Source organism: Indicator indicator, chromosome 11 (genome assembly GCF_027791375.1).
Source record: "Indicator indicator isolate 239-I01 chromosome 11, UM_Iind_1.1, whole genome shotgun sequence".
NCBI classification, from domain to species: domain Eukaryota; kingdom Metazoa; phylum Chordata; class Aves; order Piciformes; family Indicatoridae; genus Indicator; species Indicator indicator.
In genome coordinates, this window is record NC_072020.1 from 11,009,791 (window position 1) to 11,069,907 (window position 60,117).

The 60,117-nt window shown below is 45.6% G+C and overlaps 1 protein-coding gene across 1 annotated transcript; it reads right to left on the reverse strand.

The window, feature by feature from the left end:
- Window positions 1-8,433: 8,433 nt before the first annotated feature.
- On the reverse strand, window positions 8,434-39,845 carry LANCL2 (LanC like glutathione S-transferase 2). Its single transcript, XM_054384943.1, has 9 exons — window positions 39,642-39,845; window positions 32,005-32,122; window positions 27,561-27,768; window positions 25,333-25,480; window positions 24,612-24,758; window positions 21,143-21,325; window positions 17,186-17,362; window positions 11,935-12,007; window positions 8,434-8,549 (listed from the first exon to the last, which is right to left on the reverse strand). Exons 1-9 carry the CDS (start codon window positions 39,843-39,845, stop codon window positions 8,434-8,436), a joined length of 1,374 nt encoding a protein of 457 aa, XP_054240918.1.
- Between the last annotated feature and the right edge of the window lie 20,272 nt (window positions 39,846-60,117).

Consider the following 60,117-nt stretch of genomic DNA (forward strand, 5'->3'; position numbering starts at 1 on the left):
GGGGGCATCCACGACCTCCCTGGGCAGATTGTTCCACCATCTCACCACCCTCACTGTCAAGAATTTCTTCCTAATATGCAGTCTAAATCTCCTCTCTTGCAGCTTCAATCCATTCCCTCTCATCCTATCACTACAAGCCCCTGTAACAAGTCATTTCCTGGTTTTCTTGTAGCCCCCTTTCATATACTGGTACAGGTGTTGTGACAGCAGTTCTGCCTGCAACCCCAGGGTGCTGTGTGCTCTCCTAAGACTCCAGAGCAGAAGTGCATCCATCTAAGGGAAAGGACAGGCAAAGAGAGTGGAAGTAAAAGAGGCAGGGCAATGCTTTTACCAGAAATGGTGACCACCTTCTTTTTCTCTTACAGTTGCCTTGTACATCTTGGTTTTCATGCAGAACAGAAAGATGCTGTAATAGAAGTTATTTCTGGAGAAAAGAAGGCTGAGGGGAGACCTTCTGGCTCTCTCTACAACTCTCTGAAAGGAGGTTGTATCAAGGGGGGTGGTGTCAGTCTCTCCCCCCTAATATCAAGTGATAGGACAAGGGGAAATGGCCTTAAATTGCAGCAGGAGAGGTTTAGGTTAGACAAGAGCAGGAATGCCTTCACTGAAAGGGCTCTCCAAGACTGGCACAGGCTGCCCAGGGAGGTGGTTGAATCCCCATCCCTGGAGGTGTTTAGAAGATGCAGAGATGTGGTGCAGCCCCAAATTTGGGAGAGTCAGAGAATGTTTGGACTCCATGATCTTAAAGGTCTTTTCCAAACCAAAATGATTCCATGAGTCTATGATTCTCTATGACTGGAGCACCAGCACTGGTCGAGTCCTGTTGGGGCCTTTGCCAAGTGCCCTAGAAAAGAGAGAGTCCTCCCTTTGAATGATGCATCTGAAAAGTGAAGGACTGGGACTTGAGTGTCTGTTGGCCAGCTCCTGGCTGTGTGTGAGCAGCATCTTGGCTGTCCTTGCTTTGCCAGTGGTGAGATTGTACGAAGCAGCTGATGCCCTGCACGTGGGCAGTGGAAGGAGGTGTCATAACCTCACAGCTCCTTGTGCCCCTCGCATACAGAGGTAAGTGTCCTTCCCTACACTGGAAATTCATTGCAGGAAGAGGGAATGGGAGCACACAGCCAGGTTTGCTGCCTTTGACACCAATGGGAGTTTTGTCCCTGAGCAGTAGTAGCCTTTGGTGTGGTCTTAGTGCTGCTCTCAAAGAGCCCCAAGCAGAGCTGTCAGCTCCAGGTGACCAATCTATAAAACTGCAATAAATAACTTTTTGGGACTGGTGCTTAAGAGCATTCCCTTGTGCTGCTGCACAGCTGCTCTGGCTTTCAGTGGCTCTGGACACAGGTTGACTGTAAGCCAACAATGTGCCCTCACAGCCAAGAAGGCAAATGGTATCCTGGGGTGCATTAAGAAGGTTCTTCTCCCCCTCTACTCTGCCCTGGTGAGGCCTCATCTGGAATACTGTGCCCTGTTCTGAACTCAGTTCCCAGGAGAAGGAACTACTGGAAAGACTCCAGCAGAGAGCCATTAACTACCTTGTGGGGAAAGACTGACAGCTGTGGCTTATCAATAGCTAAAGAGTGAGTATCAGTGATGCTCAGTGACAGGACAAGGCCCTCTACTCTGCCCTGCTGAGACCACAGCTGGAGTATTGTGTCCAGATCTGGGCTCCCCAGTTCAAGAGGGACAGAGATATGCTAGAGAGTGTCCAATGGAGGCTATGAAGATGATGAAGGAATTGGAACACCTGTCTGGTGAGGAAAGGGACACCTGACTGGTGAGAGACCTGGGGCTGTTCAGTCTGGAGAAGAGTGAGAGGGGATCTTATGAATGGTCATAAATATCTGAAGGGTGGGTGTCAAGAAGAAGGGGCCAGACTCTTTGTGGTGGTGGGCAATGGATACAAACTGGAACACAGGAAGGTCCAACTCAACATCAAGAAAAAAACAAACAAACAAACAAACTCTTTCCTGTGAGGGTGCTTGCCCTGGAGCAGGCTGCCCAGAGAGGTTCTGGAGTCTCCACTGGAGATTTTCAAGCTCTGTCTGGATGTGTTCCTGTGTGCCCTGCCCTAGGTGATCCTGCTTTGGCAGGGGCATTTGACTTGATCTTCAGAGGTCCCTTCCATCACCTACAGTTCTATGATTCTGTTTCTGCTTCTGTTTCTGTCCATAGGCATGAGACCTGGCCCCATGGCAGTAGAGAGCTGATGCTAAGTCCTTGGGTGTTCTGAGATGTACTGCTGACAGCTGGTGTTTACCTGGACACATTGGCTGGATGCTTTTATAATGAATGCTCTTCTGGGGAAGTTCTCCTCAAGTCTGGCTGGTTTATTTGCTGGTGTTGATAGGTGACACCACCTCTTACAACACACACACAGAGTTAGCAGACTTGCTTGGTGTTCTGAGAACATAGAGCACCTGTGTGGGCACCTGTGAACTGTTCATAGACTCACAGAATCATTAAGGTTGGAAATCATCACATCTGCCTGTCAATCCAACACCACCCTGCCCACTAAAGCATGTCCTGAAGGGCCATGTCCACATGGTTTTTGAACACCTCCAGGGATAGCAGCTCTACCACTGCCCTGGACAGCCTGTTCCAATGCCTAACCACACTTGCAGGAAAGACATTTTTCCTAATATCCAACCTAAATCTCCCCTGGCACAGTGTCGAGCTCTTTCCTCTGCTCCTACTGCTAGTTAGGGGAAGAGACCAGCCCCCACCTTACTCCAACCTCAGCCTCCTCCAGACTAAACAACCCCACTTCCCTCAGCCACTCCCCATCAGACCTGCTCTCCAGACCCTTCACCAGCTTTGTTCTCTGGACCCTCTCCAGCACCTCAATATTTTTCTTGGAATGAGGGCCCCAAACCCGAATGTTGTACTCAAAGTGTGACCTCACCAGTGCAGAGTACAGAGGCACAATCACTTCCCTGGTCCTGCTGGCCACACTATTGCCATCTGGGCACAGCTCACATTCAGCTGGCTGTCAAGCAACACCCCCCAGGTCTTTCTCTGCTGGGCAGCTTCCAGCCACTCTGCCCCAAGCCTGGAGCATTCATGGGGTTGTTGTCACCTGACACAAGCTCATTCATGGATATATTTTTGTTGTTATTGTGTCTCTCCTCCACCTCCAATCTCCCTAGTGTGTCTGGGTGCCCCATGGATCATAGGAGAAGGGCAGATGTCACCTGCAGCATCCCACAGTGCCTTCCGTGCTTCCCAGTAATTAGCAGGCTGACTCACCAGTCGTGCTACAAATAGGCCTCAGCTTGACAAGCAGGGTTCTAACCCTGCCCTTTCTGTTTGGGGCTGCCTTGCAGCTGCTCCCCTGCTTCATGACCACTTTGGGAACAGCCAATGCAAGGCCAAGCTTTGTTGTTTTGTGGGTGGGTGGGTTGGGGTTTTTTTTCTTCCTTGTTTTTTGAGCCCTGTGACAGCTTCCACTGCTCTGAAAACAAACAGCTGGGACTCCAACGAGCTCTTCACAGCCCATGTGGCACACAAAGGAGGTATTGCTTGTTCTTCCCTACATTAAAAAAATAAACAAAACACAAAACCCAACAACACAATCACCCCATATGGGTTAGTTTTATATGGAGATACCCAAAAAAGCCACATTTTGGCATGTAGGTGAGCCAAGAAGAGAAAACCTGTTGTCAGACAAGAGAATTTTTGGTTTTCTTCTTCTGGTCTACTTTACCTGATTCAGTGGGTGAGAGAAATGGGCCAGGATGGCTTTGTAGACTCAGTGCCTGTAGGAGTCCCCTCCCCTCTGCTGCCTTCTCACTGCAGGGTTCAGCTGCCTCAGGGGGAGTTTCCTGTTGCTTGTACTCTTTGGTAGGGAGACTGATACAAAGACACCATGCAAGGGAAGGGTTCGGCATTCCCAAAAGGAGCTGCTAGACCATAATGCTATTAAATAGAAGTGCAACTGGCAGCCACCATCCCAAGCTGCCAGGTGCTGCAAGGTGAAGGGGACAGCAGAGAAAGCAGCAAGAAGTTCATCAGCCCTCTGAACCCAGCCCCTGCAGAGGTAAGTAGCTCCTTGGCTGCACATGTGTTATTTTCACAGAATCACAAATGGATAGGGGTTGGAAGGGACCTATGGAGATTTTTCAAGTCCAACCCCCGTGCCAAGGCAGGTTCATCTAGAGAGGGTCACACATCCAGGCAGGTTTTGATGGTCTGCAGAGATGGAGACTCTACCACCTCTCTGGGCAGCCTGTTCCACTGCTCTGTCACCTTAAAGATCCTTTTCACGTTTAGATAGAACTTCTTATGCTCAAGTTTGTGCCCATTGAACCCTTGTCCTGTCACTGGACACCACTGAAAAAAGACTGGTCCCACCCTCCTGCGACCCAACCTGTAAGTATTTACAAACATTTATGAGATCCCTCCCTCAGTCTTCTCTCCAGACAAAAAAGACCCAATTCTGGCAGTCTTTCCTCACAAGAGAGACATTCCAGCCCCCTAATCATCCCTCTCCAGCAATTTCCTGTCCCTGCTGAACTGGGGAGCCCAGAACTGGACACAACCTTCCCCCAGGTGGCCTCCCCAGGGCTGTATGCAGTGAGAGACGTCAGGAGGATAGGTGCATGTGTCTCCAGTCTCTTCTGTGTGCCTCCAGTGACCACTTGCAGCCTCACGCCAGCTCGTCCAACAGCTACAGCTGGATTTACAGCAGCCAGCTCGGGGCTGTTGAAGTGGTGGCTGGAGACAGGTCACTACTGCTCCCTGCATGCAGAGCAAAGCATGGCTGCTCTGCCAAGCACAGCCTGGCTTCCCATGTCTGTACACAAAAGCAAATGGGGCAAAAGGGAGCAATTTCACCAGGAAAAAGACTTCTCATCAAGCCCCCGCAATGGGACAGGGCTCAGGCAGCACACTGCAAACACTTCCTCCCACCTCTCTCTCCTACCCTGCTTTGAAATTACAGAGAACCTGTGCTAGAAAAGCCACAACACATTGACCTACCTCCAGCTGAATCCGTGCAGGTTCTCCTCAGATCCCTTCCTCCAGACCAGAAATAATGCTATGCATACAGTTGCTCTCAGTGGCAGAGGACCATGAGTGGCTCATGGGGCTTTGTGAAACAGAAATACCAACCCTGACTTGCAGCATACTTGAAGTTTCCTTCTGTTAAAGCCTAGCTAGAGGAAAAAAAATATACATCTAGGCTTCTCAGAGGCTTCTCTGCCTCTTTGAAACACCTCCAGGGATGGGGATTCAACTACATCCCTGGGCTGTCTGTTCCAGTCTTTCAGAACCCTTTCAGTGAAGAATTTTCTCCTAATATCCAACCTAAACCTCCCTTGGTGCAACTTGAAGCCATTTCTTCTTGTCCTGTCAGTCATTACTTGGGAGAGGAGACTAAACCCCACCTGGGTCCAACCTCCTTTTGGGTAGTGCTAGAAGCCCTGGAGAGAAGCAGCAGTGGTTGCAATGCTAGTAAAAAGGTGGTTTGCCCCACTCTCTTGGCAGTGCTTCATCCTGCAGGACCATGAGATGAAGAGGTGGTTCAGCAGTCAGATCAATGGGACAGCTGTCACCACAGAGCTGGAGGGAAGGAATCTTAGAATTGTAGTGGTTGGAAAAGACCTTCAAGATCATGGACTCTACCAAGTCTGCTGCTAAACCATGTCCCTCAGCACCACATCTCTGTCTCTTTGAAACACGTCCAGGGAAGGAAAAAGCACAACAGAAAAAAAAAAAAAAAAAGAAGAATCACACAAATGACCACCACATAGCTTGATCTTTACTAATAAAGCCAAATAACAAAACATCAGCATTCCCCCCCCCCCCCGGCTTTTTCTGCCCAAAAGCATCTCCATTTTTAACACTAACTGCTTTTTGCAACAGATGGACAAAGCATGGACAAAGCAAACCAGGGAATATTAAGACATTTTCCACATTTTCAGTTTGATGGGACTTCTGAGAACAATGACTTGCTGAAATGCCATGTTTCAACTTCACACAAAACCCTTTCTTAACAGCGAAAGGAAAAGAGGAGCCATGGGGAAAGTAACCACAGGAAGAGGAGGCAGAGATGCTGTCAGAGCTTCCCAGCTCCTGCTCCAGTCCAGGAGGATTCTGTGCAGAAAGAAGGTGCCAGGAAGCTGGCCATGGTACAGAGAGCTGGTAGCTGACTTGCTTGTTATTTTGACAGGTACACTGAAGCATCTTGGAGATCTGCTGGGTATGAAGCTGTACTAAGTGTGTACCTGTACACATTTTAAACCAGCAGGTTTTAATTCCCCTTGGGCTCCAGCCAGCCCCAATCAGCTCCCATGGGCACGGGCTCAGCAGCTGAGGTTGTGTATGTGTGTCATCACTGGCTGAAAAACACTGCCTGCCAGGACCACACATGCTTGGGATTTGCTGGGAAGGACAGTTGGTGGCTTTTGTTCTGTTTGCAGGTGGTTCCTGCAAATCAGGCAAGCCCCCTCCCTGTTAACCCACCCCACAAGCTCTGCAGTCACAGCAGAAGGGAAGGGCAAAGGGGTAGGGGGTGATGGGAATCAGAACAACTGCCATGTGCCTCCTTCCTTAGAATTCCTGTGAGACCTCACCCTCAGCAAGTTTCCTCCCAGTCTCATCTCTGAGTATGATCAGGGACCCACAGGCTGAAGGAGGACACACAGCTAGACCTCAGCCAGCTTGCCACAGAGAAACTCCTCATTTGAGGTGGCCTTTACTGGTACACTGTGCATTGCTTCTCATCCCCATGAAGCTGTCCCTGTGCTGGCACTGCTGCTGTTTTCCAGCAGAACTGAAGGTGGAGATCATTAACATCTCAATAGATTTGGCCACAGACACTACAGAGTTCAAGGAAGTCACCAGCCACCACCCAAAGATTTATGCAGGAGCAACAATGCATCTGCAAGGCTGCTCACAAGCAGATGGCCTGCAGGTCACACACCCGCAGGGCACACACAAGGTCAAACCCTGCCATCTGTCACTGGCACCCCACAGAGGACACCAACTCAAGCAGGCACCTGGAATGATGGAGCACAGGGAGGTCTGGGGGATGGAAGACAGCAGAGCTCGGGGAGTGAGCGTGCAGCTCTACACTTACCTTTCTCAGGCACTAAGTGTACTTACTGTCTGGAACACACAAGCCTGTTGTAAGTGTACTCAGAGAATGTCCCACTTCTGCTCCCACACTCAGGAGCACATGGAGGCAGGTCTAGTATTTCACAACCCCACCACACTGCAAGGGGAAGCAAAGCAGTAGCAGCACAGTTAGAACTTCAGGGCAAAGGGCTTTTTCTGTTTGCATTTGAAGATGAAATCAACTTCAATGGCAGCCTCTAGCTATGGTTTCGTATTGCTCATCCATCTTCTGCAGCCTCCACAAGCAGCTGGAATTGATCACTCTGGTCATGCCACGGGGGCTAAATATAGCCAGGGCTGGGAGAGGGAGGGAAGGGCCTAGAACAAATCAGTGTCTTGGTTTGGAAGCAACAGTCATCCTGAATTACCAACAGGAAAAATTGTCCTGACACCCTCCTGTACTCATTTGGGTACTCGATGCTGCAGGACAGGTTGATTACAAACCCATGGAGAGGTGAGGAGCACAGTCATGCTGTCCCTGCTCTGCTGTTGCTGGCAGCAGGTTAGTACAGATGACTCCACCTGCAGCTTAAACTCATGCCATGTGAGATGGTGCTTTGTAGAAGTGGGACAAAGCATCTCCATCCTGCTGTAAGTGGCTAACACACTAACCAAGTGCAGGTATCAAAGGGAGTCTCTCTTTCAGGCTTTCTAAAAGACACTTCCCAAAACAGCAGCAGAAGACAAGTCAGGTAGGTCCCTCCCAACCTGCTAAGCTTGTGAGAAGAGAGATGGCCCCACACCTCATCAGCAAAAAAAAAAAAAAAACAAGGCTGATCTCCATCAACTTAGCTTCTAGGGACTGTGGAGAAAAAAAAATGCAGAAAGGTAGGAACATAAAACATTTTTCATCTTTTTTTCTTAAAGTTTCCAGCTCAGCAGTGAAGCTGGGCACTGTCCTGGCAGCAAACTCTCTGGGTAACCACACTGCAGAAAGCAACACTGCTGCTGTGGGTCATGCATGAAGGTACAGGAGGGAGATTCACACAGAGACCAGCTTTTTGCTAACAACAAGGGACTCGACACACAACACCGATACACATGCAGAGCATGTCAAAGACCTGAAGAAGACAAATACATTGGAAGAGAGAAAGTTCAAAACGTGACTTCTCTTGTCCTACATCTGAAGGTGTCACTTTAGCAGAACTGAAGGGTGGCTTCTCCTGTTCATACTCTAATGACTCGTGGTCCTCTGGGGCGGCGGGGGGCGAGGGGCAGGGTTCATCCAGCCGTTGGTTCAGGGCTGAGTTGGTTCAGGATCAGAGGCACTAAGCAGTCTCATCTCTTTTGGCATCAGTTTCCTTCCAAATTGATCCTTTAGCTGTCCTGTTCTGTTTTGTTTTCCCTCCTTTGAGGTCCAAGTTCAAATGCTGGAAACTGGGAAGTCTCCGGTACTGAAATATCTGAGAGGAAGTGAATAGCTCCAGCCATGCCTAGAACACAAGAGAAAGAGAGCCTTGTGCATCTTCAACCCTGAAACAGCACCGTGGCCAGCAGAGGCAGCAGTGCCTGTTTGAACACCTCCTTGTTAGAGCCCTTTTTGGAACAGGTGAGCTGAGGTCTCCCTCAGCCTCCTCTTCTCCAGACTGAGCAACCCCAGCTCCCTCAGACACTCCTCACAGGCCGTGTGCTCCAGGCCCTTCACCAGCCTCACTGCCCTTCTCTGAACATGCTCCAGCACCTCAATGCCCCTCTCCTAGTGAGGGGCCCAGAACTGAAAACAACACTCAAGTTGTGGCCTCACCAGTGTTGAGTACAGGGGGATGAAAGGCAAATTCATCTGCACTTTGCCCAGGAAACCAAGTTTCACTTGAAGGCAAGAACCAAAATCTCTCTGCTGCCATCTTTTCAGCTTCACAACCTCAATGCTACCTCGAAAAAGTAAATCCCAGTTTGGATCATCCCTCAGAATCTGAGCAGCTCTTGTTCACCATTTCACTGGTGAAAAAGCAAAGGCAAAACTTCACTAGTGAGGTACAGATGTGTTTGTTCACCACCCACAAAGAGGTCACCCAGAGTCTGAAGAGCTAACACCAACATCACCTACTGAAAATCTCAAGTGTGACTGACAACAGCAGAAGAGCATAAAAATACAGACTTCAGTTTAGGATCAAACTAAAATCCTATTTTACAAGCAGCTAAGCACACACAAAGGAACCTTCCAAAATACAGTCTCTGATGCAAAGGAAACCATCAAGACAATCCTGTGAGATGCTCATGCAGCTGCCACTGAGACTGTGCACGGACCCCAGAATTCACAGACTAGAAGAATTGTTTTGGTTGGAAAAGACCTTTGTCATCTCTAGCTCTACCAAGATAGCTAACCATTCTCTAGCTCTACCAAGTCTGGTGTTAAACTAATGTCCCTCAGCACATCTCTGTGTTCTTTAAACACCTCTAGGGATGGGGTATCTACCACTTCCCTGGGGAGCCTGTTCCAGTATTTGAGAACCCTTCCAGTAAAGAAGTTTCTTCTCATGTCCAACCTAAACCTCCCCTGGTGCAATCTGAGGCTGTTTCCTCTCATCATATCCCTAGTTACTAGAGTCAACCCTCACCTGGCTTCAACCTCCTTTCAGGGAGGTGTAGAGAGCAATGAGGTCTCCCCTCAGTCTCCTTTTCCCCAGACTAAACAACCCAGGTCCCTCAGCTGCTCCTCCTCACCAGACCTGTTCTACAGGCCCTTCATCAGCTTTGTTGCCCTTATCTGGACATGCTCCAGCACCTCAATGTCTGTCTTGTTGTGAGGGGCCCAACACTAAACCCAGTGTTCAAGGTGTGGCCTCACTGGGCTGAGTACAGAATCACAGAGTATTAGGGGTTAGAAGAACTTCTGGGGATCATCTAGTCCAAACTCCTTGTCAAAGCAGGGTCACCTACATCAGGTTGCTGAGGACTGCAATGTCCAGGTGGGCTTTAAATTCTCTAGATAAGGAGACTCCACAACCTCTCTGGGCAGCCTGCTCCAGGGCTCCGGCACAATCACAGCAGGGAATTTTTCCCCATGTTCAGTTTGTGCCCATTGCCCCTTGTCCTATCAGTAGGAATCACTCAAGAATCTGCCCCATCCTCCTGACCCCTGCCCTTTAGATGTTGATCAGCACTGTTATGACACCCCCCACCTCAATCTGTTCTTCTCCAGCTCTCTCAACCTTTCCTTCTCAAAGAGATGCTCCAGTCCCCTCAGCATCTTTGTAGCCTCTGCTGGACTCTCTCCAGCCATTCCCAGTCCCTCTTGAACTGGGGACCCTAGAACTGGACACAATCCTCCAGGTGTGGCCTTGCTAGGGCAGAGTAGAGCAGGAAGAGAACCTCCCTCCATCTGCTGGTCATACTCCTCTTAATGCACCCCAGGAGATCATTTGCCTTCTTGGCTGCAAGAGCACACTCTGGCTCATGGTGAGCTTGTTATCCACCTGGACAGTTGTAAGACTCAGCTTGACAGGATGCTGGACCATCTCCTTTCAACTATACTATCACCTAGAAAGGTTGGACCAGATGACCCTTGGGGTCATTTGCAACCTGACATTCTTTGACTGTACACATGCCCTTGTTGAACTTCATGAGGTTCCCCTCCACCCAACTCTCCAGCCTGTCCAGCTCTTACTGAATGCAGCACCACCTGTGAGGGTTTCAACCACTGCTCCCAAGTTTCATTCCTTCTGCTGTAATTTCACATATTGGTGACAGGTGGCACACTAGGCTCATTGTTCATGAAGCAGCAGCACTGCTTCAAATCCTGCTTGGTTAGAGGATTTCTTGCTACCCTGTTTCTAAAGCATCAGGATAAGAGAGGGAATAGAAAATAAACTACAAATGTAAAAAGTGCAAAGCTCTGGGAAAGCATTCAGGGACAGCTCTGGACTTACAGAAAAGCCCCTAAGAAATTTGTATTTCTTTTCTGGGGAAGTAAATTTGGTCCATCTTAAAATTAGATTTTCCTTCCTTTAGTAATGCAATAGAGAAGGTCTCCTTGAGACAAGCCAGCAATTTGGGGTGCATTAAGAAGAATGTGGGTTCTACCACACCTCTGCTTTGCCCTGCTGAGACCACATCTGGAGTACTGTCCCCAGTTCAAGAGGGACAGTGATATACTAGAGAGCATGCAATGGAGGCTGCTAGGTGATTAGGGGACTGAAACATCTGTCTGATGAGGAAAGGCTGAAAAGATCTGGGCCTGTTAAGACTGGAGAAGACTGAGAAGGAATCTTATTAATGTCTATAAAGATCTGAAGGGTGGGTGTCAAGAAGAGGGTGCCAGTCTTTTTCATTGGTATCCTGTGATAGGACAAGGGGCAATGGATACAAATTAGAACACAGGAGGGAGGTCCACCTCAACACGAGGAAAAACTGTCCTGTGAGGGTGCTGGAGCCCTGGAACAGGCTGTCCAGAGAGGTTGTGGAATCTCCTTCTCTAGAGACTTTCAAGACTCATCTAGATACATTAGTGTGTGATCTGCCCTAGGTGATCCTGCTTTGGCAGGGGGATTGGACTCTATGATCTTCAGAGGTTCCTTCCAACCCCTACCATTCTATGATTCTATGGACTGCTTTGAGACCCCCTACCCACAACTGCTCCTCTGTCCAGTCCCTCTGCAACAACACCACCTGGGGCAAAACCACTGCCCAGGCTTCCGTTCGTTTTAAGCCAAGAGGTATCAGCGCAGCAGGATTTTATCTGAGAGTTAGAGGGAGATAATTGGTGGTAGAGGGAGAGTTTATTTTCAACAGAGGAAGCTGCAAAGATTTCCCAGCTCCTCAGCACTGCAAGGCTGCCCAATTTGCCTGTATAACACATTTGCAACACCATGACTTTACCTTCAAAGAGAGAGTAAGGTCGGTCAGGAATACGACATCCATGTGCACCATACTCCAGACACCATTCTGCAAACTGAAGAACACATTCAAAAGAGAAAAAAAAGTATTTTGTTTTCATTATTGAAGACTGAGCATCTGTGTATCTTTAACAGGGAGTGAATGTAAAATATTAGTACAAGCATTGACACAACACAGAAATCACTGTCGCATCCATTTGACCATGACACAGCTGTATCTTCTCCAGCACAAGTTCCATCAGGATGCCAGCAAGTGGGCTGCACTTAATTTGTGCTTCCTGTAGATCAACCCTTCTACACATCAATGAAAAGTGCTGGTAGAACAGGTATGTTCAGCTTCAAGGGGTGCATTAAGAAGATTGTGGACAGCAAGTCAAGTGAGATTCTCCTCCCCCTCTACTCTGTCCTGCTGAGATCACATCTGGAGTATTGTGTCCTGTTCTGGGCTCCCCCGTTCAAGAGGGACAGAGATATACTAGACAATGTCCAAGAGAGGCTATGAGCATGATGAAGGGACTGGAACATGTCTGATGAGGAAAGGCTGAGAGACTTGAGGCTGTATAGGCCTGGAGCACAGAAGACTGAAATCTTATTAATCTTTATAAATATCTGAGGGGTGAGTGTCAAGAAGAAGGGTCCAGGCTCTTTTCAGTGGTGTCCTGTGATAGGACAATGGACAATGGATACAACTGGAACACAGGAGGTTCCACCTTACCATGAGGAAAAAAATTCTTTCCTGTGAGTGTGTTGGAGCACTGGAAGAGGCTGCCCAGAGAGGTTGTGGAGTCTTCTTCTCTAGAGACTTTCAAGACCTGTCTGGATGCATTCCTGTGTGACCTGTCCTAGGTAACCCTGCTTTGGCAGTGGAGTTGGACTTGATTACCTTCAGAGATCCCTTCCAACCCTACCATTCTATGATTCTAAGGGCAAAATTAGTCTAATATTAAATCAGTTTCTTATCTGTCTTGATGCTTAATTTATCTGTGTGATCAGGACTTGAGGTCATTAAGAGCATTTTGGTTTTCCTTCAATTCTGTGCACCATTTTAGAGCATTAAACCTCCAGCTGCCATTACTCAGTTTTATTTATTTGCTCTCCACAAGCCTTATGATAAGTAATTATAACTAGAATTAGACAATTAAGGCCATCAATAGTTTTTTATTGCAGAACAGGGAATGCCATTAAAGAGAGTCACTGGTATCTTGTTCTTGATCAACACTGCTGCACTAGCTACATTAGACTTGCACGACTTGGGCTCCCCAGTTCAAGAAGGACAAGGAATTACTGGAGAGAGTCCAGCAGAGGGCCACTGAGATTCTAAGGGGACTGGAGCATTGTTCATAGGAGAGGCTGAGGCCTAGGGCTGTTCAGCCTGGAGAAGAACAGCCTAAGAGGGGATCTGATCAGTTCTGATCAATACCTAAAGGGCAAGTGTCAGGAGGATGGAGCCAGACTCTTCTCAGTGGTGTTCAGTGACAGGACAAGGAGCAATGGGCACAAACTGGAACACAGTAGGTTCCATGTAAACATAAGGAAAAATTCTTCACTTTGAGGGTGGCAGAGCTGCCCAGAGACACTGTGGTGTCTCCTTCTCTGGAGGCATTAAAAACCCACTTGGATGTGTGATTTAGTCCAGGTCATCCTGCTCTGGCAGGGGGATTGGACTCTATGATCTTCAGAGGTCCCTTCCAACCCCGACCATTCTGTGATCCTGTGACTTATCGACTGCATCTGGATCAGTTTAATAGCAGCAATCTATTTCTCCATAATCATGGCTCCCCACAGCAGAGAGACAGCTGTGGGTTTCCCCTGCTTTTCTCTGCCTGGAAGCAAACCGCAGCTTGTTCCACTGATAGCACAAAGATTCCTGCAAAACAAGGTCTCTCCCTACTCCTCCTGCTAGCAAATGGATCACCCTACTGAGGAGAGGGTGCTGTGAAGGAATATGGGGTGTGAGCATGCCCTCAGAGCCATCAGTCTGTTCAACAGGAGGATAGAGAGTGGCATCTACTTCCTCCCCCCACTTTCATCTGCTTAAATGTTTACTGGGGGATGGGTTTGTCTTCTCATGTGTGTGCATGTGAATGTGCTGAGGAAACCCAGCAAAAACCCTACAAACTCAAACACTGTGGGGTCCAGACTGTTGAATTTTCAAGGTTTAATTCTCCCTGTAATCTGATTTTTCATGTGAGGACTGAACATGTTTATGACATGGCTTCTAAACTACAATCAGTTCTTGCAACATCCACACCTTGTTGTATCCTTACCCTTCATTTTTAATGCCAGCCTGGGAACTGCAACAGACATCTAAAAAACGCACCCCAGGCTACTGAACCCAGACATCCTTTATGAGTTCACAGCTTCAACACAACCCCCAGGTCCAGTAAGCCACATTAATATCTTTGTTAAACCAAGGGAAGGGGAAAAAAAAAGAGTGTCTTGTAGCAGGAAAACATGTGCCATTGCTTGTCACACAGACTGGGGATGCTTGCCACCAGCAGTGGTTTAACCACGACACGGAGCAGCACAGGGCTGGGATGCTCACTGTTGCCTGCAACCCAGGTGTCACAGCCTCCTTCTCCTCTCACAGGCAGGCCAGCTAGGAGTGGCTCAGCCTCCTGGGAACCTGTCTGGTAATGCTGGAAAAAAGCTGCAAAGCCAAAAATGAGGAGCACAAAGCAGGGGTCTCTGTGAGCTTTGGCCTTTCAAGCCCTTCCAATTCACTTGTGAAACAATTTGGTGGCTCCTGAGAGGCAACCAGGGATTCCTGGCCAGGATCCTTCTCCTGGGCCCCATGTTTTCAGTGTGAGCAAACACCCCTGGGAGGGAGCCATCTAGCTCCCTCAGTCACATGCCTTTTGGTAGAATCATAGAACAGATTGGGTTGGAAGGTACCTTAAAGATCACCCCATGCCAGCACCCCTGCCATGAGCAGGGACACCTTCTGCTACACCAGGTTGCTCAAGGCCTCACCCAGCTTGGCCTTGAACCTCCAGGAAGGGGCACAATTGCTTCCCTGCATGCACTGGCTCCAGAAGAAAAGATTTCAGGAATGGCAGAGAAGCAATTCCTCTGCCTGCTTCAGAATTTCTCCTGCAATAGCCTGAAGAGCCTGACTGAATGCTGGAGATCCTAAATGCAGAATGGCTGCCATGTGCTACCAGATGTGACCACGCTGGGCACCACCAGTGAATAATCTTTGGCCATTGTGCCACACCTTCCTTCTCAAAGGGATTTTAGATATGTATCTGAGTCTCTTCCTTGTCTGGCTTTGAAATCCATAGGCTTGCTTTTTTCTGGCTTGGTACTGGGCCAGAAATGCAGCACCCAGAGGAGTTCCAGTGCTGCAGAGAGCCACAGAAGAAGCACTAGCATGGAGGATGACAGGAAGAACCTGATGGCGCTGCTGACAGCAATGCCTGCTTGGCACTATGGCTCACACATCAGCAGGGGTGAGTCCACATGTAACAAGTTCACACATCAGGCATGGGGTTTATTCCCTTCTCTAGGATTTAGGTATGCCTTCAGGTGTCCTCATGGCATGCTGCTCGGTTTAAATGTGACACAAGCAGGAACTTTGTTAAGCCCTGCTGAGAGAGGGCAGGCTGTGAGTGGAGATGACTAGCTTTACATATGGCCAGTGCTCATTTGAAAAGCATCTAAGAAGCAACTCAGCAAATTTCCCTTTCCAATACTTTTTAAAAGATCTCAGCTAAATAGCTATGTGTGCAATATGGGATCAAAGAATGGTAGGGGTAGAAAGAAACCTCTGAAGGTTGAGTCCAACTCCCCTGCTAAAGCACAATCACCTAGGGCAGGTCATACAAGAATGCATCCAGATGGGACTTGAAAGCCTCTAGAAAAGGAGACTCCACAACCTCTCTGGGCAGCCTGCTTCAGGGCTTCATCACCCTCCTAGTAAAGAAGTTTTTCCTCATGTCAAGGTGGAACTTCCTGTGTTCCAGTTTGTATCTATCGCCCCTTGTCCTAGCACAGGACACCACTGAAAAGAGCCTGTCCCCTTCTTCTTGACACCTACCCTTCATAAGATCCCCTCTCAGTCTTCTCTTTTCCAGTCTAAACAGCCCCAGGTCTCTCAGCCTTTCCTCATCAGATGTTCCAGTCCCTTCATCATCCTTGTACCCTCTGTGGACACTCCCTATTATATCCCTGTCCCTCTTGAACTTGGGAGCCCAGAGCTGGACACTATACTCCATGTGTGGTCTCAGCAGGGCAGAACAGGAGAGGAGAACCTCCCTTGACATGCTGGCCACTCCTCATGATGCACCCCAGGAGACCACTGACCACAAGGGCCACGAGGGCACCTTGCAGTGCCATGGATAACTTACTGTCCTCCAGGACAATACGAAACCTACTCGCAGTGAATTAAGCTGAAAACAACAAACCAACAAACCAACCCCAAGCAAAACAAAAGTCATATAAGATCATAGAATCATTTGGCTTGGAAGAGACCTTAAAGATGAGGAAACAGAGGCAGAGAAAGCCTTCTCCTTTGGTAACTGCTAGTACAATCAGGGCTGATAGCAGAACCTGGACAATTCCAGTGGAAAAATTCTCAGTGTGTCTTTCTCTGCAATTTGTATTCATGAAAAACAAACAAACAAAACAATCCAAGTGAGCAATTTAATAACTGCAATTCCAAGCTCTCAAAGCTCCAAACAGACACCAGTCTGAAAACAAATAAAAAGACTACAAACAGCATTGCTTGAGGAGCTGAGGACGACAGTGGATGTCTCAATGGAATAATTAGCCCCATGTAACACCAGCCTGCTCCTGTTCAGGCAGGCTGTCCATTTTCTTCTGAAAGTGTGTTTTGTTCCTCCTCCCTTACAGAGCATTTCTGTCTTTCACTCTGCACGTTAGGATGGCGTGTGCCCCAATGGACAGATGAAGTTTACCCTGGCATAGAATCATAGAATTGTTAGGGTTGGAAGGGACCTCAAGGATCATCCAGTTCCAACCCCCCTGCCATGGGCAGGGACACCTCACACTAGATCAGGTTGCTCAGAGCCTCATCAAGCCATGGATGGGGCCTCCACCACCTCTCTGGGCAACCTGTTCCAGTGTCTCACCACCCTCATGGTGAAGAACTTCTTCCTAACATGCAGTCTGAATCTACCCACTTCTGGTTTTGTTCCGTTGGCCCTAGGGGGAACGCATGGGTGTTATGACAGGGAAGGGAACAGTGTTTGGGTGGATGCTGCAGAGCTCACCTTGCAAGCTCGGTAGAGGTACTTTTTGTCCTGAGTTAGGTTATAGAGAGACAAGAAGGAGTAGCCATTGCCAGCAGTACCATGGCAGATCCCATATCCTTTCCTCAATAAACCTCTCTGCCAGATGACGTCGCTGCAATCCATGGCATCTTTCAGGTATTTATCCTCTTTGAAAGTCTGTGGAATAAAAATAAATGCACATAAATAGAATCATAGAATCAGTCAGGGTTGGAAGGGACCACAGGGATCATCCAGTTCCAACCCCCCTGCCATGGGCAGGGACACCTCACACTACATCAGGCTGGCCAGAGCCTCATCCAGCCTGGCCTGCAAACACCTCCAGGGATGGGGCCTCAACCACCTCCCTGGACAACCCATTCCAGGCTCTCACCACTCTCATGGGGAAGAACTTCTTCCTCACGTCCAGCCTGAATCTCCCCACTTCCAGCTTTATTCCATTCCCCCCAGTCCTATCACTCCCTGATATCCTAAAAAGTCCCTCCCCAGCTTTCTTGTAGCCCCCTTCAGATACCGGAAGGCCACAAGAAGGTCACCTCGGAGCCTTCTCTTCTGCAGACTGAACAGCCCCAACTCTTTCAGTCTGTCCTCATAGGAGAGGGGCTCCAGCCCTCTGATCATCCTGGTGGCCCTTCTCTGGACACCTTCCAGAAAAATAAAATTGCTAAGGAAAACAAAAGCACAGTTGGACCTGAGAGATGTTCAGCTGTTGGTGTGGGGCTTTTCCACATACAATTTCCTTTCAATTTTAATAATCCATTTGTCATAAACTTGCCTTTCTTTTATTACTAAGCTGTTTCAACTTTCTTGCTTGGAAAAAGAACGAACTTCTGAAGTTTTTGTTTCTGAAATCAGCATCCCCAAGAAAAAAGTCCAATTCAAGGCCCTTGGTTCCACAACCATGGTCCTTTTTTGCTTCTCTCCCTCCATTCCCAAACCACAACATCATTTGATTTGAAATACAGAGGTGTAATTCTTGCCTCCAACAAAACATCACACAGACTACTGGCCAACAAATCATAAAATAATAAGTTGGAAGGGACCTTAAAGCTCATCTAATTCCAATACCCTGCCATGGGCAGGGACACTTCCCAGCTGACTGGGTTGCTCAAGGCCTCATCCAACCTAAGTTTGGTCCTAAAGGTCTAGGTCCTAGTGCTCTTGAGTAATTCCTGATTAGTCAATGTCTGCCTTGAGTTCCATGTCAAAAATACACAAAAATATCTCTTTGCATAGCACAGGCCTCTTTCCTCTGATACAAGTATAGGTAGGAACACATCATTACCTTGATTAGCATTGGAAATACTCAGAAGCACTGGCCAGCATCAATTTTGCAAAAGTTTATTGCAACTAACCTGTGCATTTTGGGTGCAGAAAGCCCTTCAGCAGAGCAGAAAACAAAAGCAAGTAATTTAGCTGAACACCACCAAACTTCCACCTTTGTAAGGCTACTATTTTACTCCCTTTTTTGCTTAGGATTATATCCAGCAGGTCAAGGGAGGTTTTCCTCCCCCTCTACTCAGCCCTAGTTAGACCACATCTGGAGTTACTGTGTACAGTTCTGAGCTCCCTAGCTCACGAAGGACAGGGAACTACTGGAAAAGTCCAGTGGATGAGGATGAAGGAACTGGAGCATGTCTCTTACAAGGGACGTGGGGCTGTTTAGTTGGGAAGACAGAGGAGACCTTATCAGTGTCTATAAAAGTCTGAAGGGTAGCTATCAGGAGGATGGAGGAGCCAGTCTCTTTTCAGTGATACCCAGTGACAGGATGGGGACTAATAGACTCAATCACAGGAAGTGCCACCTCAGCATGAGGGAAACCTTTTTTACTGTGACAGTCATAGAGCCCTGAAGCCAGTTGCCCAGAGAGGTTGTGGAGTCTCCTTCTCTGAAGACTTTCATGATCCATCTGGATGTGTTCCTACTTGATCTGCCCTAGGTGATCCTGCTTTGGCAGGGGAGTTGGACTCAACCTCTGGAAGTCCCTTCCAACTCCTACCATTCTATGGTTCTAAGTCACCTTACAGATCAACAAGACCAAAAAAAACAAATAGTAATGGTTGCAGTTCTCTGGACATAGCCCTTTAGAGACAGCATCCCCTGCAGACATTGTAATAAGGTAATAGAAGCAACTAACATGCAAGCTTCTTAAATCCACAAGCTTGATTAAGAAAGTCACTCTCTCTAAAAAGGGTTTATCAGCTGCTTAGTTGTAAAATTCTGACCTAAGGCCTGGCAACAGGACAAACACTGCAGTCTGTTATTGCAAGTCCCTGTTCTTGGTATGAAACAAACAGCAAAAACAAACAGCAAGCAAGCAGCAAAATATACTCCAATTTTTCTTACTGCTTTTTAAAAAAGCAGAATACAGTAAGTAAAAGAAAAGCATCGTATGCACCACAGAGGCCAGGAAAGAGGCTACTGAACAACTTTGCCCTATCCCTCTTATCTCCTACAAAACATTTTGTGCTGGGGAAAGAAAAAAAGAAGCCTGCAATGTTGCCAACCTCCTACCATAGCTCAAAGAAAAAGCAACTGTGCCTGCTGCCACATTCAGCAAAGCTGTAAGAGATTTACAGTTCACATTTCAGGTAGCAACAGGAGTAATTATTCCAGAAACCAAGCCAGCTTTTTGTCAGCCTACCCAGAGGCAAGCAGGGAATCTGCAAAGGAGGGCTGTCAAAAGCAAGAATTCATTTGCATGAATTTAATTAAACAGCACACTTCCAAATGCCATGCAAATCAGAAGTGTACAACATGAGGGAGATAGCAAAACCTTGTTAAGGATGGGGAAGACAAACATTAGGCTTGTGGTAGTGCAGGAACTGTGTTCAGGCCCTAGAAGGGGCCCAGGATCTTTATTCTGATGTTAAGTTCTCAAGGGATGGGTTTTAATAATGGAATAATGTATGGCAGGTGTTCTTTGGCAAGACACACGAACCTAGGCTTCTGAAAACCAATGTAATTCTTAAACTCTTGGGATGAAGACTGAAAGAATTTAGGGCAATGTTCTCACACCCAGCACCCTGAGATCAAATAATTTAAATCCATGGCCCTTTTCCAAGAAAGCCCAGAGTCTAGTAACTACTAGCACCCTCAGAAGCAGCTTTACCCACTTATTTCCCCTTTTAAAACATACCCACAGGAGCATTTTGAGATTTTTAGGTGCCTAGCCAAGGGTTCTGTTTTGAAAGTGTAGGTCTACGCCTGTGGGGCAGTAATGTGCCGTTGTGACCAAAAAGGCCAAGGCTATCCTGGGGTGCATTCAGTGACAGTGTGGCCAGCAGGTCAAGGGAGGTTCTCCTCTTCCTCTACTCTGCCCTGCTGAGACATCTGGAGTATTGTGTCCAGTTCTGGGCTCCACATTTCAAGAGGGACAGGGATATACTAGAGAGTGTTCAACAGAGGCTACAAGGATGATGAAGGGACTGGAACATCTGTCTGGTGAGGAAAGGCTGAGAGACTTGGGGCTGTTTAGCTTGGAGAAGAGAAGATTGAGAGGAGATCTTATTAATGTTTATAAATATCTGAGGTGTGGGTGTCAAGAAGAAGGTGCCAGTCTCTTTTCAGTGGTGTCGTGTGATAGGACCAGCAGCAATGGATACAATCTGAAACACAGGAGGTTCCAACTAAACATGAGGGAAAACTTCTTTCCTGTGAGGGTACTGGAGCCTTGGAGCAGGTTGCCCAGAGAGGTTGTAGAGTCTCCTTCCCTAGAGACTTTCAAGACCTACCTGGATGCATTCTTGTGTGACCTACCCTAGGTGATCCTGCTTTGGCAGAGGAATTGGACTCAACCTTCAGAGGTCCCTTCCAACCCTACCATTCTCTGATTCTATGATCTACAACACTGTAAAATGCACGCCTTACAATCCAACGGGCCGGCACACAGGTGCCTCTGTGACAACAGAGGTGAGTATCAGCAGAGAATGACTCACCTTGTAAGCTTGCATGAGCATGTGGATGACCCCAGGGGCACCATGGCACCAGTGAACCAGCCTGTCAGTCTCGTTGCTCAGTGACGACGGGTAATTGCCGGATCGGAATTTTTTATGGCGCACGTAGTCAATGCTTGGCTTCACCAGCTCCGTCAGGGTCTCCTGGTCCACATTTGCAACTGGCTAAAGGAAACATTAAAAAAACCCAAAACAAACACCACCATGAACAGAAATAGTCACAAATGGTGTATCAACACTTGATTCTGTGATCTATTTTCAAGTACCCCACATATGTGACCTTGATCCAAATACTTTGAATCACTTCATACAGTTTTAATTAATGTCTGTTGACAACACCCTTGTGCAGAGCACTTTTACAGCAACTAGAGACAAAAAATCTGGGGCACCAAGTTGCCACCTGTCTTACTGGAGGTGACAGAGAAAGAGTATGGGAGAACTGAGAACAGAATACAGATGTCATGACTCCAAGGCCTCTCTTTATACCTTAAAATAGTAAAATACTCAGAGAAGAAAGATGAGTTTATAACCATGTTGCTCATAATACACACTTATAATACAATGGTGTGATGGTTTGAAACGGTCTTTTTAATTTTTCCTTGCAAAGTTCAGAACAGAGAAAGTGAAAGAATGTAAATAAGTCACTATTGGGTGTAAGAAAGCAAAATACTGATTGTTCTAAACACTTCCATTGGATAGATAGAAATGTTTAAGAACTATTACCCAAAACAAAGTAGGCATTCTGCACATTCTGCGTTCGGCAGTGGGGGCAGTTGCTGGGCTGTCTGGCTGCTGTTTCTTCTTCTCTTCTGGCTGAAGATAACACTACTGACCTTGGCAGCTAAGTTAACAACTTTCTGCTTAACTAACTCTGCTTCTCTGTCCAGGGGGGTCTGGGGGGAAGCTCCTGGGAGAGGGAGGCCCCTTTGGGAGGGTCCCCTTGGGGGGAAGCAAAGGGAGATCGGTTGTGCTTTTCTGTTGATTGTATATATTTGTGAATGTCGTGAATTTTGTATATTTGTACATATTCATTGCATTTCATCGTAGATTGTAGATTCTGCTTGTAAATACAGCCTTCATTTGCTTCCAGACTGGGCTAGCCTGGTTACTTGTTGGTGGGGGGGGGAATTTCAGCTCACACCAACACAAATGGATTACATATTTTGTTGTACAATTAAGTAAGGTAGAGAAACCTGTCCTGTTTTCCAATAAATGAAGATGAGTCTATGTAGTGGCACACCTGGCAAGGGTTTATGAAGGTCTTCCATTATCAACAAAACTCCCTGAAGCCATGGGCTATAAATCTGCGTTTCCAGTTTCAGAAGCAACAACTCCTTTTCCACATAGCTAAACACCTTTGTACCACACATTCATCCTTAGATTGCTCTTCTGAAGTTCCTTTCTCACTTCTTCTGTCTAGTTTACATCCTCACCAAAAGGAGGACTATATCTATCAACCTGCATGCTCCTTTAAGTAAAGGTTTAGAAGCTTGAGTATCTGTTGTGTCTGTAGTTCTTAGTTGGTACTAAGAACTTCCTCTACTAGCTTGCTGATCTTCACAGGTCCCTTCCAAGCCCTACCACTTCGTGATTCTATAGCAAGCACCCCCTCTACCTCCTGGGTAAGTTATTTAACATAGCTGAGCTCTTATTCTCCCAGAAAGTCTTCTATAAATGAATCCAGCAATATAATCCCCTCATAAAGGCACTGTACAGACATGATGACCAGTGACATTCACAACTCAGTTATCTTGGATGTCCTTTTTCTCATTATCAAACAGCCACTCAACAGACCATGTCCTGACTTCTTTGCTGAAAATACTGAAAAAAAAAATCTCATTGAGCGTGGGAGAGATGGGGAAAGGATGGACTCCAATAAGCCATCTTCTCCTGCAGTGGATGACTCAACTCTGCATGACTCACAATATTTAATGTACATTGAAAAGACAGTAATCTAATGCTGCATAAACAATGGCTTTGTGGTAATTCTTAAAAGCAGCAATTACATGCAAAAAATGAGATAGTTAGGATTTTAACATGTAGCCAGAGTAGCTTCTGCTTAAAGCAAAAAGCACTGTGCAATTATTTCTGTCAGCAGCCTTGAATAGTAAATGAAGGATGGAGCCTTCCAACAGGTTTCTTTAAAAGAATGAGTGCTTTTCAGAAAATCTAGCAGAGCCAGGAAGGAAAAGTGGAAGCCAGAAAGATGAGGGAGGTGCAGGGCGATGGACCATGTTGCTGCCAAAAGCAGGAAGTGAAGATAAGAGCAGAGTAAATCAGAGCAGCCTGAGGCCCCAGTGAGGTGGCTGTAGTGAGGTACAGCCATGCTCCAGGTCACAGAGTGATTGGCACTTCCACAGCAGAGTCCTTAGCATCAGCTACTGGTGGAAGTGGTGTGAGCTAATCTGAAACAGATGGGGAGAAGTCACAGCAAACAGAGAATGTCTGAGCAGGGGCAACAACAACAACAACTCAGTCACTTCTGCAGTGAATGTCTGCCTGCAGCTTCAGGCTGCTAGGATGTGCAATCCTCCCAGCTGCCCAAGGGAAAGTCATTCTACGTCAGCTACTAGGGAAATGAACATGCACAAACATGCACAGACTGGCAGCACCTTCAGAAACCTGAAGCAGGCATGATACAAATTTTGCAGCTCTTATGACCATCTTCTACAATGAAGCTTAAGGCTGTTTTTGCAGACTGTACAACAGAAGTGAGATCTACAGGTCTGTTTTGAAAAATCAGAATCTCAGGGCAGGGGGGAACGGATTTAAGTGGGAAAGAGAAGGAATCTCACTCAAGAGAGGAATCTCACTCAGGACAACAGAAAGAGGAGAGCAGGGCTCATAAATGCACTGAAGAACATCAGATTTTGGGGGAGAGATATGGAGGATAAGGAAGAACATTGTAAGAATAAAATACTGAGGATTAATGTGTGACTAAGGATAGTCTTCCAAAAGCTTCAAGACAGTGAAAAAAAAGACCAAAAAAAAAAAATCACCAGAGAAGAGAGAAAAGGCATGGAGGGCAGGAGGTACCAGCAGTGCACTCATTTAAAAACAGCTAAAAATTGTGAAGAGTCAGGGAGAGTAAGAGAGTAAGACAATATTTAGGTGGGCTAATTACAGGCACTCAAAGAATGAGGGTGAGGGAAGGTACCTCACTGCCTCTGCTGAGGGTAGGACACTTCAGCTGCTGGGAACACTGATGCTCTGAAACTCAACTCAAGGGTTAATTCACTCTAATGTGAGGATACTCAAGTCACAGTTTGCTTCTGCTACCAGGGCCTGAGCTTGACCCCTGCACAGTTCTGTGCTGCAGAGGCTAACTCCAAACTGTGAGCCCTTAACCCAGACCAACGCTGCACATGTGTGAAAGATGAAGTTAAAATCCTCTGGTTCTAAACCAAGAAATCACTGGTGTTTCACCCCAGCCCACAGAAGATGCTCTTACCTGCATGAGCATGTAATAGATGCCAGCCACTCCATGGGCTGCTCCAACATACTGCTTCCTGTGCCACTGGTACAACAGAGGACAGCGGTCTGTTTTCCGCTCCTCCTTTGAGAAGTTCTTCCCCGATTCAATGATAGCATCTATCACCTAAAAAAGAAAACACACCCCTTCCATCTCTCCTGCTCTCACTCTGAGGGTTTTGCTCTGTCATGACTAAAACCACAGCAAAGATTAAGCCACAATAAGCAGCAACAGGACAAATTTGTTGAGGCAGAAATCGCGTATTTCCAAAATGACAGAATCATGAATCTAAGAGTAAACATTTAATACATAAATACTTCTAGTCACTTTCTTTTTTTCCCCAGGCCTGCCTTCTCTGGTGCTGGTATCTGCAGAACAGTTGTGCATCTTCCCCAAAATGAATTCTCATTCTTTCCAATTCCATACTTAAGGTTTTCTCATCCCCAAACACTCCAAAACTAGTCCCACATTAGATTCACTTCCATGGCTGGCTGTGGACACCCTGCTTGAACCAGCCCGTATCAGTCCCAGCTGGGCAGGAGGGAAAGGGGGAAGAGACTGGAGGGATGAATGAGACTGAGTTCCCAGTTCTAGGTCCCTCTCTCCAGCATACCTCTCTTAATTCCTTGAATAATATGAAGGAGTGATTCCATTTCAACCTCTGTGATGCTGTGGCACTGGAGACAGAAAAGCCTCTTACCTCTTTGACAACAGACTGTGGGACAGTGTCTGGGCCGATTTCTGTATTGAGGTACAGCAAGGCATACAGGTAACCTGCTCTGCCATAAAGCAGCTCATCTGGAAGCTCAGCATCTGTGCTTATGACTGTCCTTTGGAGCTGCAACAACCTGCATCAGACAAGGAAAGCAGGGAGTGAGAACATCTTCTCTAGAGACCATACTAGACTATGCATTGTACAAGCCATGCCAGGAGCAGAATCCCCATCACTTCTCTTCAGTCATCCCCAGCTGACCTGGTTCATACACAGGAGCTCTGCATGCCTGCCATCCCCAACAGCCAACTTGAAACAGAGCCAGGTTGGTATTAGTGAAACTCTGGGTTTTGCACAGACAGAAAGAGAGGTACGAGTGCAGGGTGGGCGTTGGAGAGGGCTGGAGAGCCTCCTCCTGGAGCCTCTGGGAAGAGGGATAAAACAAACCAGAAAACCCAATACCACCATTCAGCACTTCCCCTCCCTAGGCAACACGTTGTCTCAGAAATTTAGCTGCTCACTTTTGAAAAGGGCACTGCTACTATGCACAAGTATTTTGCTTGTCTTTAGCAACGGAAAAAAAAATAAACCATTGGGCTGCCCACTGCAACTCCCATTTGCTCCAAAGAGATTCCCTGTCATTACTCCACCAGCCTGCATTAGTCCTGAGGTGGAGCAAAGATTTGCCTTCCTGCCCACTTACCCCCTGTCTCTTTGCATATTTTGTGATTAAATTGGCAACTAGATAAAACCATGGAGATGATCACATTTTAAATTGGGGAAGGGAGCAAGAAAATCTGGATTAAGACCAAATTCAACCCTCAGATTTCCTCAAATGCCATTACTCAGCAGAAATGTTAACATTAACATCATGCTGGAACAAAAGCACTGACCCCAAGGGCTTGTTTCTGCTTTCACTGGTTAATACCAGGGAAAATCCTCTCATAAAATAGTTTTATATTATTACTCCTTTCTTGGAACTATGCTTTGGACTTAGAATTCAATTATCTCCAACTGTCCACTGTTAGGTTTTATTATTCAAATCATACCACTGCACAGCTCGAAGGTAAAAAGTTAAAAGTGCAATCACAGTTTCCATTTTGACATCTGTAACATACCATTCAGCTGGTGTCATGCATGAATATATTTGTAAACAAAACAAAATAAAGGAAGAAAAGAAACAAATAATCAAACTAACCTCCTTTTCAGTCCTTCTCCTAGAAATGACTTTCCAAGGAGAGGCAAGACTAAAAGATTTATGGCTAACATCATTTTCCTCTACTCATACTTGATGCCTTACAGCAACACAACCCCACCTGCATCCAGAATGACATGCCCAAGTTTGCTGCCAGTTCTAAAGGTGAAAACAAGCCAAACCCACACCCATTTCAAAACTGAAATACTCATTCAGGAACAGCAGCAGAGATACATCACACTAGGATTGTAGATTAAAAAGAGACCATTTATATTTCCAAATATAAACCAGAATGGAGATGAGGATATAATGTTAATCCACCAATTCTGGAGTCTAAAGTATGCTGCTGGACCACTAATAGGAGGGTTGTTGGTGCTGAATGAAAATGTCACCAGGCTCCAATGCTTCCAGCCCTTGGCAGGACAGCAACCAGAAAAGGGACACTCAGTTCTCCAAGTAAGCTGTATATCTACATGGGATTTCTCAAGACATTTGTTACATTTACATTACTTTGAAAAGGGGCTGGAAGTTTTCAGGCTACCCTTCACACGGTCTGACCTAATTAAAGCCCTTTAGCCTTTGACAGCTCAGCAAATACCTTACCTTCTCTTGGTTTTCTGAAATCTTTCTTACATATCAATCTGCCATTTCCCTGAAGTGTACATGTTTTGTACCACTCTAGGCAGGAAGCACGACACGTTGCACAAGTGCTACATATTGCTGATGACAAGCGTGTGGCTTTTGTTAAACATCACTTCAACCTGACAGAATCAATGCACTGCAGACATGCCCAGGACATCCTGTCCTTAGAGCAGAAGACTCAAGCCACTAAATAGGAATCAAGTGTAAGCCAGCTTTGATAAAGATAAAGCCTGTTTTGAATTCTTCTCCTGAAGGTGTATCAGGAGAGGAAGCATCTCCACCTTTCAACGCTGCCCTCCAAAACTCCACATGCTAACGTTACTCAACCTACACTCTCTACTAATGAAGGGCACAGCTTTTTCTACCATCAACCACTTACCTGGCCACGCATTCTTTAGATTCACTGTCATTTTTCAGCTTGTGATAAACCACTGCACCCACTGCCAGCGGCCCAGCATCCCCGCAGAGGAACGTAACTCTTCTGCCGTTCAGATTGCGAAGGATTCTCTTCACGTAATCAAGAGATCGCAGCAGATGGCTCTGGTTCTTCGTGACGCGGTACAGCTGCAGGTATAAGAGGGCAATACCTGGAACAACCAGATGAAAAACAGAGATCTTTTCATTCACTTTTCCTCTCAGGTATTTTGTATTTCCCTCTTCAGTGTCGCTGAACCAGTAACTCAATGGAAAACAGGTATCTGGGCAGTTAAAAGGGTCCTAGTTTATGTGATGGGAAGGCAATGGGCCATCTGTTTTGTTTGCACTTCAGTTTGCACTGTGACAGAATTATCAAAAGTAATTTGCAAAGAATGAAGAAAATTCATGACACAGGCACCAATGCTTAGTGAAGAAGTTACTGAAGACTCAAAAACTTGGGCTAACAGACACCGAATCATTAAAGCTGGAAAAGGCCTCTAAGATCATTGAGTCCAACCATCATCCCAATACCACCATGCCCACTAAACCATATCCCCAAGTGCCCTGTCTACACATTTTTCGAACACCTCCAGGGATAGTGACTTCACCACCTCCCTGGGAAGCCTGTTCCAATGCCTTTCCACTTGCAGGAAAGAAATTGCTCCTCATGCCCAACCTAAACCTCCCCTGGCATGCATACAGCCAAGTACATTGAACAATACTTACCTGTTACATGTAAGAAGTGAGTTATTTTCCATTTAATTTGTAAAAGGATCTTTTGAAGACTTTTTTTGCTTAGATTTGCCAAATTCTTTATAACTCTTAAATGTATTCCACATGATTATGAGCTTCAAGTTAAGCTGGTTTGTAAGAGCCACAAAACAAGCAAGTGCTCCAAGAACTACCTCAGGTACTATTCAAGATTCACTCTACTAAACTCATTACATAGTTTTCACAGATTCACAGACTGCATCGGGTTGAAAAGGACTCTCAAAGGTCATCTTGTCCAAGCCCCCTGCAATCAGCAGGAACACCTCCAACTAGATCAGGCTGCCCAGGACCAGATGAATCTGATCTTGAATGTCCACAGGGCCAGGGCCTCAACCACATCCCTGGGCAACCTGTTCCAGTATTTCACTACTCTGTGAAGAACTTCCTCCTAATGTCCAACCTAAATCTACCCTGCTCCAGTTTCAAACCATTGCCCTTCTCCCTGTTGCTACAAACCATTCTAAATGGTCCCTCCCAAGCCTTCCAGTAGGTCCCCTTCAGATACTGAAGTGGTTTTCCTTCAAACCAAACCAAGACATGGATATTGCAACAATGTAGACTGAAGAAAAGTGAAACAAAGCCATCTGAATGGATGTTTATTGGCCAATTGCCAGCACACATGTACAGAAGCAAAATATTTACTTCCAGACCATGATGCATCTCAAACTTGCTTCTGTGCAGGAGAGAGCATTCTCCTGAGCCACAACTAAAGCTGAGTACACACAAGGCCCACTTAGCTTCATGGACAGACTACCTTAGAAGCACCAGAATGGCACCACAAGAGTCCTGGTACGTCACCTTCAGATGTTTTCCAGATTGGCTTTCAACAGGCTTTTCTAGATTAGTCCAAGAGGAGAGCTGCAGAGCTCAGTTAGCCCAATTCAAGGCACAGGAACCCATGGCCTAGGTACTGAGATTACTGTAATTCCTTTTATGTTGCAACAAATGTGTAGTTATCAGGGCTTCTGATGAAAGAATAATCAGAAAGCAGCTATGAGGCCTAGTTCATCCAATCCTTCCTTAAAATTGCTCTTCCAAGATGTGTGGTACCTAGCCTGGAGAAGAGGATGCTGAGGTAGGATCTCATTAATGATGATCAATACCTGAAGTTTGAGCGTCAGGAAGATGGAGCCAGACTCTTCTCACCAGTATCCAGTGACAGGACAAGGGGCAATGGACACAAACTGGAACACAGGAGGTTCCATCTAAACACAGGGAAAAACTTCTTCACTTTGAGGATGGCAGAGCTGCTGAGAGAGGTTGTACAACCTCCTTCTCTGGAGGCATTAAAAATCCACCTGGATGTGTTCCTGTTTGATTTACTCTGCTCTAGTAGGGGAGTTGGACTCTGTGATCTTCAGAGGTCCCTTACAACCCTACTGTGATTCTTCTATAAGCAAGATGGACTTCTGAAGTCCTGGAGTCCATCTTGCTTATACAAGTCCTACAAGAGGGACTCCAGAAGTCCAAGATGGGTTCTTGGAGTCCATCTAATAGCAAAGAGTCCTACGACTGTTATGTGCCAACAGTAGATGCTCCAACAAGGCTTTAAAGATTTTACACAGAACACAAGCCAATGCTCAGGACTGCACTGTCAGTAAGGTTGGTCTACATCTGGTAAGTAATGAGCAGGGCAATTGTTTTCAGCATTGCTTTTTACCTTCTGATTTGCATGCTAACAAAATGCTTCAAGGAGCAAATCTGGAGACTGTTCACACCATTTTGAAAGCCAGATCATTGAAATATTTTTCTTCAGAGTACCTTCCACAGAAGCCTTGAAAGAAATTTACCAACGGAATAGATGTGGCCAGGCATCCTTCCACAGGATGGAAAATTCCCACTCTCAAACTGCATCACTTGTTCAGCTACCTCCTTGTCTCAGCTAATGATGGCTGTGTTACTTTTAGCCGATGACTCATTTTCAGCATGCTCTGGTTTATCAGCCCTAACTGCAGCTGTCAGTCACGGTATCAGAACACAGCTCCCCAGGAGCCCTCTTGTAATGTCACTACCAAAAAGCCCACCACTGGAGATCTTCTGTACTTGCTTAGCAGCCACTCCCTTTCAGACCTTGAAACACATTTAAGCTTGAGTTGTCTAAAACTTTCCCACCCATCCACCCACAGCACCATCTGTACTGAAACAAGAAGAAAAAAAGCGAAGAAATTTTACCCTTTCATTGCCAGGATGAAGCCTGAGCATGGGCAAAGCCTGGAGAGTTTTTCCAAGCTGCTCCCCCTTCACCACAGTAAAAGGAAAGACAGATCTCTTCAGGGCACGTTCCAAATACACTGTGCTAAAAGCATAAGCATGCCTGCAGCGTGAGTTAGAGCAGGAATAGAACAGGCCACTGGAACAACAAAGGGGCACTTCAGAGACCTAGAGAGCAAAGTGTTTTGGCAGCTTGAAGACTGGCAGCCATATCAGGCCTGACAACTGCAGGCTCTGCCTGAAGGATGATACGGGAACGTTCCCATTTGGACAGCACCAGTGATGCAATGCTAGATGAAGGATGGTGCCTAGCTTGCACATGCTTGTTTATCTCCATGAACTTCACCCTCTTGCAACCCCACCTCTGCACTCCCCCTCCTTACACATTTGTTTTACCATTTCTGTAGAGACAGAGCAAGCACAGCCAAACTATTCATATACCAAATTTTAAGGCTCCAAGCTCCTGGGCACAGAACACCTCCCTCCCACCCACCTGCATCCTCCCCAGTGACTAGATGATGTTGTTTCCATTAGACAGCTCCTAACCTATGTCAGTTGAGCAGAAAAAGGTGGAAATAACTCCCTTTAAAGAAACAAAGAGGTAAGCAAAAACCCCAAAACTCCTTTTTAAAGAAACAAGAGGTAAGGTTAAGGAGAGAGCAGCCTTAGAAAATCTACTCCTTTTGCAAGACAAAGATCTCCATACACAAAAGCCAGCTGTCCCTGCAGCTTTGCTGAAATCAGTACCAGTGAGGCTGCACCTGAACTACTGAATTCAGTTTTGGACCCCTCACTCCAACAAGGACATTGAGGTGCTGGAGCGGGTCCAGAGAAGAGCAACAAAGCTGGTGAAGGGTCTGCAGAACACGTCTGGGGTTGTTTAGTATGGAGAAGAGAAGGCCAAGCGGAGACGTTCTTGCTCTCTACAACTCCCTTGAAAAGAGGCTGGAATGAGGTGGGGGTTGGTCTGTTCTTCCTAGTAACGAGAGATAGAACAAGAGAAAATGCCCTGAAGCTGCACCAGGGGAGGTTTAGATTGGATATTAGAAAAAATTTATTAACTGAAACAGTTCTGAAACACTGGAACAGGCTCCCCAGGAAGGTGCTTAAATCCTGAGCCCAGGAGGCATTTAAAAGAGGCAGAGATGTTGTGCTGAGGGACGTGGTTTAGCACCAGACTTGGTAGAGTCAGAGAATGGTCAGACTCAATGACCTTGGAGGTCTTTTGCAACTGAAATGATTCTGTAAGTCAGTGAAAATTGTTCCAGGGAGCAGTGTCCAAGTGTTAAAAGAAAGCAGCTCACACAAATGCCTGTACTGGAGTATTTCTGCTGCTCCTGTGAGAATATCAGAACCTCCTCCTGTGAATAAATCCAATAACATCATTTAACAAACACACTTCATTCAATTTCCAACTTTCTCACCAGTCCAGCCAGTGTAGGCAGAGCAGTCATGTGGATCTGCTGTCTTCAGCCCTTCCTCCATTTGTTGCAGAAGGTCCTTGATTTTTGCCTGGATTCTCTTTGAGAACTGAGCACTGACCTGAAAACAGGACACAAGAGAAAGGGAGTGAGTCAGAAAATTAAAGAATCCAAGGCGGCAAACTGTCTGCTGCACTTTATTGCTTAGGGAAAAAACAACAACAACAAAAAAAACCAACCACAAAACCAACCTGAACCAAATCCAAATCTGACCAACCAAAAATCACTAGGGAATAAGTACTACACAGAGCAATCAGCAATGTCAAGGTGGCTCATCTTAAATGTGTCCCATGTAGTGCATTCCAATTGCATATTAGAGTAATTTACTAGAAGAAAAGTTACCTGGGCACACTATAAAGTACCGTGAAATGGAGCTATGGATACTGTAACAGTATGCAATTATATGCTGCCTCTTACCTCAGGCTTCTCAATACAGTAAGCAAAGCTTCCCTGAGCTGAGTAAAAGGTGAATCTGTGTAAACATAAGTCAACCATCTGCTGCCACTCCATAAGCCAGTACTCCACGCAGAGTCCTGGTACCAAGACCACGTTAGCACAGAATCACAGAATGGTGGGGGGTTGTAAAGGACCTCCAGAGATCACCCAGTCCAACCTTACTGCTAAAGCAGGTTCACCCAGAGCAGGTTGCACAGGAATGTGTCCAGGTGGGTTTTCAAAGTCTCCAGAGAAAGAGACTCCATAACCTCACTGGGCAGCCTGGCCCAGTGCTCTGACACCCTCACAGGAAGAAGATTTTCCTTATAAGTGAAACCTCCTGTGTTCTAGTTTGTGCCCACTGCCCCTTTTCCTTTTCATCTATCCCCTTGGTATGGTTGAACACAGCACAGTGAACCCCTCAAGTGCCATGTCATAAACGCTCGCTCTCATCACAAGGTCCCTGCACATGCTCCATGGAACTACGGAGCAGGAAAACAGCTAAAGGAAAATAAATGCTCACATCTGAGACAATCCTATCAAGGTTCAGCCGCCACCTTTAATGATGTGCTCAATCACACCATCTATGATGTAGTCATGTTTTCTTCTTGATCACCACACATGGCAATGCCTTTCCTCCCACTTCTTGTTCTCTGCTTTCCCCAACACAAAGTAGGATCAACATGCTGTATCTTGCTGTTAAATGCAGTGTCATGTTAAAGAACAACTACCTAAAAAACAACAACAACAAAAAAGAGCTGGACACAAAGAGGATGACTAAAAGTAGCTTGGTAGCTTCAGTTCACGCATGAAGATGAAGTAACTAAGTGTGTCAGTGTGAGCTGAAATTCCACCCCCCCCCCCACTGACAATAACCAGGCTAGCTCAGTCTGGAAGCAAATGAAGGCTGTATTTACAAGCAGAGTCTACGATCTACGATGAAATGCAATGAATATGTACAAATATACAAAATTCACGACATTCACAAATATATACAATCAACAGAAAAAGCACAACCGATCTCCCTTTGCTTCCCCCCAAGGGGACCCTCCCAAAGGGGCCTCTCTCTCTCCCAGGAGCTTCCCCCCCAGACCCCCCTGGACAGAGAAGCAGAGTTAGTTAGAGCAGAAAGTTGTTAACTTAGCTGCCAAGGTCAGTACGTGTTATCTTCAGCCAGAAGAGAAGAAGAAACAGCAGCCAGACAGCCCAGCAACTGCCCCCACTGCCGAACGCAGAATGTGCAGAGTGCCTACTTTGTTTTGGGTAATAGTTCTTAAACATTTCTATCTATCCAATGGAAGTGTTTAGAACAATCAGTATTTTGCTTTCTTACACCCAATAGTGACTTATTTACATTCTTTCACTTTCTCTGTTTTGAACTTTGCAAGGAAAAATTAAAAAGACAGTTTCAAACCATAGTAAGTTATCAATGTGTAAAATGAAAGATTATTTTACTTTCGACCAAAGGAAGTTTACATGGAATATAACAGAGAATACTTGACTCTTGCCAACATTTTTCTCTGATACTGTATGGGAAGATACACTATTGATTACTCCCTGAAGCCTACAGAACATGGAAGTAGTCAATTAACTATAATTTATTGCCCTATTAAGTTCTATTAGAAAGAATAGTCATGAAGTCTCCTCACAGGCTGATTTTACCAGGAGCATCAGGAACAATAAAAAACTGTGTGTTTGGTTGGTGTTGTTTTTTTTTTTTAATTTTTGTTGAGATTTTTTTGTTTGGTTTCTTTGTGTTTTAAGTTGTGGGTTTTTGGTGGTGTTTCTTTTGTTTGGTTGTTTTGGGGTGTCAGTTTTCTTTCATTAAACAGTATTACTTGTTGATCAGCTTTGCCTATTAACACATTTATTAAAAACTCTTTTATATATTTAGACAGAGCTTATGGGCTAGGGCCCTAGAAGCTAGCACACAATTGATTACTCAAAATAGACCACACTTTGTATTCTTGTTCAGAGCAGAGCTTCAAGTTGAAACCAGTGAATTCACATAGATAAAGCAGAAAGATAACAGGGATTGCACAAGTCCTCTGAGACACAGCAGAAATCTCCAGGGTCAGTGGTTCAAATGCAATCTACAGTGACAGCACAGGAAGGAAGAAGGAAACTGTGCTATTATATCTCATGTCACACATAAAACACTCTTGGAAAGAGTGAAGAGGTCTCTTACTAGAGGTCTCCAGCAACTCTAGAAACAGCAACCAAACACAGTAAGCACCTTAACATGGTGTCAAGAATCATTAGGGTTAGGAAACCCTACACACCACATCCACACACAACATTTCCTCCGCCCCCCCCTTTTTTTTGACCAGTTCTGTGAAGTCTCAACAGAAGGCAAAACCTTTCCCAAGGACAGGGCTTCTCTCCTTCAGAAGGCAGCCATGCCAACGCTAAGGCATATGGTGAAACAGCGTGAGGATATCCACGTGGATGCAGCCAGGCACAGGGCTCAGCTTCTCTGAGAGGAGTGAACCAAGGTCTCAGACTCTTACCTGCTGCACGTCACCAGCAGGCTGGTTATCTTTTTGTTCTGACAATGCACCTGCTGCTACCAAACCAGGGTATTTTTTTCTCAAACACCAGATCAAATTACTCAGAGGCTGGAAGGCAGTAGTAGGACATCAGGACACCTGGGTTCTGTTTTGACACCATGGTTCCAGCACAAATCATTTAGTGCAGGTTGGCACATCCCTCTTTCAAAAATGGGAATGAGAACTTACTTATCTTGATTCAGTACTTGGAAAAGGGTTTTTACATTATTACTATCATTATTTACTAGCCCAAACAAAACTACTCCCAAGCTTATGCTGGTGTGAATAGGTTATGAGTAGCAACAAAGCTTTTCCCTAGCTACCTTACTCCTCCACCACTGCCTCATTTCTGGTTGCTCTGAGGCTTTCATTTGATAAGATTACACCATAAGCTTGTAACAGATGCTTACATGCACCAGAATAAATTAATTACACAAAAAAATGAATGTTGAAAGGTAGCTTTAGAAGACTTATAAACCTCCTTCAAGGAATCTTATGGCAGCTTTACAGCTGAGCATAAAGCAGGATAATTCATGCTGAGCAGGGATTGATTTTCACGTGAAGTGCATTCATTTCACCATGATGATTCCAGCTGGCATTCAGCCTCTTCTGCAGGTGACTTGTTACTCCTGTAGGGCCAAAGAGCAGGAAGCCTGACCTCTGATATCCTACTGAGTATGTGATGTGATACTTCACATGCACATATTGAGGCCATCCCAAGAACAAATAGAGGTTGGACAACAAGTGGATTGAAAGCAGTCCTGCGGAGAAGGACGTGGGAGGTATTACTGGATGCAAAAAAAAAAAGTGTGTGAGCCAGCACTGTGCACTCACAGCCCAGAGCATCGATCAACACCCTGCACTGCATCAAAAGCAGCATGGCCAGCAGGTCAAGGGAGATAACACCTATAGGTACTTTTTTAGGCTAAGGTATCACTGTGGTATCCACATCAAAAGGCAGAGGGCTGCAAGATACATATTTAATTGAAAGATTAATTATTTTTAAACAAAGACATTTAAAATCATGTTTGTTCTTAATCTAGAATTAATGATGTCTGATAAATTACTACCTTTAATTTTCTCAGACTGAATAACAGGCAAGTTATTCAAGCCCACATTATTTTCAGGGCAAAGAAATCCACTTAACAAAAAACAAACTGCAACTACACAAGCAGATCCCATCTAGATAACTGCAGTGTTTATTGCAACTATTTTTCAGAAAGTGAATCAGCAGCCTCAAGTTTTGTTTTCTGGTCTCCTGCTCCCACACCTTCTAGCTTCCTGAACTGCACCTTATGCACACAAACACACGCTTCCATATGCAGCACTCTGTCCCAGTTGTCTCACATTTCAGATAGCAGCTTGAAGATCTTGTCCTTTCATGAGCCAGATGAATTTTAGATGGCAGTCGTGGCAGCTTATGACATCAAACAGAGGGATTAATAAAGCACTGCCTCCCACGACAACAGCAGAGCCTTGCACACCTCTAGCTGTCATGATGTGAGTCACTCAGCAGCAGAAGGGAGGAGCAGTGCACTAAAGGCTTCTGAAAGCTGTTCTCATTTTTAGGAATCTTGTGCTGTTGTGTACGGTGGTTTTCTACCCTATGTAAAGTCCTTTTGTTTTCAGTGGGGCTTGAGGCATGTCCTTTCCCTAATGGAAATGGAGCCTGTTAAATGCCAAAAAACAAACAAACAAACACCCAAACCACAAACTACAGCAGCACCCCAAAATACTCATCATGAAGTCTCACGAAAGTCAAGATTCTACTAGGACTGACAACATGCAAATGCTGTGTGATGGTCTGAAACTGTCTAATTTTTCTTTGCAAAGTTCAAAACAGAGCAAGTGAAAGAGTGTAAATAAGTCACTATTGGGTGTAAGAAAGCAAAATACTGATTGTTCTAAACACTTCCATTGGATAGATAGAAATGTTTAAGAACTATTACCCAAAACAAAGTGGGCACTCTGCACATTCTGCGTTCGGAAGTGGGGGCAGTTGCTGGGCTGTCTGGCTGCTGTTTCTTCTTCTCTTCTGGCTGAAGATAACACGTACTGACCTTGGCAGCTAGGTTAACAACTTTCTGCTCTAACTAACTCTGCTTCTCTGTCCAGAGGGTCTGGGGCGGAAGCTCCTGGGAGAGAGGCCCCTTTGGGAGGGTCCCCTTGGGGGGAAGCAAAGGGAGCTTGGTTGTGCTTTTCTGTTGATTGTATATATTTGTAAATGTTGTGAATTTTGTATATTTGTACATATTCATTGCATTTCATCATAGATTGTAGATTCTGCTTGTAAATGCAGCTTTCATTCGCTTCCAGACTGGGCTAGCCTGGTTATTGTCAGTGAGGGGGGGGTGGAATTTCAGCTCACACTGACACATGCTGCAAAGATAATACACAAGTGTATTCACAGCTATGTTCTAGCCCAGAAATATGTAGGACAATTTCTCAGGTTTTGTGGACATAGAAACAAAAGAAAATGTACACTCACATCTGCCTCCTCCTACGAAATGCACAGAGCTGAAAAAAGAATTCAAAAACCACTGAAAGTTGCTGTGGTTCTATCACTTTAATGCAATACATAAGATGGTCTTTTTCCAGAGGAGCTTTACAATTGTCAATGTTTAATAAAGCCCAGACACCACCTTTTATCAAATACACAGCTACTCAGGTGCTCAAAGGTATGTTCTGAACAAAGTTGCACAAATAGATGCCAAGTGTTACATGGCAACAAGGAATGCCATCCACCACTGATGCTGATTTGCACCCACTGCAAAACAGCAAACTCATCTACAGCAGAGTAGGAGAGACATTCCTAACAAATACAGGGCTAGAAATCTTGGACTAACTCATTTCAGTTCTGCCTTGGAACAGCATCTGTGAAGTTGGATTCATTCATAAAGTAAATCTGAAGTAAATTAGAGTTGAACTCTTCTGCAATACAAAGTAGCATTCTGTGAAAATATTTTTTTTAATTTAAGGAAGTTCACCTTCCTCCAGTATCAGTTCTCACTTCATAAATCTGTAATCAGCCTAGATCAGCAGTAAACAAAGGCTTATTTTGTCTTAAAAACAAACAAAAAAACCCCCAACAAACACCCAAATATGAGGTGTGGGACCTAAGGCAGGTACATAAGAAGGATGACTGGCCTACAGAAGGCCTTAAGAATAACGTTCCTGGTATGCTTTTTACCCAATTTAACAATATAAAGCAATAGCTGTTCTGATACCTACTCTCTGCCTTCATACTTTAGCTTTTTCTTTTTTATATATTGAGCCAGATAGAAAAGAATGAAGAAATCACAGTTCTTCATCACGAAAAAAACCCACAACACACACAAAAAGTTTTACCAGCACTGAGTATGCTACCAGAGATTTTTGTCAAAGCAAAGCAAATTTCACTTCCAAGCCTACCCTTCTTTTTAACTGTTTCCAAGTGCCAAGTTCTGCTTCTGATTATTGTCTTGCTGGTACAGCTAATTGCAGCTATCTGTCTATTCTGTTTTGTGCTTTCAGCTTAGCCACACATAACTTCATAAAGCTCACTGCAACAGCTGGGTGAAACCTTTCATTGCCCCAGACTGATGGTGAGTCGATGCTGTCTTCCTCATTCTTCAGAAGAATGCTGCTGGGCATCACCATCCTCGTTCCACCCTAACAGTAAAACAAGGTCATTCTTTATCACCACAGTCAGAGCTGAGATTGAAGGTTTTCCTTTGCTCACCCCAGTGTACAGTCAAGCGAGTCAGGAAAGGTAGCTTCCCACTCGGCACATCTGTGCTTCTAGCAATGTCACCACACAGGTGATTTAAAAGATGATGAAGCAGCACAGTATCGAGAGGTAAGGCTGCACTGGGGCTAAAAACGACCAAAAATCCACATTCTGGTAGTCCTTCTGCAGCTTAAACCAGCCTGAATCCCAACAGGCCTGAGCAGTTTCGGTGCTTGAAGGCCAAAACACACCTAGCTCCCCACACAGCAGCACACGGTGATGAGGAGATAAGCAGGACTACTGTGAACCCAGTCCAACCATCACCACCAGATATGCCTTTTGCTGGCCTGACCGTACTGCCAAGTGCCTGTCATGGTGCATTTGCATCTACAAATGTGTCAGTAAACACACGCCTCGGAGAGGCCTGCAGGTTGAGTGCTGCTGTCACCTGAGAAGGACCCCGTCTTTTCTAGACGTGCGACCACTCGCATTCAGGGGGAAAATAACCACGTTACGGCAAGTCACCTCGACCGCCTCCAAGCCGTGCGGCCGCCGTGAGCTCCTGCTCCTTCCCTCGGTTTACCTCGCCCGCCTCTCCCCTCAGGCGGCCTCCTCCGGGCTGCTGCCTCCGCCCCGCCGCAGTAACGGCCCTGTGGCTCTTCCCAAACGTGGCCTGCGGGCAGCAGCTCGAACAAGCCGCGGGCCGCCCCGCGAAGGCCCCAACCGGGCCCAGGACTCCACCGGAGGTCACGCAGGGGCAGCGCCCGCGGCTGCCTGTGCCGCGGGGCCGATCCTGCGGGGAGGGAGCGCCTCACGGGTGAGGACGGACCCGATGGGCCGCGACGTGAAGCCGCTTTTGGCTCGCCCGCCAGCCACCCGGGACTAACCTTCCCATCGGCGCCGAAGGGGAGGGACTCCTCTTCCGACCGGAGCAGCGCTCTGTCCCGGTGACCGTCCACCGCGCTGGGGGAGGCGGCGGCTGCGGCTCCATGGGGCTGGTAGTCGGAATAGGGGTTGGTGAAAGCCCGCTCCTCCATCTCCGCCTCGCCGCCCAGCTGTAGCTTCAGCCTCTTGGACATGCTCTCTCCCATCTCAGCCGGCCCCTCGGCCCGCCTCCCCGCACGGCAAGCCGGCGGGGACACACTCCGCCTCGCAGAGCGGCAGATTTGCAGTAACGCGAACGCCGCGGCCGGCAACTGTCTCTCCGGCTACAGCCACCACCCGGCGACAGCGAAGGAGGGGGCCCTCGGCGGCCCTGCGGCGCTGGGGCTGGCTCAGAGAGGACAGCGAGGGGCGTCCCGCCGGCTCCGCGTTGATGGGTCTGCGTTGGTAGTGCCCGCGGCCGCTATCCCATCTGGGCTGCCTCAGGACAGAGGCGCCGCCGGCCCCGAGCCGCCGAAGTCCATCTTGGAAAGCCGAAAGGGGGGTAGTTGCGACGCCGCAGCTCTGCCGGGCATCCCTGTCATCCGGGAAGGGGGAACGGCGAGTGCGGCGGCATCACACCCGCAGGGAGAGAGCGCAGCCGGGGCCGCGGGCGGGCCCCCCCACGGGGAGAGGCAGCCCGCTCCTCATCAGCAGGGTAGCACCGCTGCAAAGCCAGCCCGAGCTCCTCATCGTCCCGTGCTGCCGCCTCAGTCCGTCGGGCTGCAGCTGGCGGCAAGCCGGGCAGCGGAGCGGCGCTCCCGCCGGCTCATCCCGCCCGTCCCCCCGCGCAGGGGACGAGCCGTGGTCCGGCGCATTTCAGAGCAGCGGCAGCAGCAGCAGGAGGGGGAAGGACAACCCCAGGAGCAGGCAGTACGCCACCACCTCCCTCGCCCGGCTCATCCGCAGCCTCCGCCGGGCCGCGGTCATCCGCCGGCAGACCCCGGGCCCTGCGCACCGGCTGGATGAAGGAAGTTGACGGCCTGAGGGAAGGGCGACGTCCCTCGGCTGCCGCCTGCCCGGGAGGCGAAAGGCGGTGGCGGCCGCCCCTCAGCCGGCGAGGAGAGGCGGCTCCTAGGGAGAAGGGCAGGGGGCGGTTTGCTTTCTTCGTCCCGCCCTCAGGTTATTAGTCGGCGTGGCGGCTGCTTGTAATTCACGCCGGCTGTACCCACCGTTTTGCTTAGGGTAAACAAACCCTAGAGCCAAAACGTGTTAAACAAAGCAAAACCGACAGAAAACCCCACAGCCCCGGGGGAGAGAGTCGGCGAGCTGGCGCCGTGCCCCGCCTGAGTGCCCCCTCCACGTGTGGGGCTGGTGAGAAGGAGCCCAGGAATCGGCGGGGGCTGGGAGGTTTTCCTCGGGTGGAGCAGGGTCTCCATCCCGTATGGATCGAGAGTTTCTGGTTTGGATCCGGTTCTGGGGAAGAATGTCGGGGCACCTTGTCAGCGTGAATTTAGCCTATCATTTTAAGGACACTTCCATCTAAAGCTGCGAATCATAGAATGGTCTTGGTTAGAAAAGACCTTTAGTCCAGCCATCAACCGAACACCACCATGTCCACTAAAACATGTCCCGAAGTACCATGTCCTCATGTTTTTTGAACATCTCCAGGGACGGTGTCTCCACCACCTTCCTGGGCAGCCTGTTCCAATGCCTGACCACTCTTTAGGAGAAAGACATTTCTCCTAAAACAACCTAAACCTCCCCTGGTGCAACTTGAGACCCAGCACTTGTGACTCGGGAGAAGAGACCAACACCTCATTAAAGCTCCTTTCAGGTAGAAAGAGAATAGCTCCAAATGAAAGGGCACTGTGGAATAATCAGGGGTAGATCTTTGCTGTTCAGAAACAAATTGTAGATGCTGTCCATGGTGTCATAGCCTACAGAAATTAACACTGCATACTGAAACACCCTTGTGTAGGCTGCAGAAAGCTTGCCATCCCACAGCACACAGCGTTGTATAAAAATACAGACACAGGAGACCTCCTTGTCCCATTAAATATTTATTCCCAACTGCACCATCACTTTTTGCTAGTAATTGTAAGTCAGCCAAACCATAAACTATTAATTCAAGATCTGGAGACTGTGCAGACTTATTGATCTTTAGTTTTATGCAGTGGGTAATTTTATTGCTATCAGAGTACCTACTCGATGTGTAAGATGGTTGGTTGTTGCAATGCATATGTCAATAAATGGGGCATATCCATTATCTTGTGGCAGAATATACATTTTAGGTAACGTTTTCTTAATTTTATTTGCTTTTAGAAATTGACCTCATGACAAAGCAAAAATTCCGAACGGCTTGTTTGGCAAAAGGTACCTTGTATTTGCTCTGGAAGTGAAAGCAGCCATCCTCTCAAAAGTGAGACAATCATCTATGAAATAAATCGTTCTTCAATCAGTTTTAAAAAAATCACTTTTTTATGCTTTCCTCTTTAATGGAGGAGTCTTCTACTGTGTGGTGGGGTCTGAAAGGGTGAATGCAGAACTTTTTTAAAGAAATCATGTGTCTCTGTGTAGATGTTTTGCTAAGCAAAAAGCATGTTTTTATATCAAATGGTTTCTTTCCCTCAGTGAAGACAAGTTCTGTCTGTACAACTACACCCCTGTGACAAAGACCAGAATTAAACCTTTAATACAAACACGTGTGGCTTCTGTTTTCTTATACCTTCTACACCCCTGTAACAACTACACCCCTGTAACAAAGACCAGAATTAAACCTTTAATACAAACCTGCATGGCTTCTGTTTTCTTGTACCTTCTACTTTCTTCAGACAAAATGCTGGGAATATAAAAGCAAGGTGACACCAGCTGGTATGTGCCTACAGATGACCAGTGAAGGTGCTCCCTTGCAAGCACAATGTGCAATGGCTCCAGATACTGGAGCAGATAATAACTTGATGGATTGAGAACTGGCTGAATGACAGAGCTTAGAGTGTTGCAGGATCTATCTGGAGGTCTGTAGCTCACAATGTCCCCCAGGAGTCAGGGCTGGGTCCAATCTTGCTGAACATCATCAACAACCTGGCTGAAGGGACAGAGTGTACCCTCAGTGAGTTTGCTGACAAGACAAAACTGAGAGGGGTGGCTGACACCCCATCAGGCTGTCAGTGAGACCTGGACAGACTGGATAGTTGGGTGGAGAGGAACCTCACAAAGTTCAACAAGGGCAAGTATCCAGGTCCTGCACCTGGGGAGGAACAACCTTCTGCACCAGTACAGGTGAGAGATTGACCTGCTGGAAAGCATCTCACATTCCTCTGTCTCTGGGAAGTACAGTGGTCTCAGGGAACATGAAAGAGTTAATTCTGATTCACTGACAGCTACTAGTAGCCAGTGATTAAGAGAGCATAGTTATTTTTCTACCTTCATAAAATTGGGTATATTGGCAAGTGAGATGGTTGTGATATTCACTGAGCTTCTGGGTGAGGTTTTTTACAGCACATTTTTAAAGTCTAATTGTCATTAATGGTTTTGCACATGTGGTATTTACATGGAGACAGGGAGCAGGCATTCAAACCTCCTTAACCTTCTGCCAGGGGAATGGTGAGCCAAATCACTGAGCTGGCAGATAAGAAAGTCAAGTTTGGAAAGAATGGATCTAGTCAGCTTTCCATTTTAAGGCTTGAAGGGAGATTTCTGTCTGAAGTGAATTCCCCATTCAGACATTTCCTGAAGTGTGTTTTTATTTCCATAGGTCTTTTCTGGTGTTTAGCTGTACAAATATCTCTGTCATCCAGCACTGAGCTTCCAGGCCTAAAAACAATGAGAAGACAGCTGAAATATGAAAGTGGTAGCCTTCTGGAAGCCACTTAAAGTCTGTCAGTCTGACATAAAAAACATTACTAATAGTGCTATATTTCAATTTTTCCTAACCACAGCAGGTAAGGAATTTATATAGGGTGTGCTCCCCTTTTTTTCTCTCAGATATTCTAACTTTGAAGAGCATTTTGGGTCACAGAATAAAGGGGTATCTTAGTTGTAACACAGGCTCTCTCTATCACTGTTGGATTGGATGCAGTTCAGCATAAGGCTGAAGGACACCAATACAAAAATCTCTCTGCAGTTATGAGGATGCTAAGAAGAAGCCATGCAGCACAGAGCTGTGTATGCTTGAATAATGTGAGTGGTGACTGATAACACCTTGGAAAACCTAGACTCTGCTGGGGTAACTTCATGGACCAGTTTAGATTTCCTGAGGTAAGCTGTGCATGTTGCAGCTTGGTTGCCACATCAGGTCAGAATTAAGGAGATCACCTTTGCAATTTTTGCAGTAATGTTGGCCCTTGTCAAGTAGTACAAGTAGTGTTATGTCTGGGCTCAAGCAGGACATGCTTTGCAGACTTTTTCCTATCTTTTGTTTGACTAGCAACTACAGCAGCTTGCAGACACAGGGGTTTCTTAACACAGCAACCCAACTTCTGTAAAGATGATGGGTTGCTGGGACTAAGGAGGAGGAAATGGTTGAGAGGCTATTGATCATAGTTCAGTGTTTTAAGAAAAGGACAGCAGGAGAGAAGCAAAATAGAGATAATGGGCTTTGGTAAAGCAGACATTGATAAATTCAGGCAATTTGTAAGTAGATTCTCTTGGGAAGATAGTTTAAGGACAAAGAAGTGCAGGAGAGATAGCAATTACTGAAAGAAGCTGTATTTAAGACACAACAGCAAATTGTGCCACAAAGGAGGAAGGAATCAGTGTAAGAAGAAGGAATAGCTGCAGCAGAAGCTCACTAAAGTCTTGACTATTAAAAAAATATTTTTTTCATATTAGAACGAAGAAATCTGGTTAAGCTGAATAGATAAGAAGTAGACAAAAAGCATATGGCTGAGCCTAGAAAGATAAAGTACACAATGACTTACTACTGTTATAAGTAACAAAAATGAATGTGAAAAGAGTGTATGAACACAACCAGAGCAGAAAAAGGCAAAGTCAGGTTCAGGCCCACTCCGTGATAGGGGAGGATTGCAAATAATGGACCACAAGGAGACAGCCAAAGTATTTAATGATGTTTTTCCTTCAGACAGGACATAAATTATGAGTGAATGTCTAGGTTGTTGACAGGAGCTCAGATGCACAAGCCCAAGTGGGGAAAAGAACAGGATAAAAAATATTTAATGTGTTACATGTATTAAAGTGGCCTGGTGGGATTTATCCTGGAATAGCAAAGAAACTGAAGCAGTATATGAACCATTAACTAATTATCTATTTGGTAACAACAGGAGAAAGTTTGCTGGGAACTAGAAGAAAACCCACAGAACCCCTCTTTCTAAAGAGAAAAAGAAAAGGTGCAGGGAGATAACAAGTCTGCCTGTGTTATCCTGAAAGATACCCAGACTAGATTATTAAAGAACCCATATTCAAATATCTAGAGAATAATAAGGTAATAAAAACAGCTGGAGTGGATTTGTTGAGAATAAATCATGTCAAACTAATCTCATTTCCTTCTTTGACAGATAATTGCTCTCATGGACAGAGAGAAGCAGTAGATACATCTTGTTTCTACTAAGGCTTTTGACATGGTCCTGCCTAACATGCTTTGAAGAAGACAAAAGAAACCTGTACCTACCCCAAATCATGATCCAGTAAGCATATGCACGCTTGGTTTGAGGTTAAACAGGGAAGGCATTAAAAGCTGGGCTCTGCAGAAATGATATTTCTACTCAGGATTTTCACTAACAACAACTCAAATCATAAACACACAAGTTGTCAAACAACATGAGGCTAGGAGGGATTACAAGCTCTTTGAGATACAGAATTCCAAACTGGACTGAGAAACAGCACAAAAGGTCCAAAACCCACAAGGGAAAATTCAGTACTCCAATACAAACACTCACCCTTGGGAAAAGGAAATTGAAAAAAACATTCTAAAATAGAAAAAGAAGAGGTGTGATTGTTTTGGTGGAGGCAGGAGAAGTGGAATTGTTGTAATATGATTCTGTAACAAAACGAAGCAAGCCTCATGCCGTGCAGTGCTGAACGAAGTGTTGTAGGTGACAGATGCAAGATAATTATCCTTCCTTGCTTGGCCCTCAAACACCAACACTGAGCAGTTTTGGGCACCACACTTTCTGAAGTGTTGCCAAACTGAGAGGAGTACAGAGGAGGGAGATCAAAAAAGCAGGAAGTAAAGGAAACAGGGCCAGAAAACAAGAGCCAATGCCATGACTTTTGAGAAAAGATCAAAAGAAATGGCTTTGGTACAGGAAAGGGAAATTAGAGGTGAGATACAGTAATATTCCAGTATGCACAGACCTCTTACAGAGAAAGTTGGTAACAACTTCTCAAAGACAGATTATGATGAACTCAATGTATTGCATTAGAAATATTTAGGGGTTCTGTATTAGGAATTATCTGTGGTGCCTAAATATGCTTTGCAGAGGAGGACTGATCATGGAAGCGTTTGAAGAGCAAGCTAGACAAATTATTAGACATGGTTAGGGTATAATAGCCCCATCCTTCAGAGAGGAAAAAGGACTCTCTGATCCCAGGAGGCCCTTACCAGGCTTGCATTGCCATTATTCTATTAAATTAAGACCAGCAACACAGCAGGGTTGACTGTTATTATCTTTTCAAATTATTTTCGGTTCCAAGTTTCAAATATCCAAGGCTATTATAAGGTGTCTTTTGTTTTATATAGGTGTCAGACAACCACAAGTACAAAAGGAATGTGACTAAATTTGGGGTTTAAACTGACTTTAATTTGGGGCCAGTTAAGGAATAATGATATGTGGAGAACAAGATGTAATTAAGGAACTGTGGGGGGCCTGTAAAGAATTAAATCTTGAATTAAATCTTGATCCTGTAATAAAATCCCAATAACTTCAGCAGGCTGGTCGAGCTGGGAGCCTGGGTGGCAGAAATCAGGTTAATTGCTTGTGCCCTGAAAGACCATTCTTAGGTTATGTGGGAGAGAAAATGGAGGATCAGACAGAATGCAGTTTTAATGTGAAAGACAAAACATACAAGAAAATGAAAAGCAGAAAGAGTTGAGGGCAAGCTGTAGGAATCCTGAAGACCTCAAGAACCAGAAGCAATAGCAGAGAAATAACACATTTAAGCCCAAAATTTACTCTGTATTTATTAATCATGCAGAGATTGCAAAGGCTTCCAAAGCTGTCATTTACTCATTTGTTTTCTTCAACCATGGGGTCTAGTATGGTGGTTGCTGGAAAGTTATGGCCTTCAACCTCTTGGGACCCTGAGAATGTAAAGACTAACCACATACTGTTGTTACTCCAGTCCTGCTCCGTTTGGAAGAACTCTCCCAGAGACAGGGTCTGCATGTAAAGAGTGTGCCAGTGTTGATTTCAGTCAGATCTCCAACACTGCAGCAGTAAGGGCATTGCTTGATAGTTACTCTCAGAAAAGCTCTGGGGTTTTGAATGCTCCTTGTGGAGCCCCAGATGTGAGCTATAACACAGGAGGTACCTATGAACTGAGAGAGGCAGTGCTCTCCTTACCTAGCTGATGGATCCATGGGCACCATGCTGTGGCTCTGAGTGCTGCTGGCAGCCTTGAAGTGGGGAGGTGCTCTGAGTGCTGCTGGCAGCCTTGAAGTGGGGAGGTGCTCTGAGTGCTGCTGGCAGCCTTGAAGTGGGGAGGCTTTACCTGCTTGCTGCTACTGTTGAGGCAAAGCTTTGATTGGTGCCTGCAGCACAGCCTTCTGCCAGCCAGCTTAGGAGTGCTTTATGTGTAGAGGACAAATGTCTGTGCAAACATGACATCCCTCCTGTGTCCTCATCTCCTAGGCACAGCAGCCTAACCACAATCTGAACTGATGCCCAGAGATGAGCTGATGGAGCCACAAAAAGAAAAGAGCTCCTCTCACTCAGCCTAGGGACATGGCAGCCAGGAGGCTTGCAGTGTGGTGCTGGAGCTTCCTCCCCATTACACAGCATCCACATCTGTTTGAACCCCTCTTCTGCAGCAGCAGTCCTGCAAGACTGGGAGCCTTGGAATCTCTGCATCAAACCTGAGTCCTGGGGCTGAGCTTAAGGTCCATGCCTGTTTTCACCTGGGGAAGGCAGGTGGAAAATCTCAACTCCAGAAGTCAATCTGGGATGCTAATGGAGCTGCCCCATGGTCTGGGACAAAAAGGTTTCCATTTTCTGCTTGGTGACTGGCATATTGTTTCCTCTGAATCATGAATCTTGATGTCTGACAGCAAAATATCCATTACAGCAAGGTTTCCACTCTTTAGCAGAAACTCTGGCATCTGCAGAGTGTGCTGTTTAGAAAGGCACAGAGTAGGAGGGAAGGAAGAAGCTGTTCTGAGGAAAGTGTATTTTCTAAGAAAGCTTCAGAAGCAAAGGAAGTTAAGTCTGAATGAGTTCTAGCTTTATTCCACATTAATCTTCTAGCTACTAATCTGGAGTCATTGTCCTCAAGCACCAGTGACTGCAAATACCCTTCTTATCCTTCTGAGCAGAGGCACAGGAGTGCACACATTGACCTGCACCTCTGAGGAGCAGCAATGGATGGTGAGCAGTAAGGGTCAGGTGAGGGAGGTAAATGTCTCCTAATAGATGGGATTTGTTCATTCTTTGTTCTTAAGGAGCCTTCTGCTGTTACTGGGAAATAAAAACAAGAACATCATGACTTTTCTGCATCTAACTGAGGCAAGCAGAACTCCTGAAATAGCTTATATGTGTCTACTCTAGTTTACAGGGCCTGAGGAATGCTGTGTGGTGAATGCTTGGGAAGGAAAGAGAGCTGGACCCTGAGTCACAGTGACTTGGAAGTCTTGATTGTGTCTGCCTGAGTTTTGAAAAGAGGCAGATCAGCCATAAGGTCAGCATCTTTGCTTTCTGGGGCCTGAGGCTCTGAAGTGTTGTTCAAGGCAGTCATTTATCTTGTGCCTATGAGGAATGAAACAGCAGGCTTTAGCTTTTTTTGTTTGTTTGGGTTTGTTGAGGGTTTTTTTGCTTAGAGGCAAAAAACAGCAAATCTTTGCGTCTGTCAAGAAAAAAGAGCTGGCATCTTAATCAGCTGAAGAACAGAGATGATTAGCTCTTCTGCTCTTCATGCCTCAAAAGATCTCACAGACTGTCAAAAATAAAATAGGCAAGGGTTTAACATCTACAGGATGAAATCCATTTCTCTACAAAGGGATGGATTTATGCACAGTGCTTGCTTTAAACTTGGGATATTATTCTTACTGTATTACAAAGAAACTCTTCTCCACTAAAGAACCAGACTAAAAACGAAGAAAAAGCTTTTAAATCTGTAACTATGAGCACCTGACTAGAGAAAAGTTAACAGGCAATGATGTAATCTCTGTTTTCTGGACCTAGGATGCTTGTAATTACAGTTTCAGCCTGTGCTAACAGCTAGTGAAGCTCACATTTTCTCAGAGATGCAAGGGAGACAGTGTCAAAAGCCTTGCTAAGGTCAACATAGAATACATCCACTGGTCTTCCTGCATCTATCCACTCAGCCATGACATCACAGAATGCTATCAGATGCATAAAATGCTACTGGGTGGATAAAAAACATTGTGGAAGTGTAGTGCTTGAGACACTTTCAGAATTTACAGTATCATGTAAAATAGGGAAAATAGATATTTATTATCCAAAAGATCTTCCTCTAGTGGAAAAGATTAATCCCTCCCTTCTCAAAGATATCACATTGCTATTAGAGGAACCATCATGTCTTGCTGATTGCTAAAATTTGTTACAGTCTGTACCATCCTTAGATGTTCCTTTTTGTTCAGTTCATTCCTGTGCTATTTTGGGTCTACTAACAACATTAGTGATGAGGTATTTTCTGCCTGGGTTGTCAGTGCTGGGTTGTTTTTCTTATTCTTGGTACCTGTTTTGAGTTTGTATTGCTTAAACAGCCTCTCTTTGTTCTTTTTTTTCTCTGCCTGAAAAAAAAAAAGGCAAGCTTCCCTCTTTTCCACTTGATCAAGGCTCACAAGCCCACAGCCTCAAGTATTTTGAGTCTCTTTTGAGCTTAACCTTGTTTGTCGGGATTCTTGCCAAGTGCCTCAGGATGCAGAAGAATCACAGGCACATCATCTGGGAATAGATGTTGTGTTCAAGCCCAAACTGAATTGACTTGCTGGTTATACAGGGCACTAGGGAATACACATATTCCCCACATCTGTCTTCAGGTCAGAAGCTCACTTCAGTACAGGAAAAGAAAAACCTTCAGATTTCTGTTTTAACAGAATTGTCAGGTGTGTTCTGCTTACCAAATGTTTTTCTTCTTCTTTATTCACCCAGTGCTCAGGTGGATGTTTTCTGATGCCTAAGGCTTTCTAACACACCGAATGGCAGCATCATGTTCAAACTGAAAAAAGCTGTCTGATCACAGCACATTTTGTAGTTCAGTCCTCTTTTGTCCTGAGCGTTTCCTAACCTAAAGATGAGTGGATCTGAGTTTGGATGGAAATCTTTCCAAAGCTCTCCTGTATCATTTGGAAGCAGTCTATAATAATAATAATGAATAATTTGGCATTGATCAAAAGCCATGCTATTTCACAAGGACCTCTGGGGACACTTAGTCCCAGGGAAGGAAAGTCCTTTTTGGTGATATTACTACCATTTGAGCATGTGGTGTTAATCTAGCTGCATCCACAACCTCTTTGGGTAACCTCTTAACCTAGCTGCATCCACAACCTCTTTGGGTAACCTCTTAACCTAGCTGCATCCACAGCCTCCTTGGGTAACCTCTTAACCTAGCTGCATCCACAGCCTCCTTGGGTAACCTCTTAGCCTAGCTGCATCCACAACCTCCTTGGGTAACCTCTTAACCTAGCTGCATCCACAGCCTCCTTGGGTAACCTCTTAACCTAGCTGCATCCACAACCTCCTTGGGTAACCTCTTAACCTAGCTGCATCCACAACCTCCTTGGGTAACCTCTTAACCTAGCTGCATCCACAACCTCCCTGGGTAACCTGTTCCAGTGTCTCACCAAATCTGCTCTCCCAAGGATGCTATGGCTCTAGTTAAGGCTACATGTTAATATAGAAGAGCACAGAAGTAAGGTCAGAGAGTGAAAAGGGATGCAAAGCTAAAGAGCAAGTGAGTAGTTTGAGAAGGTGAAGGAAAGGTGGGAAGAAGCTACAGAGTTCCCTAAGGTGAAGATGATGACTGTGGCCTAAACAGCAAATAGACTGAAGGTGAGAAGGAGAAAAGAGAACAAAAAAATAAAAGGGAAAAAGAATGCCCCAATCTTTTCCTAGATTTATCCAGGAAAAGCTCCTTGATCTTGGCCAGGATGAGTTCTATGGTCACATAACAAATGAGTGGTGAGAGTGGAGTGAGAGAAAAATTAAAAGCCTAGGAAACATTCCCAGCAAGGTGCTTCTTGCTTGAGGACTCTGCTATTGGAAGCAGAAGGTGGCTTTCAGGCTTATACCAAGCTGAAATCTGATGAGGCAGAAGAGGTGTCAAGTGGAACAATAGGACCAGATATATTGCTGGTATGAGTGGTTTAGATTTAGCAGCCCAAGCCTGGTGAAGGGGAATAGGGAGGAGAGGTGCGTGCCTCTCACCAGAATATTTCCTTGCACCACTTCAGATATTTCTGAGCCAGAAGGTGTTGTAGAATGGGAAAAAGGCAAGGAATGGATTGATGCCTCCAGCCCACTGTAAATGTGGATACAGTGAGTGGATTTCTTGATCTTGTTGCTCACAGAAAATTATATTCTGGTAACTGCAGAGGCTGAGATCTTTCATGTTGCATTTAGGTACAACCAGACATTGCAGGCTTCTGTGGTTCTAAGGTCTCCTAAGGACTAATTCCTAGGATAAACAGGCAGACCTGTCTTCATGATGATTAGATCTGACCTTTTGGTGATGCCACCATTTCATTTCAACAGTTACACTCAATCCATCTGCCTGCTTCACATACACCAAACAGTCAGCAGCAGGCAGCTTTCAGCAAACCCCCATTCAAAGCAGCCATGTAGCACTAATTTAGAAATTCATCCTAGGCAGGCCCCTACCAGTTCTGTGGAGTTTACAGATCTTTCTATGAATATTTCTTTTTCTTTCCATCTCTGGTTTGGAATATAAACAGATGGGGGTTTAGAGGAAAAAAAAAAACACAAAAAAAATCTGTGTGGTTTCTAGCTATTGGTAAATACCCAGATAAAACATCCTCAGTAAATTAAAGAAGTAAGCTCTTGAGAAGCTTATCTAGCCTCATCTCCTACTATTTTTTTTTTCAGAATCAGCACACTGATTAGATGTTCTCCTGAAATGGTTTGCTTCCTGAATGGTCTGTCTTTGCAATCTGTAGCTGTGCCAAGCCTGTGTTGTGATTTGTGCTGCTGATAAACAGGTAGCAGCTCTGAGGGCAGCGAGCATTCCAGGTCTGGAAGAAGGAGGTAAAACAAGGAAGGAGAGGCTTTCAAACCTCTCACCCCAGAAAAAATGATAATGTGAAATTCTGAAAGCTGGTGAGACAGTCAGTAACACACAGTGCTTGTGCTAGCATATGTCTGATAGGAAAATGCTTAATCACTTAGCATGAGGACAAGGCTCTGAATTCTGCTGGATTTTGCTCCTTGTTGCACAGGGTGAAATCAGCATAATTTTTGGTACAATAACCATCTTGAAACAACAGCTCTGCAGTTTTGAAACAGTGGATCAAAACTTATATGGACTCATTCAAGGCCTGAAAGTTTTAAAAAGAGAGGCAGGAAGCCCAACTCCAGTATCCCCAGTTGCCCAACTGGCATACTGAAAAAGTGTGTCGGTGTGAGCTGAAATTCCCCCCCCACCAACAATAACCAGGCTAGCTCAGTCTGGAAGCAAATGAAAAGCTGTATTTACAAGCAGAGTCTAAAATCTACAATGAAATGCAATAAATATGTACAAATATACAAAATTCACAACATTCACAAATATATACAATCAACAGAGAAAGCACAACCGATCTCCCTTTGCTTCCCCCCAAGGGGACCCTCCCAAAGGGGCCTCCCTCTCCCAGAAGCTTCCCCCCCAGACCCCCCTGGACAGAGAAGCAGAGTTTAGTTAGAGCAGAAAGTTGTTAACTTAGCTGCCAAGGTCAGTACGTGTTATCTTCAGCCAGAAGAGAAGAAGAAACAGCAGCCAGACAGCCCAGCAACTGCCCCCACTGCCGAACGCAGAATGTGCAGAGTGCCTACTTTGTTTTGGGTAATAGTTCTTAAACATTTCTATCTATCCAATGGAAGTGTTTAGAACAATCAGTATTTTGCTTTCTTACACCCAATAGTGACTTATTTACATTCTTTCACTTTCTCTGTTCTGAACTTTGCAAGGAAAAATTAAAAAGACAGTTTCAAACCACCACACATACTTTAGCACTGCTGACTTCCAGGCCAAGCCTGCAAGTTGGGCAACACAGTCCCACTGTGGAAATCAGCTGCCATGGGGAAAAGTTCTGGTAGTCTAGGAGCTTCAGCAGTCCCATGGAGCTCTGCAGAAGGAAGGAATGGTGTGGGTTTATAAGAGGTAAGGAGGTGCCCTTCAGCCATACAACATGACTCAAGCTCTCTTTGAACTTTCTGCTGCTGAAAGTTTCCCTGGAAGATGAGGAAACCCTTTGTATGATGGAAACAAATGACAGCTACATGCATCAAAGAAGTGAAAGATGTGAAGGCTGCCCTGTATAAAGCTGAGACAAAAAGCCCTGTGAAAACTTTTCAGAAAGGGTATACAATGAACTCAAAGGTCCCTCTGTGCAGGCCTGCATAAAAGCTTTCATCTTACAACCTTAATGATTCTATGATTTTATGATTCTGTGATCCTGTGATTCTATGATCTATATCAACAGATGTACCCTTCTTCACACAGGAAAGGTAAAGAGAAAACAAAAAAAGTGATTCTATGATCTATATCAACAGATGTTCCCTTCTTCACACAGGAAAGGTAAAGAGAAAACAAAAAAACATTTACAGTAGCCCATTTGGTGTTGGCATCAATAATTCCTGCTTCTCACAAGGCGGCCTAGCTTGGGTCTCACACAGAATTCCCATGTCACTCCAAATAACCAACAGGATTGCTGACATAGCTCTGCTCAGCCTTCCCTTCTAAAGTGATGGTACAGCCTCCTTTTCTCCAGACTAAACAGCCTCAGTTCCCTCAGCTGCTCCTCACTAGACCTGTTCTCCAGACCCTTTGCCAGCTTCATTGTCCTTCTCTGGATATGCTCCAGAACCACAGTGTCTCCTTGTAATGAGGGGCCCAAAGTGAATCCAGTACTCAATGTATGGCCTCACCAGTGCCAATTACAATCTTGATTATATTATAATCATGGCTATATTATCACAGAATCACAGAATTAACCAGGCTGGAAAAGACCTTTGAGATCATCAAGTCCAACCTATCACGCAACACCATCTGATCAACTAAACCATGACACTAAGATCCTCATCCAGTCTTATTTTAAAGGGATTATGGTCATCCCTGGGACCTAAGAATGCCCAGAAAAAAACAAACCTGGAGCAGTATCAGCAGGAGGGCTGAGGTACCTGCCTGTGCATCATGGCCTGCCTATGTCAACAAGAGTAGTGGTCCCAACTGCCAATTTATATTCATCATGGCTTTGTTCATGCAGATGTTGCATGCTTAGGTTACACCAGGTACAGCTTCCCTGAGCTTCTGGGGGACTTCTTTACAAAGTGAAGTAAGTATGTACTTACTTGTGTGCAAGCCTTGGCAGCCCCAAGACTCCAGCAGAGAGGGCTGATGTGCCATTAATCATATTTTAAAGACTTCAGAGGGCCATAAATGATGCATGACTTTTTACACAGTGATACACACAGGTCATATACATTTCAATAGCATCGTTAGTGCTATTTGAAGTATTTAGAAGTGATTTGCATCCAGGGGTGAGTTAAAAAAAAACACCCAACAGGAATCTGTGCTTTGACCAACATCTTTAAAGGGATATTTAGAGACTTTACTACAGTTTCCCCTGAGGCTCTTCCCACGAGAGCTGCAGTACTGAGACATGGAAGGTTAATTAGTGACTGTTTGTGAAGAACTTTGAAGATGAAAAGCTTGCTTTTTCTCCCCCACTTTTTTCATAAAATGCTAACCATGATGATTATGAAGGTGGGATCTCTGACAGCTTCTTTGTTTTGCATGCTGCACTGAAGTGGTTTGCTATGGAACCAGTTTGCTGCCAGCTTCTCAGTGGTGAGTTCCCCTGCTCTGCTTTGGCTGTGTACCTGCTGCTGCCTTTTGTCAGCCACCTCTCCCACAGAGCAGCACTGCAGAGGGTGCCTGCTGGTGCAGCATAGCCTAGGTTCAAGTGCCACATTGCACAGCACCAGCAAACACCACTGTGGGCCAAGTGGAAGAATGTTTGTGACATTAGAGCCATGAGAGCTTCTCCTCCATGAGAGCTTCTCCTCCATGAGAGCTTCTCCTTGACCTCAACAAGCAACAGAAATGTAACTCTGCAACCCAGGAAATGAATTTTATTCGGGAAGATTTGTGAGGCTAACTCATCTACAAAGGCAACCCACACTGAAATTCTGCTCAGCATAATACATCCTACCCTTGCAAGATGGAAGAGATGTGACAGCAGCTTTGCCACTGGCAAGTTTGACAAAACCTTCTTTCCATGCAACCCCAAACAAAATGTGCAATCCCATACAAAACTGTGTTCAGTTCTGGGCACCCCAGCTCAAGAAGGACAAAGAACTACTGGAGAGAGTCCAGTGCAGGGCCTGACAGGAGCATCTCTCATACAAGGAAAGGCTGAGAGAACTGAGGCTGCTTAACTTGGACAACAGAAGTCTGAGGGGGATCTTACTAATGATTAAAATATCTAAGAGGTAGTTGCTAGGAAGATGGGGCCAGACTCTTCCCAGTGGTCCCCAGTGACAGGGCTAGAGGTAATGGGCATAATCTTGAACATAAGGAGTTCCATCTAAACATGAGGAGGAACTTCTTTACTTAGAGGGACATCTTTACTTTGAGGGTGGCAGAGCACTGGAAAAGGATGCCCGAAGAGGTGATGGAATCTCCGTCTCTGGGGAATTTCCAGACCCACCTGGCTGTGCTCCTATGTGATCTGCTTTAGGTGATCTTGCTGTGGCAGCGGGGCTGGACTCGATGATCTTCAGAGGTCACTTCCAACTCATTTTCATTTCAATATAAGAGCTCAGCAGCAGCAACAGGATTTCAGCCTAATTCTCAGAGCTTTCTACTGTTTCAATAACCTTCCTCTTCTCTTCATTAAACTCATTAGTCATTGTTTATCTATCATCTATGCTTCCACAGGAACCAAACCATGGAACAACTCCTTCATCACAGAAGTTAGTATATTTTCATAGTCAATAAAATCAGTGAATGTTATTCTGCCAGCAATCTTGATGTGCCTAATTTATTAAGCTTTCATTAATGTAGACCACTGTAAAAATTGGTCCCTAAGAGGAGTAGGTTTATAAAACAGATTATATTGGTAAAAATATGATTTCAATCATTTATACATTTGAATGTGTTTATAGCTGTCATGAGGATACCTTGAGAAGATGCAAATAGCAAGTGTTGGATGATCTTAGCCACTGCTAGCTGCTTGATTGCTTGTTGCCTTTATTTTTTTGCTTCTCCATATGATGAAGTGCACCTTCCCTGTAAAAAGCATTCAGAGCACAGTGGTAACTGGAGGAGTTTGTACTGAGATTAAACAATATACTGAGAGTTTTCTAAAGGTACAAGCTACCTGCAATATGAAAAGAAACAAGGCATTTCCCTAGCAAAGAGCAAAATTCACAGCCAAGAAGCTTCTTCAGCCCAGGTGGTGGTAGAATAGTTATTGCAAAGTAATGTGATGGTGCAGGGAAGGTATATGCCACATAAATAATTACCTTTCTTTTTCTCAACATTAAATTATAAATTATCACTACAGGTTTATCAATTCTCACCTCCTCTGGGTAAGCTGTTGCTCTCCTTGTTTTTGTGTTGTCAGTATAAAGAGTATCCTTATTACATATTTCAAGGCAAATATCACAGTCAGCATAATTCAAAGTGGAACTCTGGAGGTTATAAGCTAAAGTAAAGGGACTACCCCCAGATTCACAGATGCAGAATACATCAGGTTGGAAAGGACCCTCAAAGGCCATCTTGTCCACCCCCATTGAGGTCAGCAGGGACACCTTCAACTAGCTCTGGCTGCTCAGGGCCACATCAGGTCTCATCTTGAATGATTCCAGGAATGGGGTCTCAGCCACATCCCTGGGCAACCTGTTCCAGTATTTTACCACTCTCATTGTAAAGAACTTCCTCCTTATGTCCAACCTAAATCTACCCTGCTCTAGTTTCAAACCACCTTGTCCTGTCACTACAAGCCCTTCTACACAGTCCTTCCCCAGCCTTCCTGTAGGTGCCCTTCAGATATTGAAAGGACAAGCCATAAGTCTGTAAACTGATATAAGCTCCACTGGCTTGGTGGGTGTAGATCAGCAGGGCTCTAGCTGGACCCCATTCTGTTGTACTCACTGGAGAGCTGAAGCAGCCCCAAGCAACAAGATACAATTCTTCTGCTTGGTGTATTGGAGAGCCTGCCAAAAGTATTTCAAGAGTAGCTGGAGCCAGGTTTCCCCTCTAGCTTCCATGGGCATTATTAGCATTCAGGCTGAGTGGCATCAGACCAGAGGTCTATAGAGCAAAATACCTTTCCTTTCCCAGTGGCCAGAACCAGGTGCTTAAGGAAAGTGTGTGAGAAAGAAGGCATCCACTTACTTGGGGTAATTCTGTTTATAATGAACCTATTTATTAATTTCCTGATGGCCTCTGGGTAATTTTTTGGTATTTCTTTGTGTGAGGAAGCATAAATTGAAGTTGTGGTCATTAAATTAGTTTGTAAAAGGAGCTGTGTAAAAGCCTACATCACCTCAGTTGCTGTCTTAAAATGGGCTCATAACTTGACCTCTATAGGTCCTTTCTCCAAACTGTCCCTTGCTACAGCCTGTGCTTCTCCTACCCACTTCCAGGCGGGACCTATGAGCACTTCTTTTCCTGTGGCACTGCCCAAAAGGCCACTTGTTACATCCTTCTCCACTGAAGAAAACAAACCCAGAAGGCCACCCAAAAAGCAAAGCTATCTAACCCTGTCCAAAACATCTCCAGATGGCTCAAACCTTTGCCACAAAACAAACCAACAACATGTGAAAGGCATTCAGATGATAACTTGGGAAATAAAGTGCTCTCTGTGTGCATGGTCACCCAACAGAGACTAACTTTTGAGACAGATTTATTTTTAAAGAAAATGCCAGTTTCCCCAAGCCTCTGACATGTCTGTTCTTAGCTCTCCCCTCCTCTGTCCTTCAAAAATATGCAAATCTTTCATCCTGACGGCCCTTGTACAGTCACACCAACATCTATTTGTTCTCTCCAGTTTGGCCATCCAACACCAGCCCAGCTTGTGTTTCTTTGTATTGTCCTTTCCAAATTAAAGAAAAAAAAATATACTTATTACCTGTGTGTATCATGCTTTTTTTACCCCTGCTAGAGTCCTTGTGAAGCTAAATTTGTGCCACGAAGCAGCCAAGGACACCATGAAGGTATTTCCAGGATTACTTTAGGGATTCTGAATGTGCCACCTCCACTCTCCATGTGTCATAGAATTGTAGAATTGTCAGGGTTGGAAGTGACCTCAAGGATCCTCCAGTTCCAACCCCCCTGCCATGGGCAGGGACACCTCACACTAGATCAGGTTGCTCAGAGCCACATCCAGCCTGGCCTTATAAGCCTCCAGGGATGAGGCTTCTACCACCTCCCTGGGCAACCTGTTCCAGTATCTCACTACCCTCATGGTGTAAAACTTCTTCCTAACTTCCAGCCTGGCTTCCCCTGCAAACTAGCCTAGTGGAATTCCTCTGAGCTATTCCAGCTATCAGCATTTCAATGGTCTCATCTCTGGCTAAATAATGATTTTAAGCTTCCCAGTAAGCATTGTCCCCTTGGGAGAAGTGACCTATTGGTCTGAAGCAGCTTCTGCTGAAGGGAGAGCCAATGCAATTAGCACTCTGACAAGGATGCTTACAAAGATGAATTTGGGTGCAGTGTTACCTCTAATAAGTATTGCCTCATCACATTTTGTTTAATTACATGTAGATCACAGTATCTGCCAGGAGCTTCCTGGTGCCTGCCTGCCTTTGTGTGCTGGTTTCTAGTGCCCATCAGAGGCAGCCTGACCACCAAGTAACTATGAAGGTCTACATTGCTGCTGCCTGCTCCATGATGGGCAAAGGCCCCACGGGTGCACAAAACCTTCCTCAGCAGGGTTATTGGCATGGGTTTTGTTTTGATATGGAACTGGGGAGAAAGCAGCCTGACATTCAGGAGGAGGGCAGCTATGTGTGCTCTAGTGATGTTACATAGTGCTTACAGAGACAAGCATTGGAGGCCACCTGTTACCCTCTCTGAGTACAGAAGAAAACTAAGCTCCCAAAGATCTCAGGTTTTGGCACACAGGCTTTTTGTTACTTCTGTCCATTAACAGGTTTGTGGGCTTAGCGTTCAAAACTCAAGAGCAGTTCAGAGCCTCACCTGTTTACAAGCCAGTTCCAGCATCACTATTCACAATAAAAGAGAGTGGCCTCATTTTTTTTAGGCAGATCTCCATTGGATTCTCTCAGGATTACAACACTGTAGGGGTTAGAAGGGACATCTAAAGATCACGCTAGAGCAGGATCACCTGGAGTAAATCACACAGAAACAAGTTCAGGTGGGTCTGGAATGCCTCCAGAGATGGAGACTTCACAACCTGCCTGGGCAGCTTGTTCCAGGGCTCTGCCACCCCCAAAGTGAAGAATTTTTCCCCTATGTTTAGATGGAACATCCAGTGCTCCAATTTGTGTCCATTGCCCCTTGTCCTGTCACTGGACGCCACTGAGAAGAACCTGGCTCCATCCTCCTGACACTCACCCTTTAGGTATTGATAAACTCTAATGAGATTATTGTGAGTCTCCTGAACCAATTCTGAACCAGTAAAAACAAGTACTAGAAATAATCTTGCACTAGCAGGCTCCAGGGTCCTATATGGAGGCATGATTTGCATTAGGCAAAACTGCAGCTTTTCTAAAACTGCCATTCACTGAAAGAGCTTTTTTTTAAATTATTATTTCTACAGTGGGATAAACCTATGCTGGAGCCTCCTCATATGAAACAGAAAGGCCAGATGAAGACTTCTGCCCATCAGCAGTTTAACAATCACAAACCATAAATGAACCTAAACTGTTTTGTCCTGACACAGCCTCTGCTTTAAGACTTGTCACAGCACCATCAGCACAATACTGCTTTTCTTGCAAGACTTGAAGCAAAGGAATAACTGAGCATTAGGGAAATGGAGTGCTTCACAGTAACACTCACAAGAAGTTCTGAGAATGAGAGGATCATTGAATCACAGAATCATTTCAGCTGGAAACGATCTTTGAGTCCAGCTGGCAACCTAGCACCACCCTGGTCCTTAAAACCATGTCCTAAAGT

Bases quoted from the DNA above. Each gene is read 5' to 3' on its own strand.
- LANCL2 (XM_054384943.1), bottom strand. From the start codon at position 39,845: ATGGGAGAGAGCATGTCCAAGAGGCTGAAGCTACAGCTGGGCGGCGAG. The intron at 32,123-39,641 runs GTTAGTCCCGGG...TCCTGTTTTCAG, and splicing joins CCTTCGGCGCCGATGGGAAG to GTCAGTGCTCAGTTCTCAAA. The intron at 17,363-21,142 runs GTGAGTCATTCT...TTTATTCCACAG, and splicing joins TGCTCATGCAAGCTTACAAG to ACTTTCAAAGAGGATAAATA.